The following is a 71,276-nucleotide window of genomic DNA, read 5'->3' on the forward strand; positions in this document are numbered from 1 at the left end:
CCATTCGGTTCAGGGCATTTTCTACCAAATGGTGTCGTAGCTTGGAGGGTGACTTACATGTATGAACCTTTAGCTCATCTATCAGCTGAGGCAGATGGGGACATGTGAGAGCCCTGGGGAGGCTTATAATTTGGTTCTCCATCTCTGCATATCCACACAGCATTTATTCAGAGTATATGGAAACCCAATTTTTCCTTTCTTTTTTTTTTTTTTGAGGCAAAGTCTGCCTCTGTCCCCCAGAGCGGAGTACAATGGTGCAATCTCGGCTCACTACAACCTCTGCCTCCCGGGTTCAAGCGATTCTCCTGCTTCAGCCTTCCGAATAGCTGGGATTACAGGCGCCTGCCACCACACCTGGCTAATTTTTGTATTTTTAGTAGAGACAGGGTTTCACTATGTTGGTCAGGCTGGTCTCGAACTGCTGACCTCATGATCTGCCTACCTCAGCCTCCCAAAGTGCTGGGATTACAGGCGTGAGCCACTGTGCTTGGCCAATAAAAGTCTTTCTTTAAAGGTCAAAATAAGAGATTTATGACATACTTTGGATATAACAAAACATTTTAACCTAATCAAATTTGTATTTCTTTTCTGTTTTTCCACCACTCATAAGATTAGTCACTCACACACATCAGGAAAGAAGTAACTCGCACAGATAGAATTACAAAATCTTGCTTTAAAATTGCTGTAAAACATACTTTAAATTTTTTTCCAGCATTCACATCAGCAGAATAATTCCCACTTTTCTGTGGTTCTGTTCATTTTTGTTTTCTTCTGTAATTTTTGAAACTGGGCAGCTTCTCGGAAGATGCATCAATTAGGTGGCTTATAGCTGTAAGAGACCTAAACCTCAATACAACAATGAAGAAACTCATTGCTTCACAGATCTGCAAATCTGGAGGTTCCTGGATTGCCAGTTTCAAAGCAGCTCAGTCCAGTGGCCCAGCGATCCATGCAGCCGTGTTTTCCTTCAAGCCTTGCTTCAAGCTGGCTCATCTTAGAGGAGCAGAATTAAAATTAAAAACAGAATTAAACAGAATTTAGGCTGCAGTGACCAGCCTAAAAATGTGGAGGTGATGCCCATGTCCACTGATAGACGAATGTATAAACAACATGTGATATATACGGCCAGGTGTGGTAGTGTGCGCCTGAAGTCCCCGCTGCTCCAGAGGCTGAGGCAGGAAGATTGCTTGTGCCAGGAGTTCAAGACCAGCCTGGGCAACGTGGCGAGACCCCATCTCAAAAAACAAAAAGAGGTTAAATGATAAATTTTATGTTATAAATATGTTACTGCAATTTTTTTAAAAAAATGGCTATAGTAGCCCCAGAATTGCCACCACATCCCCTTGAAGAGAAAGACTCTCCTTTCAAGGGAAAGGACACTTCTTTTCCAGATACTACTAACAAACCAGCCCTCTCAATAGCGTCACATTCTCTCACTCCTGAAACATCCCTGTGGCCAGGAAGCATGCTCTGCACTCCTGGGCTTAGGCCCGGGTGCCTGCCCCAATCACTGTGACAAAAGGCCTGCGATGACCCATCAGGCCAACCCCAATGGAGGAGTAGAGTCGGCTGGGCGCAGTGGCTCACGCCTGTAATCCCCGCACTTTGGGAGGCCGAGGCGGGAGAATCATGAGTTCAGGAGTTCAAGACCAGCCTGGCCAACATAGTGAAACCCTATCTCTGTTAAAATACAAAAAATCAGCTGGGCCTGGTGGCGGCCTCCTATAATCCCAGCTACTCGGGAGGCTGAGGCAGGAGACTCACTTGAACCCAGGAGGCAGAGGTTGCAGAGAGCCGAGATGGCGCCACTGCACTCCAGCCCAGGACAGTGCGAGACTCCATCTCAAAAAAAAAAAGAGGAGTAGAGTCAACCTCCCCTGCACCATCTGGGACAGGGGCTCTGTGGGGAGGCAGAGGAGCATAGGGGTAGCGGAGCAGGGCAGAGTGGACACCTGCACAAAAAATGGAGGCAGTGAAAAGGGACAGGGACAATGGAAGCTGGTGGGGAAGCAGAGACTGTGGGCCATGTGCCAACATCCGTTCTTCCCTCTTCCTGGACACACCACCAGACCACATCTCCCAGCCTCCTTTGCAATCGAAGGGACCTGGATCCCTAAACAACTGTGCCCAAAACTAGGGCCACTCACTCCACCATTGTTACATAGAAGAGAAATTATCATCTTTAAGCTGCAGCAGGGGTGGGCAAACACTCGTACCGCCTATTTTCGTAAATAGTATTTATTGGAATACATCCACAATCATTCATCTACATATTGTCCATGACTGCCTTCACTCTGCAAGGATCGAGTGGAGCAGTTGAAGCAGAGAACATATGACCTGTGAAACCTGAACTATTTACTCTCTGGCCCCTTACAGAAAGTTTGCTGGTCCCTGCCCTACATCAGTATTGGATCTCTTTATTACCGCAGCCTAGCCCTCCCTTGGCTAATGCAGTACACAACCAACACTGCTCACAACAGGAGATACATCGAAGTGGTTTTGTTTTCTTTTAATTTTTAATTTTTTTTTTTAAGACAGCCTTGATTTGTCACCCAGGCTGGAGTGCAGTGGCGCAATCTCGGTTTACTACAACCTCCACTTCCTGGGTTCAAGTGACTCTCCAGCTTCGGCCTCCCAAGTAGCTGGGACTACAGGCATGCACCACCGCATCTGGCTAATTTTTGTATTTTCAGTAGAGACGGGATTTCACCATGCTGGCCAGACTGGTCTCTGGCTCCTGACCTCAGGTGATCCGCCTGCCTTGGCCTCCCAAAATGCTGGGATTACAGGTGTGAGCCACTGTGCCCGGCCTTAATTTTTTTTTTAGAGACAGAGTCTCACTCTGTCACCCAGCCTTCACCAGTGGTGCAATCATAGCTTGTGGTGGTCTCCAATTCCTGGACTCCAGCGATCCTCCTACCTCACCCTCTTGAGGAGCTGGGAGTACAGGTGCACGTCATTCTGCCTGGCTAATATTATTTTTATTTTTTGTAGAGACAAGGTGCATAGGGAAAGCTCTCTGTGTGTTTTTCATCAACTGTCACACCACAACAATCATCAACACGGAAGACTTCTGTGACCAAATGTGTGGGAATTTTCCCCACATACTAAACAGCAGACACCAGCCGGTGTCCTCTAATTCAGTCCCAACACTATCTATCTGGAGACAGTGTCAGGCCCCACAGGTTGAGGGCTCAGACCCCCAAGACTGCCCCCTCGCCCCACCCCACACAGTAGTTGCAAGTCCAGGCCTCTAGAGCTTTTGACTAACCAGCTTCAAGTTGGGGTTCCCATGGCCCCCTCTTTGGGTTCGATTAATTTGCTGGAGCGGCTGACAGAACTCAGGGAAACACTTATTACATTTACTGGTTTATTACAAAGGATATTGCAAAGGATACAGATGAAGAGGCATGTACGGCAGGGTAAGAGGGACGGGGTGCGAAGCTGTCACGCCCTCCCTGGGCGCTGCACTCCAGGAACCTCCCCGTGTTCAGCTATCCGGATGGAAGCTCCCTGAACCCTGTACTCTTGAGCTTTTATGGAAGCTTCTTGACATCAGCATTCTTTCCCCCAGGGCATAGGGTGGGACCCTCTCATAGGAGAGTCTTAAAATCCACAGTCAGAAAGGCTAGGGAATGTTAGTGAAAAGAGGGTGGGAGAAGGTCAGATGCTGCCCCTGAGGCCTAATGCACCCAATATTGTAACAAAAGACTGAAACAGGCCTGGCGCGGTGGCTCAAGCCTGTAATCCCAGCACTTTGGGAGGCCGAGACGGGCGGATCACGAGGTCAGGAGATCGACACCATCCTGGCTAACAAGGTGAAACCCCGTCTCTACTAAAAAATACAAAAAAACTAGCCGGGCGAGGTAGCGGGCGCCTGTAGTCCCAGCTACTCGGGAGGCTGAGGCAGGAGAATGGCGTGAACCCGGGAGGCGGAGCTTGCAGTGAGCTGAGATCCGGCCACTGCACTCCAGCCTGGGCGACAGAGCGAGACTCCGTCTCAAAAAAAAAGACTGAAACAAGGGCTATGGGAGTTATGAGCCAGGAACCCTCCTGGACAAAACCCAATCTATTTCATAACACCACACCGGGTATCCCTGTGTTGCCTAGGCTGGTCTCAAACTGGCCTCCAGCAATAGTGTGGGGATTACAGGCATTAGCCATGGAACCCAACCTATCCAAGTGTTTGTTTGTTTTTTAATTGAGACAGAGTCTCGCTCTGTCGCCCAGGCTGGAGTGCAGTGACTCGATCTCAGCTCACTGCAAGCTCCGCCTCCTGGGGTCACGCCATTCTCCTGCCTCAGCCTCCCGAGTAGCTGGGACTACAGATGCCTACCACCACGCCCGGCAAATTTTTTGTATTTTTAGTAGAGATGGGGTTTCACCGTAGCCAGGATGGTCTCGATCTCCTGACCTCGTGATCCACCCGCCTCAGCTTCCCAAAATGCTGGGATTACAGGTGTGAGCCACCACGGCCGGCCTCTGTTTTGTTTTGTTTTTGAGACATAGTCTCGCTCTGTCACCCAGGCTGGAGTGCAGTGGCACGATCTCGGCTCATAGCAACCTCCGCCTCCCGGGTTCAAGCGATTCTCCTGCCTCAGCCTCCTCAGTAGCTGGAATTACAGGTATCAACCACCACGCCTGGCTAAATTTTGTATTTTTAATAGAGACGGGGCTTCACCATATTGGTCAGGCTGGTCTCGAACTCCTGACCTCCTGATCCATCTTCCTCTGCCTCCCAAAGTGCTGGGATTACAGGCGTGAGCCACCACGCCCAGCCTCTCAAAGTGTTTTAAATTCAGTTAATAAGCCTTTTATTCCCTGGAAACAGCTCCTGTCATGGCACGGCCCACTTCAGGAAAAATTGTACCAGGCAGCCTATGAGAACATTTTCAATAGATATGAGTGGACCAGAGACAAATACATATTTTATTACTACTCAATGGCTGTGTTTTCTTTGGCAGAAGCTAGACCAAGTTTCACATCACAGTTGAGAAGAGACGTGCATAGAAACTGAGTCATCTGGTTCCACACTCGCTCCAGCGATGTTTGAGTCCCGATATAGCTCTCAGCATGCCAGGACTCCAGACCCACCCCGATCATGGCTCTGGACATTGTTTTCCATGCTTTTCTCAGGCTGGTTTCTGCCTGCCCCAACCCTGGCCATGGCTGACAAGGGGCCTGGGGGCACTGGAGCAGAGAGACCTGCTGGTCTTTGGGGTTTCTTGCAAGGAGGGACTCTATATCCTCCCTCCGGGACTGACTGATCTGTCAGTACAATGTAAACTTCTGACTCCATGGGTCTGTGAATCAGTTGCCTCTAAAGGGAAATATCCCAGGAGTGATGAAAACTTGAAGGGCGAGGATTGGATATAAGCTCAGAGGTGAAGGAGGGAAATTCCTCGGGTCGACTTTAGCGGACTGATCCATGGCGTCTGCCAAGAGACAGGCAGCTCGGGGGTTAAACCCAAGCACTTGGGAGTCAGATGTGTGAATCTGAATCTCAGCCTCTCAGCTTGCTGTGTAATCTCAGGCAAGTGACTTTTCTGCTCTGTAAATCAGGCTGATAGTGGGAGAACCTCTCTCACTGGGCTGTTAGAAAGATTGCACGAGATCTTGCTCAACAAATATTAGCTGTTGGCTCCAGAGTTTAATACCTCTGATCACTACAAGATTTGAAGGCAAGATAAAATAACTTCAACATGTGAGGACCAGGAGGCTGTGGTGAAAAGCAAGTCTGCCGGGAGATAATGTCTGGCTGGGTCAGGATTTTTGGTGCTTATTGACTACTGGGCACTTCAGAGCAGAACTCATCAAAGCCGCTGTATTGGGACAAGGGCTAGGGTGGAGGGGAGGATTGGGAAGGGAGAGGGGAGACTGTCCTTCCTTCTACTAAAAGTTACTGGCAAGAGAATGGGAATTAACCAGGCCTGGAAAAGTAATTTAGGTATTAGAACTTTGAACTCTTTTTTAAAAAACAAAAACAGCTTTATTGGGATATAACTGACCCATAAAAATTGTGTGTATTTAAGGTGTACAACTTGATGTTTTGATATATGTACACATTATGACATGATCGGTACCATCAAGTTAATTCATGTATCCATCACCTCACACAGTCACTATTTTCTTCTTTGTGTATGTGAGAGATGAAAACACTTAAGAACTATCCTCAGCCGGGTGTGGTGGCTCACGCCTATAATCCTAGCACTTTGGGAGGGCCAGGCAGGCAAATCATGAGATCAAGAAATTGAAACCATCCTGGCCAACATGGTGAAACCCCGTCTCTACTAAAAATACAAAAATTAGCTCGGCGTAGTGGCACATGCCTGTAGTCCTAGCTACTCGGGAGGCTGAGCCAGGAGAATCGCTTGAACCGGGAGGTGGAGGTTGCAGTGAGCTGAGATCACGCCACAGCCCTCCAGCCTGATGACAGGATAAGACTCCATCTCAAAAAAAAAATTATCCTCTTAGCAAATTTCCAGTATATAATACAGAATTGTTAACTATAGTCCCCACGTTATACATTAGATCTCCACAACTTATTCATATCGCATAACTGAAACTTTGTACCCTTTGACCAACATGTCCCCATTTTCCCTCCCCTCAGCTCCTGGCAACAGCAATTCTACTCTCTCCTTCTATGAGTTCAACTTTTTTAGATTTCACGTATAAGTGACATCATACGGTATTTGTTCTTCTGTATCTGGCTTATTTCACTTAACATAATGTCTTCTAGGTTCATCCATGTTGCCGCAAATGTCAGGATTTTTTAAGGCTGAATAATACTGCACTGTATGTATACGACACATTTTTTAAATCCATTTATCCATTGAGGTACATTTGAATGGTCTACCCTGCTAACCAAGACCAAACCTTTAGCCCAGCCAAGCTCTTGGAAAATGTCCAAAGTTGCTGTGAAGCTCATGGCTAAATCCGTCTCATCCTGAGACTCCACTTCAGCATCACCTCCCCAGGGAGGCCTGGGCTGGGTTTGATCCCCAAGTCCACCCATACAGCACTTTGCATTGTTAAAAGAAAAATTTCAGCCAAAGTAAATTTAAAGGAGTGTAACTGAGCAACGCACAATCAGGCAGCCCCCAAATCACAGCAGATGCAGAGGTACTCCAGCGCAGCCACATGGCAGAAGGAAATTTATGGACAGAAAGAGGAAAGTGACGTACAGAAAACAGAAACGAGGTACGGAAACAGCCAGACTGGTTACACCTCGGTGTTTGCCTTATTTGAACACAGTTCAAACAGTTGGCTACATTTGATTGGCCAAAACTCAGTGATTGGCACAGGTGCGGGCTATGGTCAGTTTACACCTTCACTTGTTATAGTTCACAATGTACAGAGAAACCTTTAAGCTGAACTTAAAACATGTGAAGAGGCAGCTTTAGGCTAAACTTGATTTAACAGCATATTCCCATCAAAAACTCATCACACACCTATTTTGCATTTATATATTGCAGTAAATATTTTTTAAGTGCCTACCATGTGCAGTTACTTGTTTATTGTCTATCTTCACACTGGACTCCCAAAATTAGGGCAAGGTCTTGCGACCACTGGCTCCTTGGTGCCCCGCACCATGCCTTGTCCCTGGAGCTTCTCCATCCAGTGAACATTGTCATATTGTTCAGTGAATGTCAGGGACCTCAAAGAGTCATGATTCCACAGCATAATCACAGCTAACATGTATTTGGTGCTATGTACCAGGAATGGTGTAAGTGTTCTCTAGTGAATTCACTCAACAACTCTGTGAAATAGAGTTTCCCTTCTCACTTGTTTGTTTAGTTTAAAAAAAAATTGTAGGCCGGGTGCAGTGGCTCAAGCCTGTAATCCCAGCACTTTGGGAGGCCAAGACGGGCAGATCACAAGGTCAGGAGATCGAGACCATCCTGGCTAATACGGTGAAACCCCGTCTCTACTAAAGAATACAAAAAACTAGCCGGGCGACGAGGCGGGCGCCTGTAGTCCCAGCTACTTGGGAGGCAGAGGCAGGAGAATGGCGTAAACCTGGGAGGCGGAGCTTGCAGTGAGCTGAGATCCGGCCACCGCACTCCAGCCTGGGCGACAGAGCCAGACTCCGTCTCAAAAAAAAAAAAAAATTGTAGAGATGGGGTCTCACTATGTTGCCCAGACTGGTCTCAAACTCCTGGGCTCAAGTGATCTTCTTGCCTTGGCCTCCCAAAGTGTTGGGATGACAGATGTGAGCCATCATGCCCAGACCCCTTCCCACTTTTGCATCTCTAAGCTTCCACTTTGCTGGCCCACATACAGCTGTGGGTGAAATCCAATGGGCTCAGCAGCCATGAGCTAATAGCACTGCTCCTCCTGCATAGAGAAAGAGTTATTGCTTTGAACCTTTGACTTAGCTTAGAAAACAAAATCAGTAGGCCCCACTCTTCCATGTTTTTAAGGTATGTTCTCCTGAGTGGATCTTGAGATAGCTTTCATCTCTAGGGTCAATTACAGTCTGGGCATTGCTCATGCGAAGATAGAAGACTCTGAAACTTGCAAATCTAATGCCCCATTTTTGGCTTCCTTGGGAACAGGAGGAGGCTGGGGTGGGATGGAATGGAAAACACAGAGAAGCAAACAGCCCACCAGAAAGGGTGAGCCATCCTGCCTTCACTGCCTCTGGCCACCAAAAGAGACCAGAGAAACGGGCTAGGGGAAGAAAAGAATTGGGTGGGGGTAAAAGTAGGAATCTTAATAAACTTAACTCTCAGAAATAAATGTAGAGTTCAGATTCCACCTGGACTTCCAATGTCCTTCTCAGAGGCAATCAGTGACTACCAACCAGGGAGCGGGTATTGAGAGCTCAGCTTGGTTCTAGAACCTTTGTAAACTCATGCTTGCCATTTTGATGATCACTTACCTGATTTTCCAGAGGAAAACCAATTCAGGGAAGCAGGGAGGAGAAGCCCATGAGCCTGTGTTGGAGGCAGAGGAGGGGAGGTCAGCGTTCTACCTCCAGCCATGTCCTAGCCAGAGAGGGGAGCGACAACTTTCTCAAAGAGAGGAAACTGGGCAGATCCCTGGGGACTTGATCAAGGATGCAAGGCAGGGGAGCACAGGGGGGCTGTGGGCTGAGAAGGGCCTAGAGGGTGGCAGTGGCTGGGCCTAGGGGTGGGCTCCATAATAACGCAGGGCTGGGGCAATGGAAACGGCCTAGCTCAGGAGCCTGGTGGATGTGTGTGTGTATCCGTCCACCCCAGCTAGCAATTCGCTAGCTGTGTGACCTTCCTCTATCTCCACTGATTGTTTCCAAGCTTCAGTTTCCTCACCTGTGAAATGGAGATAATCCAGCAATTGTGACGAGAAATGTGAGAAAATGCATGTCTGCAGCTATTACAGGGTCTGACCTAGAATAAAAGCTCCATGAATGCTGGCTGTCCTGTGGCCTCCCCCACACGTCCCCCCTGCTGGAAGGCTTTCCTCACCATCTCTGTCATAAACAAAGCCAAGGTCAAGGCTGCAGCCCATGGTGAGAGCAGGGAGAGCTTGTGGGAAGTTCACTGCCCCGCCACGTCCCTGAATGGTGAGCCTCTTTCTTTGGTATGGGCTAACATTCGTGGACTCAGAGGCCCAGAAAGTGCGAGCCACGCCAAGGCTCGGCCCCTGGGCGTCTTTCCTGGCACCCCTGAGCAGCCTGGGACACAGGTTGCCCTGGTGAGATGAGCCACAGTCAGCACCCCAGGCCTTGGCATAGTGCGGGCAGCTGGTATGAGCCCTGCCTCACCCTGCACAGAATTTGCCAGCTTCACAGCTTTCCCGCCAGCCCAGCCTGCTCCCAGACCCAGCCAAGTTTCACTCAAGTAGCCTGCATTCCCATTCTGGGCACCGTGTCCTGCCCAGAGGCACCGGCTCCTGAGGGAAGCATGAGGTCCTTGGAAAGGAGCTGCCCCACCAGGCTGGTGTGCTGGGAGCCCTCAGCCTCTTCTGCACTCCCGCCACCCCCAGCCCTGCATCCTGCCCCAAGCTGGCTGCTTGCCACCTTCTCAGGTCTCATTGACTTATTGCTGTTTGTTTTGGAGGCTTCTGGGGAGCAAGGCTTCACCTGAGAAATCTTTGGCTGAGGGGACTTGTGACACCTGAGACTTTGAACTTTCAAGAAAACATAAGGCTTCACTGGCTACTTCCCCGGGTGTGGGGACAAATGTCGCTGCAGTGCCATGGGCTTGCACCAGGCCCCTCCTCCTCTCCGAAGCAGCTAAGGCAGAGCTCATGGACAGGGACCTGCCTAAGCAACCGCCATCTGGGGCTCGATGGCTGCCTGGTCTCTTGCTCTATCTGGAAAAAGAAACCACAAGCATTTCGTATTTCTCTTATAATTCATTTGGATTTGTTTTCATATAAAAGTAACGTCTAAGGGAGGATTAGTCAAGTAAATTGTGCACATGTTCTTGTGATGACCTATTAGCAGATGCCACAGATTTACCCCAGTTTGAGAAACAGAGATAAGAAGTATCTTTTGTAGGCCAGGTGCAGTGGCTCACACCTGTAATCCTAGCACTTTGGGAGGCCAAAACAGGTAGATTACCTGAGGTCGGGAGCTCAAGACCAGCCTGGCCAATATGGTGAAACTCCGTCTCTACTGAAAATAGAGTGTGGTGGTGCTCGCCTGTAGTCCCAGCTACTCGGGAGGCTGAGGCAGCGGAATTGCTTGAACCCAGGAGGCAGAGGTTACAGTGAGCTGAGATTGTGCCACTGCACTCCAGCGAGACTCTAACTCAAAAAAAAAAAAAAAAAAGAGTATCTTTTGTAAAACCTCTGTTCAATAATTGACTTTTAAATGCACAAAAAATTGGAAATACACCAATTTTTACTTTTTTTTTTTTTTTTTTTTAGAGAGACAACGTCTAGTTCTGTTGCCCAGGCTGGAGTGCAGTGGCAAGATCATAGCTCACTTTGGTCTCAAACTTCTGGCCTCAAGCAATCTTTCCACCTCAGCCTTCCAAACTCCTGAGATTATGGGCATGAGCCACCCAGCCTAGATCCCAATTTTTAAAAATTGTAAACTGAACTTTTAAAATCCCTATTAAGGCTGGGCGTGGTGGCTGACTCATGTCTGTAATCCCAGCACTTTGGAAGGGCGAGACAGGCAGATAAGGAGTTTGAGACCAGCATGAGCAACATGGTAAAACCACATCTCTACAAAAAACAAAAAACAAAAAACAAAACAAAAACACAACAGTTAGCCAGGCGTAGTGGCACACGCCCGTAGTCCCAGCTACTTGAGAGGCTGAGGTGGGAGGTTTAATTAAACCTGGGAGGTCAAGGCTGCAGTGAGCCAAGATCATGCCACTGTACTGCAGCCTGGGCAAGAAGGCAAGACCCTGTCTCAAAGAAAAAAAAAAAATCCCTATTAAATTTGGTAGAATTGTAATATAAGCAGGTTTATTATAGTGAGTTTGGAAAGAATAAAGAAAAAGAACAAAGTTACTCCCTCACACAGAGATAACCCTTTTGGTGTACATTTTGGTATGTTTAAGATATCATACAATATATACTACTTGGTATCATAGTTAGCATTCTTATCTAAGTATTTCTTCCCAATCAATGAATTAGTGTTCAGTAAGATTTTTTATTTGTTATTTTTTTTGAGATAGAGTATCGTTCTGTCTCCCAGGCTGGAGTGCAGTCTAGCTCACTGCAACTTCCACATCCCAGGCTCAAGCGATTCTCATGCCTCAGTCTACTGAGTAGCTGGGACTACAGGCATGTGCCACCATGCCCAGCTAATTTTTGTATTTTTAGTAGAGATGGAGGTTTCACCATATTGCCCCGGCTGCTCTCGAACTTGTGTCCTCAAATGATTCATCTGCCTCAGCCTCCCAAATCCCAAAGTGCTGGGATTATAGGCATGAGCCACCATGCCTGGCTGGTAAGATTATTTTTATTTATTTATTTATTTTGAGACGGAGTCGCGCTCTGTCACCCAAACTGGAGTGCAGTGGCCAGATCTCAGCTCACTGCAAGCTCCGCCTCCCAGGTTCACACCATTCTCCTGCCTCAGCCTCCAGAGTAGCTGGGACTATAGGCGCCCGCCACCTCGCCCGGCTAGTTTTTTGTATTTTTTGTAGAGACGGGGTTTCACCGGGTTAGCCAAGATGGTCTCCATCTCCTGACCTTGTGATCCGCCCGTCTCCGCCTTCCAAAGTGCTGGGATTACAGGCTTGAGCCACTGCGCCCGGCGGTAAGATTATTTTTAATTTTTAGTGGCAGCATAGTCCAATGTGTGGTTGAACAAAAGTTTTGTTTGTTTTTTGAGCCAGAATCTCACTCTGTCGCCCAGGCTAGAGTACACTGGCATGCTCTTGGCGCACTGCAACCTCTGTGATTCTCCTGCCTTAGCCTCCTGAGTAGCTGGGATTACAGGTGCCCACCACCATGCCCAGCTAATTTTTGTATTTTCAGTGGAGACGGGGTTTCACCATGTTGGCCAGGCTGGTCTTGAACTCCTGACTTCAAGCGATCTGTCCACCTCAGCCTCTCAAAGTGCTGGGATCAAGATGTGAGCCACTGTGCCCAGCCTAAAAGATTTTTAACCGTTCATTTTTTGACATTTAAGTAGTTTCTACTTTTTGCTCTTTTTTTTTTTTTTTTTTTTTTTGGTGAGACGGAGTCTCACTCTGCCGCCCAAACTGGAGTGCAGTGGCTGGATCTCAGCTCACTGCAAGCTCTGCCTCCCGGGTTTACGCCATTCTCCTGCCTCAGCCTCCCAAGTAGCTGGGACTGCAGGCGCCCGCCACCTTGCCCGTCTAGTTTTTTGTATTTTTTTAGTAGAGACGGGGTTTCACTGCGTTAGCCAGGATGGTCTCGATCTCCTGACCTTGTGATCTGCTTGTCTCAGCCTCCCAAAGTGCTGGGATTACAGGCTTGAGCCACCGCGCCCGGCCTACTTTTTGCTCTTATAAAAAACATTCAATAGCTACTTTTGCACAAACATCTTTGCACATTTATCTGGCAACATACTTAGGATAAACTTCATAAAAGTGGCTGCTGTGCAGTAGGACTTCGGACCACTTATTTGAAAGCTGCTGTTCTTACTGTTCAGCATCAGAGAGAATCTGATGAACTCTGTGGAATCTCAGACAAATGCCCCAAATGCTGTTGACACTTTCAGAGGATGTATGGACAACCCCAAAACACACTCAAGGATCTTGGGTTAAATTAATATTCCTGTGTTAAAACAATGGCCCAGACAGGGATTCCTCCAGGTGGGAGGTGCCCAGGGATGGGGTCACATTCAGAGGGCAAAATTCGTTGTGTCTGTGTGACCTTGGATGGGTCACTTCTCTCTCTGAGTCATTTTCTCCATGAGAACAATATCTACCCCGTCTAGTTATAGCGTTGTTTGGGAATCGTCTGGTATTCTGTCTTGTGAAAGTGCTTTGAAAACTGCAGCTAAGTAACACAAAGGTAAGAAATGACTCATGCCAGGAAAGGGAATAGCACCAGGCCCAGCTCTGATATGCAAAGGCCTCTGAGATTCTTAGAGAATATTATTGGCTCTCACATCACCAGCTGCTCCCAGTGAACTTGGCCTTCGCCCCCAGGAATGGCTGATAAAGGCCTTCACTGCTTTCCACTTCTGAACTGATGGGACTGTTTTCGCTGACCCAGCTAAAACCACGATTAAGTGGCTGGATACTGGAAAAGAAGTGTCGGGGCTCATGGTTCAGAGATACGTTTCTGGGTTGTTATAAAAATTAATAATTAGGCTGGGCGCGGTGGCTCAATCCTGTAATCCCAGCACTTCGGGGGGCCGAGGCAGGCGGACCACTTGAGGTCAGGAGTTCAAGACTAGCCTGGCCAACATGGTGAAACCTTGCCTCTACTAATAATACAAAAATTAGCCAGGTGTGGTGGCTCATGCCTGTAATCTCAGCTACTCAGGAGGCTGACACTGGAGAATTGCTTAAACCTGGGAGATGGAGGTTGCAGTGAGCTGAGATTGTGCCACTGCACTCCAGCCTGGGTGACGGAGTGAAATTGTGTCGCAAAAAATATATATAATAATAATTCATCCTCGCCTGCATGCTGGAGGGGAACTGCCAGCAGCCTCTGAGTTATGGAAAGCAGCAGGCCTGGCCGCCAGGCGCCCAGTGAGTCCTGGCTCTGTGTGAGCCCAGGCCAGCCCTCCTCTCTGCTCCCCTCCACTGGGTCCCCATTGTAAAATAAGGGGCTGAACTTGATGAAGGTGAATTTGCAACTGAAAAAATAATGTAATAATAAAGCCAGATCCCTTCTAAGAGACTTTAAAGGTCTTCCAACTTGTTTTCTTCCTGCTCCCAGTAGATTATGCCACCTGTCCTCAAGCCCCAGTGTGAACTTCAGGCCCTGGACACCTCAGCTTGCACACACGTGTGTGTTTGTGTGGGGGTGGGTGGGTGTGCATGTGTGTGCTTGGCGGAAGCTGGGGGAAAGGGGCAAAAGAGAACCCTCACTTGGAACCTATTTCTAAATACAAATGGCTGCCCCCTTCTCCCTAGGAAATATCTGAATGGGGTGAGGGATATACTGCTTTGGTCTTCCGACCATCCAGATCCCCATCTCCAGACTCTCCAGGGCAGAGGGCAGGGCAGGGCCATAGGGAGACTGGCAGGACTATTTTGAATGCCTGGTTCTCAGAACCACCTCCCTGCAGTGCTCCTGTTCAGAGGTCAGGAGGTGTGCAGCGTCCTTTCATCCTCTCCTTGGAGAACAAGCCTGATGAGGCATGGAATATCTTTCTGACGCCTGGGTTCCTGGCTCGGTGGCAGGCATGCAACAGAAGCTCTCAGACAAATAAACGGGACCGTCCCCCATACTTTGCCTAAACCTTCTTATGTCCTTTCTCTGCTCCCTCTTGACTAATGTGTCTCCTCTCTTCCCAACTTCTGCTCAAATTGTAGCTTCTGGGGATGCCTCCAGCTGAACCCCCAGGCCTCCCCAGGTCTGTGGCCCCAGCCCTGTGTCCCTGTGTCTTTGCTGATCCCAGCCAGAGGCTGCTGGTTATGCATTTTCATCAACAGCAGTGAGGAGTATTTATTAGTTTATTTATTTTTGAGACAGTCTTGCTCCGTCACTCAGGCTGGAGTGCAATCGTGCGATCTCAGCTCACTGCAACTTCTGCCTCCCAGGCTCAAGCGATTCTTGTGCCTTAGTCTCCTGAGTAGCTGGGATTACAGGCACGTGCCACCAAGCACGGCGAATTTTTGTGGTTTTAGTAGAGACAGGGTTTCACCATGTTGGCCAGGCTGGTCTTGAACTCTGGGTCTCAAGTGATTCATCCACCTTGGCCTCCCAAAGTGCTGGGATTACAAGCGTGAGCCACCACGCCCAGCCAGTAAGAACTCTTTATTAAGCAGCATTACAGATCACCTTTGTTATGTCTGCTAAAAACAACAAAAAAATACACACACTCTACCCAGATGATCAAAGGTGTTGTTTCTGATACTTGTAACAAATCGAATATTGCCGCAATCTCTACATGATTAGTGAGAGAAGCATTTGATAGGCTAATCAATTGATTGGTCTGGGGTAAATATTCAGTGAATCCAAAGTTCAACCCTAATGAGCCACTTCACTTCTCCTGGGCCCTCTTGGTAATGTGGCACCAGGAACCCTAGAAGTCCTCATGGCATTTCTCAAGGGAGTGGTGGGATGGGTCCCCAGCTGGTCCTTGCACAGCTCTCTGCTCTAGGTGACTGTCTGGTCCATGAGCTGGGCTGGCCCAGTCTGTCTCTGGCAATCCTGGGGACATCTGCTGTTGACATCCTTGGTGAGTGTAACCTCCGTCTTACACAACCCATTGGACACTTCCTCTGTTCTCAAAAACTCTACTGACCCTCAAAGTACAGTTGTGACTCCCATTAAGCCCAAGACCCATGTAGACCCTATGCCCCCAGCCAGATCCTCATTGGAAACCCCCACAGGAACACGCAAGAAAGTGGGTCTCTTCCAGTTCCTCCCACATTACGTGGCATCGAGGGAATGTCAAACCAAGTACTCCCCTGTCCCCAGCAGAGCACCCTCCCTTTTCCCAACCCACTCCCCACTAGCAAAGTTCTAAATGGGGGTCAGGGCACAAAATACTCTGTCTTTGCCTTTACTCTCAATCTATTCAACTGCTCACCCTACCCAACCCCCACCAATCCTGTCCTCTACCCTGGGACTCTAGCCTGCAGTAGGAAGATCAGCTCACATGAATGTGACCACCCAGGTCCCCAGCCTCAGCCCGTCTTCTTCCCGCAGTTTCCTGGGCCTGGAGGGGAGCTCTAATCCCTTTCAATTTTAGCCTTGATATCCTTAACATCTTTGCCACTAGACAGTGGGCCGCGGACAAGCTGCGTTAGTATCCCGAGAGCTTATTAGAAATGGAGGCTCTCGGCCGGGCGTGGTGGCTCAAGCCTGTAATCCCAGCACTTTGGGAGGCCGAGATGGGTGGATCACGAGGTCAGGAGATGGAGACCATCCTGGCTAACACGGTGAAACCCCGTCTCTACTAAAAAATACAAAAAACTAGCCGGGCGAGATGGCGGGCGCCTGTAGTCCCAGCTACTCTGGAGGCTGAGGCAGGAGAATGGTGTAAACCCGGGAGGCGGAGCTTGCAGTGAGCTGAGATCGGGTCACTGCACTCCAGCCTGGGCGACAGAGTGAGACTCCGTCTCAAAAAAGAAATGGAGGCTCTCAAGCCCCACCATGGACCTATGGAACAAGGGCTTGTATGTTAACAAGGTGCCCAGGTGATTCAGAGAAGCGGTGCTGGCTTGCAGCACATCCTGGCGGTGTCTTCTCCTTCCCTTCTGTCAGACTCTAGGATCTGGTCTGCCAGGCCTGGTTCTTGATATGTTAGTGGAACTCAGCAAATTTAGGAAACCCTTCTCTCTCTTGTCAAAGCTCGACTTCTAGATGCTGCAAACTCAATTATCTTGCCTCCATGCCTTGGATGTCACCGGCTGCATAGGACTTTTTCTTTCTCTTGATATTCTTTCCGTAACAATCCCAATCCTCCTCAGGGCATTCTTCTTGAAAATGGCACTGGGGAGAGAGGGAAATATACAGAATGGAGAAAGACAGAAACTCAATAACATACTTCAAAACTACTCTCCCAGCTACAATAGCTTTTGCTGACTTGAGCTTGGGGTGATGCCAGCAAGCTACATGGAGGGCAGAGGTGAGAAGGGGTGGCACACACCTCATAGATGTCACACAGGAGGACACTCCTTCTACCACACTGTCCCTTGTCTAAAGATGCAAAAGAGAAAAGCCTTACCTTAGATCCAGAGTGGTTTAATATTACCCGGGCAAGTGAACTGCCTTTATTTTACTAAGGGCCTCTAGGGGATAACTATCCATTTGCCCTTTTTTGTTTTGGCCACTAGGAAGCTTAGAGCCAGATTTGTGGTCCAACACCAGTAAGTGTATGATCATGCTAATTCTCATGCTGGACTGATCCCTGGCTTCACCCTAGCTTATCTTCTTCTTCCTTACTTTTAATATATGCATTTCATTATAACCGTGTATTCATTCATATAAGCCACTTTAAATCTCTCCTGAAGCCAAGTGGAATAACTTTATAAGTAGGTACTGTTCTGGGTCCTTGACTATGGCTTATTCCCTCTTGATCTTTGCCAGTGTTATTATCCCCATTGCACAGATGAGGACACTGAAGCTCAGAGAGGTGAAACAAGCAAGCCAGGCTCAGGACAGCTGTGAGTGTCTAAGCCAGGGCATCTCAGCTCTCTGTGTTCAGAGTTTGGGCCCCAGCAGGGACCACCTGGATCCTGACTTGGCAGCAGGCGGCCAACACAGCGCTGAGAGGGAGTTGAGGGGAGGTGTGGGTCAGATTTCTGGCAAGCCCTGAGGCTGTCAGTGAGCCGCTGTGGGGTTCCCCCAGCATGTGCTTCGGGGCCACACCTTAATGGGGGTCTTCTTTATGTTATGACCACTCCCCCAGTTAATCAACCACAAGGTTTTCTTTTTTTTGACACAGAGTCTTACTCTGTTGGTCAAGTTGGAGTGCAGTGGCACAATCTCAGCTCACTGTAACCTCCATCTCCCAGGTTCAAGTGACTCTCCTGCCTCAGCCTCCCGAGTAGCTGGAATTACAGGCCCACACCACCATGCCTGGCTAATTTTTGTATTTTTAGTAGACATGGGGTTTCACCATGTTGGCCAGGCTGGTCTTGAACTCCTAACCTCAAGTGATCCACCTGCCTTGGCCTCCCAAAGTGCTGGGATTACAGGCATGAGCCACCGAGCCTGGCCTTAAACATGAGGTTCTTTTTTTTTTTTTTTTTGAGACGGAGTCTCGCTCTGTCGCCTGGGCTGGAGTGCAGTGGCCGGATCTCAGCTCACTGCAAGCTCCGCCTCCCGGGTTCACGCCATTCTCCTGCCTCAGCCTCCCGAGTAGCTGGGACTACAGGCGCCCGCCACCTCGCCCGGCTAGCTTTTTGTATTTTTTTTTTTTTTTTAGTAGAGACGGGGTTTCACCGTGTTAGCCAGGATGGTCTCGATCTCCTGACCTCGTGATCCGCCCGCCTCTGCCTCCCAAAGTACTGGGATTACAGGCTTGAGCCACCGCGCCCGGCCGTAACATGAGGTTCTTAAGGATAGCGCTGGGGCCAGTGATTCTGTGACTGGAGCTGGTGAACTGCTTTGTGGGAATAGGTAAGGGCTTCAAAGGTGTGTGCCCACGTTGGCTGCAAGGCTTTGAGTTCTCCAGGCAGGAGCTGACTCTCCACCTTGCTGGCTGATCTAGGCAGACTATTTCCCTAAAGACTCAAGGTAAGTTGCCTTCTATAATGAACTCGGTATGAAGGTAAATGATGACACAAGGCAGCTGTCTGAAAAAGAAAGGTTTATTTATCTCAACCAATAAGAAAGGATTCTTTTTTTTTTTTTGAGACAAGTCTTGCTCTGGCTCCCAGACTGGAGTGCAATAGCGCGATCTTGGCTCACTGCAAGCTCCACCTCCTGGGTTCGTGCCATTCTCCTGCCTCAGTCCCCCAAGTGACTGGGACTACAGGTGCCTACCACCACGCCTGGCTAATTTTTTCTGTATTTTCAGTAGAGACGGGGTTTCACCATGTTAGCCAGGATGGTCTCGATCTCCTGACCTCGTGATCCGCCCGCCTCAGCCTCCCAAAGTGCTAAGATTACAGGCGTGAGACACCACGCCCAGCCAAGAAAGGAATCTTTTTAATTGGAAAAAAAATTAAAGAATAGTATATGTATTCAGATCCCATTTTTCCCAGTGTGTTTTTGTTGTTGTTGTTTTTTCTTTTTCTTTTTTTTTTTTTGAGACGGAGTCTCGCTCTGTCACCCAAGCTGGAGTGCACTGGCCAGATCTCAGCTCACTGCAAGCTCCGCCTCCCGTATTCACACCATTCTCCTGCCTCAGCCTCCGAGTAGCTGGGACTACAGGCGTCCGCCTCCTCGCCCGGCTAGTTTTTTGTATTTTTTAGTACAGACGGGGTTTCACCGTGTTAGCCAGGATGGTCTCGATCTCCTGACTTTGTGATCCGCCCACCTCGGCCTCCCAAAGTGCTGGGATTACAGGCTTGAGCCACCGCGCCCGGCCGTTGTTGTTGTTTTTGAGATGAGGTCTCACTCTGTCGCCAGGCTGGAATACAGTGGCGCAATCATAGCTCACTGCAGCCTCCACCTCCCAGGCTCAGGCAATCCTTCCACTTCAGCCTCCTGAGTAGCTGGGACCACAGGCACGCACCACCACGCCCAGCTGATTTTTTGCATTTTTGTGTTTCACTATGTTGCCTAGGCTGGTCTCAAACTTCTGAGCTCAAGTGATCTGCCCACCTCAGCCTCCCAAAGTGCTGGGATTACAGGCGTGAGCCATTACAACCAGCCTAAGTATGTTTTAAATGCACATACTCAGATGCATTCACTCAGACACACACACAGACCCCCATACACAGAGACACACCATCCCCACCCCACAATACACACACACACACACACACACACACCACACACACGGTCTGGAAAGAACCACGAAACACCAAATTGTTAATAGCTACTTCTGAAAGCAGAGATAGAAACTAGGGTAATGGGTGAGGAATGTTTATCTTTTAATTTTCACTATATATACTTTCTATATTGTTAGAATTTTTTACAACGATGTTGTCACTCCATAATTTAACTGTTTTGTTTTTTTAATAGAGTGAATCATCTGTGAACACCTCCTGTGAACGTATGACTAGGATTATGGAACACTCTGTTGCATCAAGATGGCCAGAGATTGTCTCAGAGTCCGGGCAGTGGGAGGAGGGGGAATTTGTTTCCTGGCTGGGTGGTCGTAGGGCATCAAGGGATGAGCAGCCTTGATTGTTTGGGATTTCAGCAGCTCGAGGGGAGCTGTAGGGCCCCGGAGCTGTCGCTGTGGCTGTGGTGTCAGAAATGTAAGCAAGGTGCCTCCATGGAGGTTAGCAAGGGTGCCCCTCTGAATGCGGGGTGGAATGCAACCTTTCACATGGAGGAGACTCCTCAGCAGCTGACCTCTGTCCTCCCCATGTAGAGGGAGGGAGGCTGAGGCTGGGGCTGAGCAAGGGGTAAAGTAAGCCATGTGTTTCATCAGCTAGCCAGCAGCAAGCACAGCCCTCTGGGAGGGCTGGTTCCGTCCTCCTCCCTGGTGTGAAATGCATCAGTCTAACAGGGATCCCTATTTTCCCAGCCACCAAGTCACAATGAGCAATAAGCTCTTCTTCTTGGTGCATATAAATTTGCTTCATTCTTTTTTAAACAGCTGCCTTGTATCGCCTTTTGCATTCAGCCCAAGTACAGCCCAGGAGGACAGTCACTGAGGGAACTAGCTTGCCTAACTGAAAGGGCTTTGCCCTGGAAGGAGGAGGGTCTTCTGGAAACATAAAACATTTCAGGGGAGGACAGTCCTGAATGAGGTGTCTCTAGGGGGTGGGGGACACTGGACGGCCTGAGGGTACTGGGCATCTGTCCTGGGCTTTTGAGGAAATGCAAAGCCATGCTACAGATGATGCTGAGCAAAGGTGGGAGAGAGACGTGGGGTCCTACCGGGGTCACGTGAAAACCCCTTCTCCGGCCTCCTCCACGCTAACCCGTCTCTCCTGGCACGCAAGTCTGGAAAGGCCACTGGCCCTAACCATGCTGGCTCTGCGTCCACCTTCCTCTTCAATTCAAATGTCTTGGGTAAAGCCATGGGTTTTGACGCTTAACCCCTCACTGTGGGAAACTGGAAGACTTGGGGAACAAAGCCAACCTTTTGCTGTCTTGAGGAGGCAGGCAGTGGAGGGTTATTGCCAAAAGCCTGAGCTCTGGAGCTGTAATCTCTGAGTCTCAGTTTCCACGTGTAAAATGTGACTCGAAGGATACTACTTCACAAGAGTATTGTGAGGATGAAGGAAATAATGGGGAGAAGGCATTTATCTAATGCCCGGTATAGATTCTCGCAGTTAACTCCCAATTGCTCAGGCTAGTCGGGGAGGGTGGGACTGCGGCTCTAGCAGAGCCATGGCGCCACCTTGCGGTTTTGTCTGCCAGGACAGCTGGTTAATCAGATTAAAATCCGGTGACCCTTGTTCAAGCGCCTGTGAGTAGGCTGTGCTGGGTTGAACTCATTATTATTTAAACATGTAAACTGTGTAATGGTAAGTACAGTGCCAGTGTCTAGCAGAACATCTTAGAAAGATCTTACAGTGTGATGCTGGAGAAACACCATTTGGGAGGAACCCGCTCTCCACGCCCTCATCAAAGTGACCCCCTTCTAATCTACCATGACTGCCCAAATACTCCAGATGTTCCCAGCTTCAGCGACGAACTGGAAACAAGGTTTTGTTAGCTTAAGAGCAGGAAGAAGGGATTCATGATCAGATTTAAAATGTCTCCTCAGTTTCCTAGTCCCTGCCCCCTTTCAAGTCCTGCCATATTGCTTCTCCCAGTTTCGCTCAAACCCCCGCTCCCCTCCCCAGCCCCCTAGCCCACCACTGTTTTGCTGTCTTCCCTTCCCTCTCCCCCGGCCCCCTCAGGTCTCCCATTCCCTTTGCTTTTCCCCTCCACCCCCACCTCCACTGTAACCTGCTATGGTTAGTCTCCTCCTCTTCCTGCTGCACCCCTCATCACCACCTCTTCCGAAATTGCAAGCCCCCTACTCCTGCTCCTCTTTCCCACTTTGCTCTGCTCCTTAACGCTTGTTGCTGACATGCCCTGTGGCTGATTAGTTGCTGACTGTCATGCCCCATTTGAAGGGGGCAGTAAGGGCAGGGATTTCAATGTTTCTTCATGGCTGCATCTTCAGCACCTGAAACACTGGCTGGCTCATAGTGAGTGCTCAATAACTGCTTGTCGGTTGAATTAAGCCATGAATGAAAATAAAGGTGAAATCTGGGATGGGGAAAATTAGAGAAGCTGTCCAGCATGCCTCAGCTTTCAAAATGAGAAGAAAACGTATTATTTTCTAAGGGAGAAAGGAGTTTCCTAGAGAAAGTGGTGGTTTCACAGCCGAGTAACCTGCACAGCCACACAGGACCCCACGTGTAGAAAAACCTGATATTTGGAAGGGCCTGGCACCTGGAGTCTAGCGCTCTGAGGTTGAGGTCTTGAAATTCTTAATACTTGTATCTTTTTATTTATTTATTTATTTATTTATTTATTTATTTATTTATTTTTGAGACAGAGTCTCACTCTGTCGCCCAGCTTGGGGTGCAGTGTTGTGATCTTGGCTCACTGCAACCTCCACCTCCCAGGTTCAAGAGATTCTCCTTCCTCAGCCTCCTGAGTAGCTGGGATTACAGCCGCCCACCACCACACCCAGCTAATTTGTTTTGTACTTTTAGTAGAGACAGGGTTTCACCGTGTTGGCCAGGCTGGTCTCAAACTCTTGACCTCAGGTGATCCACCCCCCTCGGCCTCCCAAAGTGCTGGGATTACAGGCATGAGCCACCACGCCTGACGAATACTTTTGTCTTTGAATTTGCCTTTTGTAAGTGGAGTCCAATGGGACAGTGGGAGCCTGCGTAGGGGCTCAGGGCCTCTCTTCATGCATGGTCCCACTTCCCATCAGCCCCCATAGACTCCCAGGATGGTTCTCAGACCCCTACCTACCCTCTAGTGCACTGGGTCCCACCCAACCTCCCCTTCCCATGACCAGAAGGGGCCTGGGCACAGGCAAGGGAAGGGTCAGCATTAAATATCTAGGCTCCAATGCATCCTCAGGCAGGGCATGGCGGTGGCTGCTATCCTGAACCCATTTCCCCTCTCCCCCATGGCAGTCCCATGGCATGTCTGGTGGGCAGCCAGCTGGAGGCCATGTCTTGGTAAGGACCATCCAGGTACCCTGATCCAAGTATAAAGTCCCAGCTTGGAGGTTTAAAGATCCTTGGATGTGGCCAATCTGCCATGGTCTGGGGCCGTTGGCCTGTGCGAAAGGAAGATGCCTGGCTCTGCTCCTCCAGGCCTGGCATTGCATAGGTCTGGTGACTGGAGGAAGGGAGAACTGAGCAGGTGTCAGAGTCAGGGGTTCCCAGATGCCTAAGGGTCTGGTGTGTCTGTCTCCTCTGGTCAACTTAAGGCACCCTCAGAGAAGAGTCACAAAATATGAATTGTGAAATTCATTCCTTATCTCAGCTGAATGCTCTGCTATTTGCATTTAAAATCTGCATTGCACAATATAAATGGTAAAATTCATGCTAATCATTTCAATTTTTAATTTTTCTTTACTTAGAATATTAAATAGCAAATAACATCACAATAAGCAGAGAAAGAGAGAGAGAGAAACCTTGGAAGAAAAGGAAAAGCTTTATAGGTACCTTTAGGGTACTGGTTTCCTGCTTTTTGAACAAGAGTTCCACATTATCATTTTGCACTGGGTCTTGCAAATTTTATAGCTGGCCAGGAGTTATACTCAACATTCATGTCAAGGTGATTCTGTTAGGATTAAAAGCCTGGTAATCAGTTTCTGATTGTGTTTGGATAGTATCATTTGTACTTGATGGAACTATGCTACCAGCTGTGTAATACTCCTACATATATGAAGGAGCTATTTTCTCTCATTTATTATTAACCCTTTATAACTTGGTCTTATTTCATTAAGCTAAAAGGACTAGCATTGCCAGGAAAATCTCACAAAGGAAAAGGCACAGCAGAGACTGCTAATTTATACTAAAAGTCAGATATATATATATATATATATTTAAATATCCATCAAAATCCAAAATAACTTTCCTTCAAGGCTGAGATATATCCCAACAGGTTTGAGCTTAGATCAGGTTTCTCAAAAGTGGCACTATTGACATTGGGAGTCGATCATAGCCCCAGGAGATACAATTTCTAATGCCATAATCCCAAAAGTCATAATCCTGAAGTCCCAAAAGGTCAAAAGCCATAAAGTCTAAAACCTGGAAATCATAATCCTGAAAGAGCAGAATTCCAAAAATGCAATTCTGGAAAAAATAATTTAAAAATTCTTTAAAAGATATTTATTTACTTTTTTTTTTTACATTTACATGTGTTTGGCGGGCGCGGTGGCTCAAGCCTGTAATCCCAGCACTTTGGGAGGCCGAGACGGCGGATCACGAGGTCAGGAGATCGAGACCATCCTGGCTAACACAGTGAAACCCCGTCTCTACTAAAAAAACACAAAAAAAACTAGCGGGCGCGGTGGCGGGCGCCTGTAGTCCCAGCTACTCGGGAGGCTGAGGCAGGAGAATGGCGTGAACCCGGGAGGCGGAGCTTGCAGTGAGCTGAGATCGGCCACTGCACTCCAGTCTGGGCGACAGAGCGAGACTCCGTCTCAAAAAAAAAAAAAAAAAAAAAAAAAACATTTACATGTGTTTACATTTTAAAAGGGAATTTGAGAAACATAAAAACACAGAACACTTCATAAGTCACTTTATGCAATAAAATAGGCAATAATAACATACATTTTGGTGTAAGCATAAACATTCATATATACTAATGAAAGTTGCATAATTATATCAGTAATGAACAGACAAACCACATTCATAAAGAAATAGGTCATAAAGGGGCTGGGCACAATGGCTCATGCCTGTAATCCTAGCCAAGGTGGGAGGATTGCTTCAGCCCATGAGTTCAAGACCAGCCTGGGCAACACAGTGAGACTCCATCACAGGAGGCTGAAGTGGGAGGATTACTTGAGCCTACAAGGCCAAGGCTACATTGAGTTCTGATCACACCACTGCACTCCAGCCTGGGCAACAAAGTGAGACTCTATCTCAAAAAAAAAAAAAAAAGGGAAAGAAAAAAAAGAAATAGGTCAAAAAGGGAAATATGTAAGTGCATATCCCTACGGTTGGTAAATGTGTGCACCCAGTTTTATGCCTTCGGTCATCTGAAATCCCATAACAACCTAAGAGTCTTTTGATGAGATCTATCAAAAACAGGATGGGTCACTACTGCATATGCAGCCACCTAAAGAGCCAAGATGTTCAAAAATTCTACCTTTCACAAATGCAGATGTACAAAAAGGACATCTCTTCACTTACTGAGGATGCGTCAGTGTTTTTATGTACAGGAACAATGTTTACACACAGTCAATGCTGTGACAGTGTACTTCCATGGAGTCAAATTTGCAAAAAAACCAGAACTTTCTAGAAGTCTCTACACAAATTATGCCTCCAGTATCAGAAATGATTTGAAGATGAATTATATAGCATAGCAATTTGTAAAAAAGAATGCTGACAATTTTAAATAGTGAAAAAAAAAAACAGAAAACAGAAAAAAACAAGAAAATTTGACATATGAAAAAGTGTATTACAGGAATGGATTATGGGCAAATGCACGGAGATAGTCCGTAAGAGCTGGCCAACCTCCACAATCATTAACTGTATTTTAAAGTCTTGTATCACAAGGAATAGTTGCTTTTTCTCTTTTAGGGCATGGCTCTACTTGGAGAGTATGTTCACATTCATTTTCTACGTGGTGCTATTCTTCCTGGCATTCTTCTATGATTCCATGTACACTGACATGAGTGTTCCCTACTAAATTTCCCTATTTTCTGTGTCATGCTTCTGTGTTGTTTTGGGTACTCAGAAATCTGTTCTGCATGCATTCATTAGAGCACAAATTTGACAGAAACAATACTAGTGATCAAACAGCAACACCATTGTGTATTTTCTTTTTTTTTTTTGAGACGGAGTCTCGCTCTGTCCCCCTGGCTGGAGTGCAGTGGCGCGATCTCGGCTCACTGCAAGCTCCGCCTCCTGGGATCATGCCCTTCTCCTGCCTCAGCCTCCTGAGTAGCTGGGACTACAGGCGCCCGCCACCGCGTCCGGCTAATTTTTTTGTATTTTTAGTATAGACAGGGTTTCACCGTGTTAGCCAGGATGGTCTCGCTCTCCTGACCTTGTGATCCGCCCGCCTCGGCCTCCCAAAGTGCTGGGATTACAGGCGTGAGCCACCGCGCCCGGCCAACCATTGTGTATTTTCTTATCCTACCATGTACATATTTATTTTCAAACCAGTCAGTAACTTTGCTGGCATCTTCTGGCAAATGTGGCTTTAATTCATTAAAAGTTTCTAGAAAGTCATCAGCTGGAAGGAATGCCAAGGCAGGCGAATGACACATTTTTTCTCCATCTCTTTTTTTTTTTTTGCTTGCAACTGTGTTTTATTGAAAGAAAGAGTGGAGGGGTTAACATGGGGCCCACATCACAACCCACTCTTCACCCCCAAAATCACGCAGGGGTGGGACTCAGGAAAAGGAAGCATGAGTGTGTTGAATAGGAGCCCTAACTGGAGTTACTTCTTTCACAGCAGGGAAGGAAGAGGGAAGAGGCAGCTGTGGAAAGGATGAGGTTGAGGGAGGTGGGGTATCTTGCTGCTCTGAGCTTAGGCTGAGTCCTCCACAGAATCATCGAAGTGGACTGGCACATACGGGCTCCCTTCACAGGCCACAATGATGTGTCTCTCCTTCGGGCTGGTCTGGTATGCACAGTTGGAGTACCTGGAGCCGTTTGTCAGGCGGCACTCTGTGATGTGCATTCTGGAATTGCTCTTGAAGCAGTTGGTCTGCCCGTTCTTGCAGGTGACCTTTTCCTGGAAGCAGACATTCTGGACATCTACCAGGGGCTCGTGCACAAAGGTGTTCACTGGTTTGCACCGCCCCTGTGTCATATTCCGGCGCTTCATCATTTGGTTGCAGTAGGTGGAGCTGCTGCTGGGGGAACTGCCTGAGTCCATGTGCTGCCGCTGGAATTTCTCGGCCCGGGATTCCCTGCCTAGGGAAGGCTGGGCCCAGCCCAGCACCAGCAGCACCAGGACAAGCAGAGGGAGCAGCATGACAGACTTATCCAGAGCCATGGTGGCCTCACTTTCTCGGAAAAGCCTGGATCTGCAGCTTGGTGTCTGAGAGAGATGGAAGGCCAGTTTCTGCAATTCTCCATCTCTTAATACATACTGCACACAAGGAAACCCCCTTCCATCCACACCCCCACCCCCAGCTTTAAGAGACAGGGTCTCTCTTTCTGTCTCCCAGGCTGGAGTACAGTGGCTTGATCACAGCTCACTGCAGCCTCCACCTCCCGGGCTCAGACAATCCTCTTGCCTCAGCCTCCCAAGTAACTGGGACCACAGCCACACACCACACCTGGCTAACTTTTTAAAAAATTATTTCTAGAGACACTGTCTCACTACATTGCCCAGGCTGTTATGGAATTTCTGAGTTCAAGTGATCCTCCCTCCTTGGCCACCACGCCCATCTGGAAAGTGCATTTTTAAACTGAAGTTTTTTGTTTTGTTTTCAAGGTTACACAATAATTTATTGAGAGCCTCCCTCCTCTCCCTGCCCTTGCAGTCTCTAGGTCACTTTTTCCGCTTGTAGATTTTGTGCGCCAGCCCCAGAAAGATGGTATACTGTTCAATGAGACCCATAATGTGGCTGTAACTGTCATCCTCATACTGCAAGAACACGGCCAGCAGATCCAGCTCCTCATATAGTGCCTTCACCTGGGCCACCTTCTCGGCCTCCTTCTGCCCATAATTCTCCTTCAGGATCTGGCACTGTTTCGGAGTGGCCCATGGCAGACACTGAACCACCAGCCAGCTGCATTTGTTGTCCTAGATGTCAGTGCCAACTTTGTCAGTCACAGTGGAGTCCCCAAAGAGGTCAAAGGGATCATCCTGAATCTTAAAGAACTCTCCCATCTCCAGCAAGATCTTCTTGGCATTGACGTGTGCCTTCTCACCATCAATGCCTGTCACATGCATGGCTGCAGCTACAGGAAGGTAGAAAGAGTAGAAAGCTGTCTTGTACTTGATATTTGTACTTCTTTTCCATGAATCTGCCAAGATCCACATTGCCCTAGGGGGCTATGATGAGGTCCAGGGTCTGCCCAATCTGTTTGATAGGAACTCTGCAGGAAGAGCTCAATCAGTCTGACAGGAACTCTGCAGGAAGAGCTCCATCAGGTTCAGGTAATAGGGCTGCTCCCAGCAATAGAGCTTCAGCAGGCGGTAGATACATGCTTCCAGAAGCACAGCATCATTGACGGTATCCAAGCCCACGCCCGGCTTCTGATACCAGATCTGTCCCCAGTGGGTGAGGAATGAATCCGTGATGTCATCTGCCACCAGTAAGAAAGCTTGCAGCAGTTCCACACACCAGCCCACAGTTATGGCCCACTGGAGACTATCAGCATCCTATTTCCTTGGCTCCACCAGCTCCCGGAATGCTAAGCACTGTCAAACCCTGGTGATAACTTGCCTCCAATGGCATTGTACTCCAGGACCTCCTTGAGCTGGGCGATAGCATCTCCCATCTCTGGGTGCCCCATCTCATCCTCAGTCAGCACTCTAACAATCTGGGAGAAGTGCTGAATGAAATCCTGATTTTCTTGGGCATAATCATCTGATTTTTGGTCTCCATTCATTCTGAAGGAGGAGCAAAGGGCTGTATTCCTTGATGTGGGTTCCTGCTTCTAAACTGAAGTTTTTGTCATTGCTGTATCTCATGGCCTATCTACTCATCTAATTTTCTGTCGAATGCATTGCACTGAATGGAAAAAAACAAACTTTATTGGTAACACTTTGAAATTCACTTTTAGAAGCTTTGATGACGTCTAATTCCAAATCTGTTGTTATGGTTTGGGGATTCAATCGAAAGCTGTTTTCTTCTGCAAAGTGCAGCAAATCTTTAAATAATTGTTTAAATGACTAGATGAGTTCTAGAATCTTCAGAACCAACAGGGGCATGAATCATGTATAGCTGATAAAAACCAGTGGGGACAGTTTGAAAGTGCCATCCACTAGCCAAAGTGAAGCATGTGATCGTTTTTCTGTTAGATTTAGTGGTAAATATAAGCAGTCTGTCTTCTTCAACAGTCAAATCTCTAACCAAGAACAGTTTGGTTAATGAGTTTTGTGATGCTGGAGGAACCTCAATGTCGGCAAGTGTCTTTGGTTCACAAGGTTTGTCGAATTTTACTCTCAAAGGGCGTTTTTTGAAGGCAAGTGTGGCATTATTCATGAAGGAGCAGAAGTTGTATATAACTGAGTGATTTGGCAGGAGAGATTTCTCGTAATTTTCACCTGAAAAGTCGCTTTTATGATCTTCAAAACACTGAACATTGAGGAAAGATATACCCCACCTAGTCTACTGAGACTCACATATTAACCTCCTCTGGAAACACCATCACAGACACACCTAAAATAATGCTTTACCAGATTTCTAGGGATTCCTCAATCCAGTCAAGTTGATATATAAATCAACAAGTTCACCCCTTATCAACTTGATATCCATCCACATCTCTTAAACCATACTTAATGTGCAAATGAAGACAATAACAAGGTAATAGTTCTGCCTGACATGATGCGGTTATCCTGTATACAGCTGAAACTGCACTAATCCCTGCCTTGGAATTTGGCTTTCAGGATTTAAACATCTGGGATTTTAATCTTTTGGGATTGTGATTTCGGAAGTTCACAGGTTAGGGATTTTGATCTTTTGGGATTTAAGACATTAGGGATTTTGGTCTTTCAGGATTTTAGCATTTGAAATTGTGTCATTCAGGATTATGATCCAAACCCACTGACATTTTGTTGTCAGAGGCTGTCCTGTGCATTGTAAAATGTTTACAGGGTCCCTGGCCTGTACCCACTAGCAGCCAGTAGCACCTTACCCCAAATCATGACAATCAAAAACGCCCCCAGACATTGCCAAATGTCCCTTGAGGAGCAAAATCACCCTGTTCAGGACCACTGGCTTACATACATGGATTAGTGAGATGGGAGGTAAAGCGTCATACAGTTTAGGACTGGAATGCCACTCTCTTGAGCATCAGATCCATGTTTCCTTCCGTACCCAAGATGAAGACCTATAAATCATAAACACAACTCCCATCAACTAAGAGACCAACAAATGTAAGACACATAAATACAGGGAAACTAAAGAATTCTTTTATTTAGTGGGAAAGAAGTAGGTAAATGACAGCTCATATTCTGTTAAACAGAAAAAAAAAGAATGCAGACATCACAGTGATGAATTTTCACAAAGCTAATAGATTTGAACTACAGAGCAATGGAATATTTATAAGCAAGATGTCATGGTATTAATGACCAAAGTGCATCCAAATAGGTTTTCTAAGCTCAAAAACATTTAAAATCTCAGACTTAAAATTTAAATCTATACATAACAATTGTAAGCACACCACTCAGTCATTTAAAACTATTCAGTGACTGCTACTCCTGCGTAAATATTTTTTCCTAACATTATTTTCTTTCTCCCAAGATTTAGAATGTCACATCTCATGTTCCTACTAGTTATCACACACAAGATGAAAAAAGCCCAAGCAAGAAAGTATTTTTTTATAATGTGTTCTTAAAAGAAGAAAGAAAAATTAAATGTGAACATTTTGTACAATAGTTGCTGAAGAACAGCAAAACTAATTCCGAAATATCACATGTACTATACAAAAAGGCGTGGCTCACGGAACCAAGTATATAACACTACAGCAGTTGAATATTAGTCTTTAAAGGTTGGTAATATTACATCCTGTACACAGCTCTGTGTCTCTCCACCTGGCTAGCGCATACCCAGAATCTGTCTGCTTTTTAGCTGGTAATTTTTTTCAATATCTGACAGGGCTTGAGCCCGCAGCTGGGCAGCATGAAGCCTTTTCTTCAGATCCTTGCACTTGGACTTAGACGTGAGCTGACTCTCAGAATTCTCACTCCTCATGACGTTCTCTTTACTTTCCCCACTGAAATGAACTTTCTTCTTAATTACTGAGGATGGAAGATTAAGAAGTTCTTTAGAAGGAAAAAGAGAAAGAGCTTTGAGTTACCTGAACAGAGTTCAACTCCTTCATACTTATCAAAAAGTATTTGCTCTTATGGTTCACATTTGAAATCTAGGTACCTGTTTTATTTTCTCTGGGATAGGAGGTTAGGGGTGTAGGACTGGCAGAAATCAGCCTTTTAATCCACAGCATTGAAAAAATAATATTGGAATGTGCCAAAATTCAAGGAACATAAGTTTTATTCTCTTAACAACGAACAATCAATTTTACTCTTAAACACACTGAGTATTATGGACAATATAAAACTTTTGGAAATCAATGTTATTTATCTCTATCCTTGAAAATAAGTGCCATTCTATGCAGAACACCTTACCTACAGAAAAGTATAGAAGCACAGTTTGTTTTTTTTTTTGGTTTTTGCTTTTTGTATATTTTTTTTAAATAGAGAACACCTACAGTTTTGGTTAAATGTTCAAGAACACTTAGTTCAAAGCATCTTAACTCACCAGAAATTTGTCTCCAAACGAACCTAAACAAATTCAGTGTGGAAAAGATAAATTAAGTAAGAGTAGTAAAAAATGTAAACTATTCTTTTCACGGAAAAAATAAGTAATAATCATATTTACTTAAAGTGGCAACACTATTAACTGCTGACAGAATTAGTAGGGGCTGGAGGCCTAAACAGATTCTAGATCTTTTTATTTTTCCTCTGTATGTTTAAATATTTACTGAGCTCATAGGATGGGCCACTGTGAACCAAACAGGCCCTATTCTAGTAGGAGATAAACCAAACACAAATAAACAAGTACTGGTGGGGAATATTTGATGGTAATATGTGCTATTAGGAAAAATAACCCTGGAAATAGGGACATGCTGGGTGGTGGGTGTAATGATACAAAGCTTCATATGGTCATTTCTGAAGTAAGAAGCCACAGGGCTATCTGGATGAAGAGTGCTCCAGGCAGAAGAAATAGGAAAGGCTGGCACACAGATGCACTGCCTTCCAAGGTCCTGTGACTTCCTGCTTCATACATCGCTTCTGCTTCAAAGCAACTGGATTGCCTTTAGACCTTATCTCCACTGTTTCAAATCTATCCACCTTCTTATTACCACAAATACCTATACATTTGTAAGTCAACATTGTCTTATTGACGGGATAGTTTTGTCTTTGTTTGAGATGGGGTCTTGCCATGTTGTCCAGGCTGGAGTGCAGTGGCTATTCACAGGTGCAGCTATAGTGCACTACAGCCTCGACGCCTGGGCTCAAGTGATCTTCCTGCCTGAACCCCCAGAGTAGCTGGGACTATAGGTGCACCACCACACCTGGCTCTTAATGGGATAGTTTTATAAGAAAAAAGTGTTTTTAAAAAATTTTTTAAATTCTTCCATTAAATAGAATAATGACTATTTCATCAAATAAGAAAAGAAAATTTAAAAAAAAGATACTGCTGCTTGCTGTGATGATTTCAATACACTTGTGATGGCTTCCTCATGTGTGGATTTTATAGCCCAAGGATGGGGAGAAGATATTTCCAACTGTCCTGAGTTCAGAATGGTACCTGCTCCCCACTGCTATGATGCTTATCTTATAGCTCTGATGTGTTCACTACTTTCAGCACTCAATACTCTAAAATGTCTGCTTCTCCCAGTGGATACTTGATTCCTATGGCTCAGTTTAAATATTTGCCATGATTCACATGTAAGCAGATTCCCATACTTATCTGTGTATCCTATAAAGTAAAACACATCATGCTTACTTAGCTATTTTCATCTTTTGCTCAAAGACTATCAGGGCAAATGTAAATAAACTCTAATTGAAGAGCCATCCCCAACAGGGTCTTAAGTAATTTCCTGCAATGGGTTTGATGCATGAAATTCATCCAGGTATAATTTTCTCCTCATTTTATCACCCTAATCATGATTTAAGTATACTTTGTCTTTATGGATGACAGTGTGGAATCTATGAAAAGCCAAAAGAAGTATGTTTATAATATTGAAATGGTAGATGGCAATATTGAGAAAAAAGAAGGTATCTTAACACAGATGAAGCCAAAGTTTCATACAATCCTTGTTTCATTTACTTCTATCAGTAGTTTCATTTCTTTCCATCACTTGTTCACTACAAAGTTATTGTGATCGTCAATCTAACTTAAGTAGGGTTTTTTGTCTGTTCCATTTACAAAATGCTGCCAATGCTCACTAAATTGATCACATCTCAATTTATTAAAGATAAGAATAATAAGGCCAGGCGCGGTGGCTCAAGCCTGTAATCCCAGCACTTTGGAAGGCCGAGACGGGCGGATCACGAGGTCAGGAGATCGAGACCATCCTGGCTAACATGGTGAAACCCGTCTCTACTAAAAAATACAAAAAACCAGCCAGGCGAGGTGGCAGGCGCCTGTAGTCCCAGCTACTCGGGAGGCTGAGGCAGGAGAATGGCGTGAACCCGGGAGGCGGAGCTTGCAGTGAGCTGAGATCCGGCCACTGCACTCCAGCCTGGGCGACAGAGCAAGACTCCGTCTCAAAAAAAAAAAAAAAAAAAAAAAGAATAATAGCTTTCATAGCTTTCATATATGCTGTCCTACATGGAATAAGGGAGTTGAAAAAACTCTAAATTTTATTGAAAATTCAGATGCTTGATTTTTGAAACCAACAACTTTTAACAGTTGGCTTGTGTCCTAAAGAAATCAAGCAAAAAGATGTTTCACAGTTTGCATTTTACATAGAGTCAACTGAATTAGATTGAGAGGTTTCTATAAAATGGAGAATGTTAGACAATGGTTCACTGGTATATACGATAACCACATCTCAGTGCGGCAGAGTGAAGGGACAATGCCACACAAAGGCAGGACCCTGAGAAAGCTGAACATCTATATACCAGACTTTAAATAAAGAAGGAAATGCAGAGAACATATGTAGATATTAAACAATAAAATTTCCACAAATATGTGTTTCAACTTGAAAGGGTGTTAGCAAAGATCCAAACGTGACAGCCTATTCTGCAGGTGGCTTATCATGCCTTTTAAGACATGCTTTCTATGAAAGATGAGGCATGGCAGTATTAAAATTTTGATTTTTACTTGAAATGCAGTTTATCTCTCTGAAATCTGAAACACACAATAGTTTTGTAAATGCCCTAATTTTTAAAAATAAGTATCAGCCAGGCATGGTGGCTCATGCCTGTAATCCCAACACATTGGGAGGCTGAGGTGGGCAGATCATGAGGTCAGGAGATTGAGACCATCCTGGCTAACACAGTGAAATCCCATCTATATTAAAATTACAAAAAATTAGCCAGGCATGGTGGCGGGCACCCGTAGTCCCAGCTACTCAGGAGGCTGAGGCAGGAGAATGGCGTAAACCCGGGAGGCGGAGCTTGCAGTGAGCCAAGATCACGCCACTGCAATCCCACCTGGGCAACAAAGCGAGACTCCATCTCAGAGAAAAAAAAATAATAATAATAATAAGTATCAATTACTAAACATGTGGTTTGATAAGGTTAAGAAAATCAAACATGAAATTCTGTGACTCATTGCCTCAGGTCTATGAACCCAGGAAATAAATCATTGCTATAACAGAATTTTGTTTCCATTGAAATGCATATATTCAATGAAATCCATCTTAAAATTTGAGACTTTGTAAATGAAAAGGGCTACCTAAGCCACTTTGGGAGCAACACTGGTGCACATTTCTTCATTTGTAGCACCAGCTTCTGTTGACCGAGTTGATTCTCATACCTGGACTACTTGCCAGAGACAGGAACTTCTGTTCCTTTAGCAAGCTGTAATTCTTCAACAGATTTTCTGCTCTGGCCAGTTTGTCCTCTGCTAGTCTTTCACGAACACAAAGCTCCTGTTCTTTCTCTTTAAAAAGAGAATGGACAAAGAAAAAAAAATTAACAAGTGACCTTCACTAAACAACAATTTACATTTGGCAATCTTATCACTACTAGCATGCTTGACACTGATAAGCAATGTTTGGGGAAAGGATTCTCACTATGCCTCAGTTAACCTGATTGTGTTAGTTTTTAATTGAGTGTTTTAGTAGGCTATATGTTTATCTTAGATTTTCTTGAAAGGACTTGTTTAAACAAATACAAAGTTAGCTTCAACCTTTGGTCATCTTTTGTGGGAGTAACTCAATTGGGAAAACAAAAAACTAAAGCTATCTCTGCTCTTCACTGAAGATAGGCAACAGCTAATTTTCAGGACATGATCTGGCCTCACAGTACAAAAATCTTCTTTTTTCTGGTTGAATGACCACACTCAAATAAAAGAAAAAAAAAAAAAAACCGCAATTCAGTTAGGCGGTAGTTCATAGGATTAGTATTAATAGCAAAGGTTACTATTTATTCATGGCCCAAAATTCAGAAAGTATTCAGATTTCAGTTGCTATATGAAATTATGGCTGGGCAAAGTGGCTCAGGCCTATAATCCCAACACTTTGGGAGGCCAAGGCAGGTGGATCACCTGAGGTCAGGAATTCAAGACCAGCTGGGTCAACATGGCAAAACCCCATCTCTATTAAAAAATACAAAAATTAGCCAGGTATGGTGGCAGGCGCCTGTAATCCCAGCTACTCAGGAGGCTGAGGCAGGAGAGCTGCTTAAACCCGGAACGTAGAAGTTGCAATAAGCCAAGATGGTGCCACTGTACTCCAGCCTGGGCAACAAGAGTGAAATTCCATCTCAAAAAAAAAAAAAAGAAAAGAAAAGAAATTATGAAATACTAGGGAAAGTTATAAGAAAAAGTTTTCTTATTTTTACAGAGGTTTCTAAGTAAATATAGGTTGTACCTATACAGTAAGCATATCTCACAGGACTATATAGTATTTCATTATTTAAAGCCTGGATTAGGTATAAAGCTGCAGAAGTAAAATCAGGTGAGTCATGAGAGTGACAGGTTACATATATGACCCATCTCTCATCTCCTGATGTTAAAATGAAGAACGTCACTCTGTAGCTAACTTGCATAATCCTAAATGCTTGCTAGTAGCTCTCATCTTGGTGGAGTAGCTAAATTAGCACCTAATCAGTTAATACTCATAAGTCAACATTAATACCCACCAGAGTATTATTTATAGACTTAAAATATCTTGTATCTAGATTCTCTATTGAATTGCCTGAACAGACCAGGTGTGGTAGGTCACACCTGTAATTCCAGCACTTTGGGAGGCAAGGTGGGAGGACTGCTTGAGCTCAGGAGTTCAAGACCAGCCTGGGCAATATAGTGAGACCCCATCTCATTTTCAAAAATAAAAAGTTAAAAAAAAAAGAAAAGAATTGCCTGAATATATCTCATCTACATACTGTAGGGTTTTAGACCTGAAATTCTGTTGGCGTGGCCATTTCAAAAGACAAAAGTCATGGTTTTTATTATGGAAAGCAGCAATTTAAGACCTTCCTTTACAGTGGGAAAACATTAGGGTATTCACAGTAGAGATGAAAAAGAAAAAAGTAACTCTACAATAAAGTATAAGGCTATCGTGTTAGGGCCATCACAGTTAAGGCCCAATATTATATAACTAGCAACTGATCTCAGAGAAAGACGTCCCACATGAAGGTGCTAGCAAGCCTGATTATTAAAAATCTACAATACATATTTTGGTTTCTCAAGTATTTTTAAAAGCTTCTAATAAGATCTGTATGTATAAAATATTCTGCTCAAAGAGATATTCAGACACATCAAAATAATCCACTTGGTAGTTCTCCTTTGCTTTGACCCCCATTCAGACTTACGCTCCAATCTTTCTTCTCTTGCTTTGAGAGCTCGCTCTCGCTCCTGTAACTGAATTTCCTTTAGTTTCAGCTCACTTAATACAGGGCTGGAATCCTGCAATTTTTCTGGCTCTCCTAATTGTCGCCCTCTTCTCTCAAGATTTCTTCTTTGCTCTTCTGCAACCAAATCTGCTATTAAAGGGTTCTCGAGAATTTCTTCAACAGAAGGTCGATGGTAATCCTGGGGAAAAAAATACGCAGTATATAATCAGATTGCGTAACAGAAGAGTTCTCCTAAGACAGCAGTTAAAATAAAAGGACATATATGTATTTCCAAGACAAAAGAAAGGACTCCTTTATGGCTAGGTCTTAAACACTTGGAAAAATAAGTTCACTGGTGGTTTTAACCCACGAGGTTCTGGGTCCACAAGGTAATGCAGATGTTAACTTACCTTTTTTCCCTTTTCCCCTTTTCACCTTTCTAAGAAGGTTCAATCCCTAAAGATTGGTACATCTTGTGCTGATGCTTGGTAGCACTGCTAGAGTCTGTTTTAGGGGAAGTACTGTCCTTGCATCTCTAAACTACATTTAGCAAGATACTCTCTCACTGACTCTCAATCCTGTCATTTCATCTATACCTTGTCTGTGATCCTGCAGCATTTTCCTTCTCTTATGTCAGCCTGATCCCCAGAACATCTCCTTCCCCATTCTATAGCCAGAGTTTTTCCACATGATCTCTTTATTGATTTTCCCTCTGCTTTTTAGCTTTCCTCCCTCCACCCTCCATCACCCCTCCCCTTTTTCTGGTCTCTAATCTCTCAATTAGAGCTAGAGGCAGAGTAATAAAGTCTTATCTCTGGCCCCTTCCCTCACCACCTGCCACTGTGAGGTAGGCAAGGACAAGGGGAATGAGGATTTGAATTCTTTCTGCAATCTTTCCTTGCTACCAACCCATCTGTTAGCATGGCAGAGTGGGCGGAGAAATAAAGAAAGCGCAGAAGGTGGGCCAGCAAGGATGTGCAATTTGCCAAATTTACATATGTTTTCACTGTGTTAACACAGTATATTTAGCTAAGAAACTATATTTAATGTTTCCTGAGTCTCCATTGATCTACAAGAGAGAATGTATGTTCCAACACTTAACTGACAGCTAGAAACAGACAATATATCATCTTATCATCTTTACCTTTAAGTTTAACATCCTCGTAATAATTCCATTCAATTCATCAGAGTAACGGTATGGAATTCGCCTGAATTTGCCTTCTCTGATTTTCCCAGCGAGTTCTTTCTGGCTAAAAGCTGTAAATGGAGGCCTGGGATTAAAAAAGAAGAAGGAAAAGACGACGAAGACATTTTCAAATTGTAAAAATGAAAATATACAATAGGAACTAAATCAAAAGCACAGTTTAAGCTCCAGTTTGTATTTAAGTTTCTACTTGTGGGATTTTCTTCTTATAAGTAAGTTTCCCAACCTTGGCACCATTGAGGTCATATAATTCTTTGTTGTGGGGGGCTGTCCTGTGCATTATAGGTATTTTGTAGCCTCGCTGCCCTGTATCTCTAGATGCCAGGAGCACTCCCCAGCTGTGATACCTAAAAATTTATCCAAACATTGTCAAATGCCCCGCAAGAGGCAAATTTGCTTCCCTTATCCCTGGTTGAGAATCACTGCACTACAGATTAGTTTCAAAGGGAAAAAAATGAAAAGAACAACAAAGGAAAAGAACTGGAGCTCTTCCCTGCTCTAAAGATCCCCAGATCTCTACCCTGGTCTTGTTTCATTTCTTCCACATCCTTACAGTAGCTTTACCTTACCTGCCTGACCTATGTGTTCTCCCTTGAGCTAAGTGTCAATCTAACAGGAAAGCACCTAACCAGCCAAGACACTTGAACAGTCAAGACCCAGCCTCATGGCTTACAGTTTTAATTTGTGAGTAGTTTCTTTTAGCCTGTCCATCTACCTTAATTTTAGCCAAGGTACAATTCTTTCAGACTTGAATATACTTTCATTAGCGTGGAAGCTCAAAAAACTAGACCCAGTGATATGTGACAAACAGTACAAACCTTAGACGAGGAATCTGTCTTCATCATACTTACATTAATGCACATAATTCATACAGCAAACAGCCCAGTGACCAGATATCTGATTTCTCATTGTAGGACATGCGATTCATTTGTTCCTATACAGGGAAAAAGGGTAAGAAAGTGGAAGGTGTTAAGAGTTTATTTTGTTTTGAAATTTATAAAACACATTAAATTACTCCTGAGGTAAAAACAGAACTTCAAAGTTTTTAGCTTATACTTTATCTTGAAATTTATAATGGAAAAAAAAGGCAATGCTGTTGTCCCAATACACTGTCATATATAATTCATTCACTCATTTTTCATTCACAAATGAAAGTGATTAGTATAGACTAGGCACTGACAATTCAGAGGTGAATATGACAGACTTCTACTCTCAAGGCAAATTAAGAAACACCATTTTAAAAGAACTAGAGAAAATGTAAGAATAATCAAAATATGTATCTAGTCCACATTTAAATGGATATAGACATAAATAGTTAATTGAATTACCCATTTATATTTTTTCTTAGTCCACTGCATACATCACAGTAGTAACTAATATTATCGTTACCTATTTTATTGTTTGCCTTTCTTCCACATCTACAGTAACAACAGCCCACCAGAGCTCTTATTCTTAACAGAGGGAACAGAAGCAATCTCTAGTGGCTGGTTAGTGTTTTAAAGTCCAACTGGTGAGTCTGATGCCACTTTTTGACAATCAGTGCCTTAGGGAAGCTGAACCACTCTAATTACAAGGGCAGGAGGGAAAAGGAACAAACGAATAGGTTTCAAGCTTTCCAAGAACCACTTCTGGATAATTGTCCTTTATGTTAAAAACATTCTATTTGGAATTTGATACAGTGAGAAAATGGTACTGTTCTGGCCATTCTTAGTCAAAACCAAAATCATTAATTTACAAAGTTTTATACTACAGTCAGATCTGTTAACATAATTTATAAAGATCTGGAAAATCCTAGAAAGGTGAACTACTAAAATACTAATAAATATTTCTTCATCTTTATCTGTTCAGATGTCATATACTAACACATTAGTGCTATCACAATTGACTTAAACTTTTTAAAAGCCGTCAGGCAACATCTAACAACAGCCATAAACTGTTTATACCTTTTACCCCAGCAATTTCATTTTATGAGCAGCATGTCAAGGAAATAACCAAAAAGAAAGAAAGAATAATTCATACAAAGATATGCAGAACAGTACTTCTAAGAATGGTAAAACATTTTGGAAACAAAATACCCAGCAATAGAGGTAATTGGTGAGTGGATTCAGCAAGATATTTCAGGAAAAGGCAACAAAAAAATAACACAGGGTACAAAAAGTTACATTGTAAAAACATGCTATCTGAGTGAGCAAACTTCCTGAGCTCTGATTCTGCATGCACAAGAATCATTTACAGAGTCTGTTAAAATGCAAAGTGTAAAATAAAAAGTACAATATTGAAGAAAAAAACAAAACAAAACAGAGTTTAAGAACCTACCCAGAGATCGAAATTCACTCGATGGATTTGGGTTTGGTTTGGCACCCAGAACTCTGCATTTTAAACAAACACTCCAAGTGAGTCTGATGCAGATGACCAGGACCTACACATTGGAAATAGCTCTTGAGGGCAGGGACAAAATCCATTTCATTTTTGTAATCCTTGAGTTTAATGCATTGTAGTCATTCCATAAAAGCTTGAACTGAATATGCTTTAATTTGCATGAATGCTCAAAAAATTGAACCCAGTGAGAGATGACAAACAGTGCAAACCTTAGACTAGGAATCTGTCTTCATCGTACTTACATTATTGCACATAACTCATGAAGCAAACAAAAACTGATATAGACTTTATTGGTCTGGTGGTCCATGTGGAAAAATATAACAGTATTTTCAATTCTTGGCTACTAGATATTACTAAACAAACAAACAGAAAACTCAATTTCCCTGCTTCAGAATGCTTAACATTAAAAGATGTTTTGGCTGGGAGCGGTGGCTCATGCCTGTGGCTCACACCTGTAATCCCAACAATTTGGGAGGCTGAGGTGGGCAGATTGCTTGAGGTCAGGAGTTGTGACCCTGACCAACATGATGAAACCCTGTCTCTACTAAACATACAAAAATTAGCCGGGCATGGTGACATGCACCTGTAGTCCCAGCTACTCTACTCGGGAGGCTGATGCAAGAGAATCCTTTGAACCCGGGAGGCAGAGGTTGCAGTGAGCCGAGATCGTACCACTCCACTCCAGCCCGGGCGACAGAGCGAGACTCTGTCTCAAAAACAAACAAAAAAACAAAAATAAAAGATGTTTTAAAAAGTATCTAAATTCTGAAATACTTACAGGAGACATGTAATAAGGTGTGCCAACAAATGTTTTTGCAAAACTCGTGTCGTGGTTTAATATTCTAGCTAGCCCAAAGTCTCCAAGCTTGACGTTTTGCTTGCCATCCAGGAAAACATTGGCTGGTTTCAGATCCCGATGCAATACAGTATGACCACCATCACTTCGTCTGTGGCATTCCTTCAGGGCCAGAGTCAACTGAGTCATCACTCGAAGAACAAACTCTTCATCTAAGTATTGCCTGAAACCAAAGCAGTTATATAGCATATAACTTCTAAAAAAAAAAAAAATCATTGCCAAGATGGGATGATATAAATTATCCAGTGTACTAATAGGGAAATTATTTATTTATTTATTTATTTATATTTTTTGAGACAGAACCTTGCTCTGTCACCCTGGCTGGAATGCAGTGGCACGATCATGGCTCACTGCAGCCTCGACCTCCCAGGCTCAAGCAATCCTCTTGCCTCAGCCTCCCAAGTAGCTTGGACTACAGGCACATGTCACCATACCTGGCTAATTTTTGTAGAAACAGGGTCCTACTATGTTGCCCAGGCTGGTCTTGAAATCCTGGACTCAAGTGATCCTCCTGCATCGGCCTTCCAAAGTGTTGGGATTACAGGTGTGAGCCACCACACTCAGCCTATAGATTGTTATTTTGATATAAAACATGGGTGTTGATTCACCGGGAATTTTCTAAAGTACTATGGACCTACCAAACAAATACAAGTACACTCTTCCATATTACTGATCCTAAAACAAGATGCTTAAAATAAATGAAAGTAGACCTAATTTCAGCTTACATTTTTAAAAGATTACGCTTACCTTTCCTTGGTTCCCTTTGTAATTACACTAGCCAGATCCCCTCCTTCACAATATTCCATTACAATGTACAGTGTTGTGTTGGTCCGGTCAATAATTCGATCATAGTAACGAACGATGTTTGGATGCTTCAGTTCACGAAGCAAATTCACTTCAGAAACAAGCATCTGTTTCTCAGTTTCTGTCATGGAGCCATAGTCAAGTTCTTTCCAAACTAATATCTAAAATAAGAATTTCCAAGGTATGAATGAACTCATTACGCTCAAAAACAAAGAATGAAAGTTCCAAGATTTAAAAATCACCTCCCTTTTAATTATATCCTACAATCAAGGTCATTATCTAATTTAGTTCAATGAACTTAAGGAACTGGGAGTTTACTTCCATAATCTTCCAATTTCTAAGCAGTAAATGATGCTGTAGGGAGATAAAGGGGAATGAGGCACATGAGGTCTCCCCCAAACCCCACCCTCAGTTGGTTAGTGGGAAGTTGGCAAAAAGGTACTTTAGTCAAAATTGGGGTGGAGGTGGTCAAAGTCCCTGCCCCATTCCACCCCCGTCGTGTTTTCCCAGGATGAGACACCTTGGTAAAGCAGCCAGGCAGTTTCCTTTTACTTTCTGTAAAAGGTCTACCTATATACATTGGGAAATATGAATCCAATAATCCGAATAATGGGTATTTTGAGGGAGTCTGACTGCAGATACAAAGCTTCGGGTTCTGGTGGTCCTGCCCCTTTCTTGTGTCTGAGAGGGCCACTCTTAGAGCTCTAAAAACAGCTCAGGAGTTAGCTACGTTTCATCAATGGAAGGTCCTTAGCAACCCAAAGCAGGAGAAAGAGAGAAATGGGGAGAGAAACGGGAAAAGATGGAAATACGTATATCAAAAGATGCGGTCTCCCATCCTTTAAGCGACCCAGGACAGGCTGTCAGATGCAGACCCAGTAAAGACGACTGAGTCTTCCGGGCACCCACTCCCCCAGCCCTCTCGGTTCCCTTCGGTGGCGCAGGGCGCTCGCCCCGGGGCGACGAAACCTAAGCAGGGGCGGGCACAGGGAAGGGCCCATGCTCACCTTGCCGTCACTCTTCCTCCGGATCTTCTGGCAGCGGCCATAGGAGCCTGTGCCAATGGTGTATAACACTTCATAGTCCTCAGCCCGGGACGGCATGGCCGGCCAGTCGCCAGAGTCGCGCTGCCTCACGCACGTTGCGCCCCTAAGTGCGGGGCTCCAGGGACCGGGAACGGGAGCTTCAGGGACCAGCACGGAGAAGCCCCCAAGCAGCGCTAACCCTTCACCCCTGCCTTCGGCCCCGTTTAACTGTCGCGGGCCCTGATCTCGCTGTCTATTGGCAGGCGGTGGGCCCGCTTCGCCTCTCTGATTGGCTAAGAAGAACACAACAATGCCCTAGGCATCTTGGGAAAAGTGTCACTAGGCAACCGCGTCGGCGTCTGCCTTTAACCTGTGGGAGCAGGGGGCGGAGCTAAACCAAAGGGAGGGCGGGAGAAAGGAAGCGGCAGCAGGCGCCTCTTGGCGACTCTAACCCTCTGGTAGAGATCGTCAAGGTAACCGAGATCGAGGGACCTCCCCTCAGGCTTCTTTGCACACAGCTTCCACCAAATGCCTTCTGACCTTTGCACTCTGGCCCCTCACACTACCTACTCTCCCCGGAACATGCCTTCCTCGCTCAGGTTCCAGTACCCTGAACCTGGGTAGGGTCACGTTGAGGACACGCTGAGAGCTGAATACAAATTAGAAATTAGACTGGGCGCCGTGACTCACCCTCGCCCGTAACCCTAGCACTTTGGGAAGCCGAGGTGGGTGGATCGCTTGAGCCCAGGAGTTCAGACCAGCCTGGGCAACATGGCAAACCTCGTCTCTACTGAAAATACGAAAATTAGGCCGGGCGCTGTGGCTCACGCCTATAATCCTAGCACTTTGGGAGGCCGAGGCGGGCAGATTGCTTGAAGCCAAGAGTTTAAGACCAGCCTGGCCAACATGGCGAAACCCTGTCTCTACTAAAAATGAAGAAAAAAAAAATTAACCGAGCATGGGGGTGCATGTCTGTAATCCCAGCTTCTTGGGTGGCTGAGTCATGAGGAACTGCTTGAACCCAGGAGGCAGAGGTTACAGTGAGCCGAGATTGCGCCACTGCACTCCAGCCTGAGTGACACAGTGAGACCCAGTCTCCAAAAAAAAAAAAAAAAAAAAGAAGAAGAAGAAATGAAGAAGAAGAAGAAGAAGAAATGTAGAAATACAGTCGCTCTCTGACCAAGCACTTTACACGTCTTGTCCCGTTTATGTGTGCCAAACACATAATTCCCGTTTATGTGTGCCAAACACATAATTCACCCTCTTGACAATACTTCATTGAACACAGATTCTCTTTTAGGCACCCACACAAACCAACTCCCAGCTTACCCAGCCAAATGAACAGTCCCATGTTTACCAGGGAAGGAGCACCTAGAGGCCTCCATCCAGGGCTTGTTGGAGGAATACGTACATTACCAGAAAGCTAATAATTTGGCAATGCATAAACAGGCCAGTTTTCTTTAAATATCTGTTCAGCATAGGATTAAAAGAAACCTGATTTTCTATTAATAAGAATTTAAAAGCTCTTTATGTTAAAATAAGGGACTTATTACATGCACTGAATATAACATAAGATAACTGGAATTGCCAACCAGGAGAATTTTTAAATTAACATTCAAGGGCACTGTCTTACCTCAGGGGAATAGGACCAATTTAGGTTTCAAAAGTTATGTAAGGCACTGCAGATGGCTATGTTAATTAGCATCATTTTTTATTTTTGTGCCTCTTATAGATTGGCATCAATAGAGCTTGCTGTGGTTTGAATGTATCCCCCAAAGTTCGTGTGTTGAAAACTTTATCCTTAATGCAAAAGTGTTAAGAGGTGAGATGTTTAAATTGATCGGGTTATGAGGGCTACACCCTCACGAATGGATTAATGTAATCACAGGAGTGGGTTATCTTGAGAGTCGGTTGGTTATAAAAATGAGTTTGGCTTTCCCTTACTGTTTCTCTTACCTTGTGATGTCTTCTGCTATGTTGTGACCCAGAGAAAAGGCTACTGCCAGATGCTACCTGTTGATCTTGGACTTCCTAGCTTCCAGAACCATGAGCCAAATAAACTATTGTTTATAAATTGCCCAGTCTGTGGCATCCTGTTATAGCAACATGAAACTGTATAAGACAGAGCCCTGGCCGGGCACGGTGGCACACACCTGTAATCCCAGCACTTTGGGAGGCAGAGGTCGGTGGATCACGAGGTCAGGAATTCAAGATCAGCCCAGCCAAAATGGTGAAACCCTGTCTCTACTAAAAATACAAAAATTAGGTGCGATGGCAGGCACCTGTAATCCCAGCTACTTTCCCAAAGCTGAGGCAGGAGAATCTCTTGAACCTGGGTGACAGAGGTTGCAGTGAGTGGAGATCACGCCATTGTACTCCAGCTTGGGCGACAGAGTGAGACCCTGTCTCAAGAGAAAAAAAAAAAAAAGAAAAAAGAGCCCTTTGGTTATCCTGCCCCAAATCCAGTCCTGCACCTTCTCTCTGGCCACTTCTGCTTTTGCTCTAAACGCACACTTTCTCAGTTCCTCACCACCACCACCATCTTTGCACCTGTGATTGCATTTGCCTAGAATACCGTCCAACCCACTTCCTTATCCACTCCAGTCATGTCTGCCTAGAGGACATAATGTGTCCTTCAAGATTCAATTCCAACTTTCTCTCCTGAAATCTGAGAAGCCTCTCTGGTATACTTGGACAGTCAATCCTCCATCTACAGTGTTCACAGACCACTTTATACATAAATCAAAACTTTTCATTATTTGTTTACATGGGTCTCACAGTAGCTGAACTCCAAACTGCTTATAGCCAGCGTAAGTCCTGTAATAGAGAAGGCATGCAATAAAGCTTTGTTAAATAAAAATCTGAGAAAGACCCCTGTTAATAATTATGCAAGGATTTTGAGTGGGCCCTCAAACACTCAATTTCCAAATGCCCCAGCTCTAGGCAGAGACCAAATATCTGGGAAGGAGTCATCCCAAGACTGTGGAATGCAGCTCCTAGGCACATATGCTCATTCAACAAGTATTTATTGAGTACTTGCTATGGACCAGGTATAATGATAGGCATTAACATCCTGGGTTTTCATTTAAAAAAAGGCAGTGGAGCCACAAAGACAATAATAAAGAGTAGCATAGGAGGCTGGGCACGGTGTCTCATGCCTGTAATCCCAGCCCTTTGGGAGGCCGAAGCAGGCAGATCACCTGAGGTCAGGAGTTCAAGACCAGCATGGCCAATATGGTGAAACCCCGTCTCTACTAAAAATACAAAAATTAGCTGGGTGTGGTGGCGTGCCTGTAGTCCCAGCTACTCGGGAGGCCGAGGCAGGAGAATCGCTTGAACTCGGGAGGCGGAGGTTGCAGTGAGCCGAGATTGTGCTACTGCACTCCAGCCTGCTCGACAGAGCGAGACCTTGTCTCAAAAAAAAAAAAAAAAAAGGGTGGCATAGGAATCATGTGACAAATCTTAAAGATTGGCCAGAGTTAGCCCGCATCATGAGTGAGGGCAGGATAGCCTAGCAGAGACCACTAGACACCAGAATAGAAAGAGACACTGAGAGATGAGGAGCATGTGGGAGGCAAACAGGGACAGGTTACAGGGAACATCCCTTCCCCCATAACTTCCTTCCCTTTTCCTTCATATTCCATCCATCCTTTAAGTCTCAGCTCATGCGCAGTTTCTTCTCTGAAATTTTTCCTGATTGACTTCAACCCACTATGATCTTCTAATTACTCTTAAGAGTAATCAACTGTGTTTTTACTCATTTAGAATTATACTAGGCCATATTACTAGCTTCTCATGTGCATCCATCTTGTTTGCCTTATTACATGGAAAATTCATCCTCCAACAAGTATAAATACAGGCTCAGCCAGGTGCCAGATGCTGAGGATACCACAGTGAACAGGACAGATATATAATCCTGTAGGTGGAAGAGATGGATGTAACCTAAGTACACAGAGAAACTCCACTGTGACAAATTGTGGCAAGAATTAAGAAGAAAACAAAGAACTGAGATGATTCCATTTAAACAGAGGACGAAGATAAGCAGCTGTATAAGAGTGGGGCCAACCCTTGAACTTCTCTATACCCACTCTGCCCACACCCACGGTCTAATTCACTGTCTTCACACTTTTCTTGCTAACTGTGCTCATGTTGTCAGTTTTCATTTAAATTTGGTGAAATCTCAAATAAGAGAACATTTGCACTTGCATTTTATCCCACAGGCACTCTGTACATATCCATAGGGACACTGATTACTATTATTATTTTTTTTTGAGACAGGGTATCACTCTATAGCCCAGGCTGGAGTGCAGTGGCACGATCACAGCTTACTGCAGTCTCAACCTCCTGGGCATAAAGCGATCCTCCCACTTCAGCCTCCTGAGTAGCTGGGACCACCGGTGCACACCACCATGCCTAGCCATTTTTTTAACTTTTTGTAGAGATGAGGTCTCACTAAGTTGCCCAGGCTTATATTGAACTCCCGGGCTCAAGCACCTCAGCCTCCCAAAATGCTGAGATTTCGGGCGTGAGCCACCGCGCCTGGCCTGATTAATTTTAATTTTCTTTTTTCTTTTTTCTTTTTTTCTTTTGAGATGGAGTCTCGCTCTGTCACCCAGGCTGGAGTGCAGTGGCGCCATCTTGGCTCACTGCAACCTCCGCCTCCCGAATTCAACAGATTTTCCTGCCTCAGCCTCCGGAGTAGTTGGGACTATAGGTGCGGGCCACCATTCCTGGCTAATTTTTGTAGTTTTAGTAGAGATAGGGTTTCACCATGTTGGCCAGGCTGGTCTCAAACTCCTGACCTCAAGTGAGCCACCCACCTCAGCCTCCTAAAGTCCTGGGATTACAGATGTGAGCCACTGCAGTCAGCACCTAATTAATTTTTAAAAGAAGCGACTTGAAGATTAATGAGCATACCAAACTTAATGTGCCAAAAATCAAGTTTCTGATCTTCATCCCAAATTTGCTCTCCTCCTCATCTTCGTAGTCTCCAGTAACCAATGCATCTGATTTTGTTGCTGTTTGATTTACTGCAGTATTCCCAGCACCTAAAATGTGCCTGGAACAAAGCAGGCACCCAGCACTTGTACATCGTGAGTGGGTGAATGAACGAAGCCATACTTCGTTGCCCTCAGCTTCGTTTCTTTATGTTGCTTTAAAGACCCACTAGGGGGCTGTATATCACTGCATAATAAACGAGGAGCTGGCGCCTGCGCGGCAGCGCTACTCCGCCTGCTGAAGCCGGTCCCTACAGGAAATCCCCAGATTTGCGTGTGTGAGGATTTAAAATCAGACAAGACGTTTGTGTATAAGCCTTATCTCCACAATTACTTGAAGCAATTTGAAGTCAAGGATTATGGAAATTCTTTCGAGTGATTAAAAAAGATTTCTAGAAAGGAAAAAGGAGAGATTGTTTGTTTATAACAATCAGAAGCTAAAAGATGCTTTAAAAAAAAGATGCATGACATACTATACGCTCAACAAATAAACACGTTCTAGAAGAAAGAATGAGGTGTTAGGCAGACTGTTCTTAACAGCCATATACCACGTGAGATAAACAGGACAAAATGCAGACTGAGAGACAGCTTCAGCTAAATGGCTTCAGCTAAATGGCAGGCAGCTGATGGAAGAATATGATGAGAAGAAAGTTATCTTTGAAACCAAAGTGTTTAGTTAAGAGCTCCACCACATTTTAAAAGGGAATAGTTTTAAATTTATACCCTGGGGTACAAATTTTTTATTTTATTTTATTTTATTTATTTATTTATTTATTTTTGAGACTGAGTCTTGCTCTGTCGCCCAGGCTGGAGTGCAGTGGCACGATCTTGGCTCACTGCAAGCTCTGCCTCCTGGGTTCACGCCATTCTCCTGCCTCAGCTTCCCAAGTGGCTGGGACTACAGGCGTCCGCCACCACGCCCGGATAATTTTTTGTATTTTTAGTAGAGATGGGGTTTCATCGTGTTAGCCAGGATAGTCTTGATCTCCTGACCTTGTGATCCACCCACCTCGGCCCCCCACAGTGCTGGGATTACAGGCATGAGCCACGGTGCCCGGCAACCCAAGGGTACAAATTAGGGAAAAACATATTTCTGTTCAACATAAGGATAAACTTTCAAAGACAGACATTCATAATTTTCTATGTTTTTTCCTGTTATTCGTAAATTCAGGATATTTATTATCTCTAAGAATATTCATCACTTAAATGTGATAAGACAAACGTTAAAACTAATTATAGATGGTGAGGCCTGCTAGAGTCTGAATGCTTGTGACCTCCCTAAATTCATATGTTGAAACCTAACCCCCAAGCTAATGGTATTAAGAGGTGGAGCCTCTGGGGGAGTGATTAGTGCCCTTATGTCAATACAAAAGGCCCCAGGGCGTTTGTTTGCCATGTGTTTGCCCTTCCATCATGTGAGGACACATAAAGCATGCCATCTATGAGAAACGGGTCCTCATCAGACACTGAATCTGCTGGCACCTTCCCCTTGGACTTTCCAGCCTTCAGAACTGTGAGCAGTAAGTTTCTGTTGTTCATAAATTACCCAGTCTAAAGTATTTTATTATAGCAGCCTGAACCACCTTGCACAGGACCATAATGTGTTTCTAAGGGACTAAGAGCTTTTAGAGAACACACATACCTTCTCAATCCAGGGCAGCACAGTGATGATAGGAGCAGTGAGCTTGAGCTGCAGATGCCCAGGCTCTTCTAGTTTTGTCTTCTTTGTGTGTTTGTTTATTTATTTGTTTGCTCGCTCTGTCACCCAGGCTAGAGTGCAGTGGCGCCATCTTGGCTCACTGCAGCCTCTGTCTTCTGGGTTCAAGTAATCCTCCTGCTTCAGTCTCCCGAGTAGCTGGGATTACAGGTACCCGCCACCATGCCGCTAATTTTTGTATTTTTAGTAGAGGCGGGGTTTCACCATGTTGGCTAGACTGATCTCGAGCTCCTGACCTCAGGTGATCCTCCTGCCTTGGCCTCCCAAAGTGCTGGGATTACAGGCATGAGTCACCCTGCCTGGCCTAGTTCTGTCTTAATGAGTTATATGACCGAGGGAATCCATTTCAACTCACTGGAACACTGGGCTGTTTAGTCATTGGTCTGACTCCGAATGACAATTTTTGTTGAGTAGCTATGTCTGCGTTAGCTTTTCAACATCCCTTCTCTGGGCTCTATAAAATGAAGTTGTTAAACCCTTCCTGCTCTAAATGTTGTGATTCCATCCCCTGTCACCAAAACTTCACTGGAACTGCTGTGTAAATCAGCTCTTTCTATGTAGTATGATAATTGCTCTGAAAGAGCTTTGCCTAAAATGCAAAGGGGAAGACCCAGATTTTGATAAAGATGGCAGGGCATGGAGGTCAGGGCAAATGTTCCTGGAGAGGAGACATTTGAATCCCATCTAAAGGAGCAGCTGGAATGAGGAGAAGGAAAACTGTGGGTAAAAGCATGGAGGCCTGCTGTGACCTGCAGGTTGGGCTGGTGGACCAAAGGGTACCTGTGGTTCGTTACCTGTAAGACAGGTGGATGGACAGGTGAGCAGGAAGACCCAAGAGTTGAGGCAGGCAGTCTTCTGAAGGTGATGGACTCGCAGTGGAAGCTTTGAGCAGACGAGCACTACCAGATGTGTGCTCTAGAAAGACTTCTCTGGTAAAGAGTGAATGTGGGGCATAGGAATACAGCGTGGGAGGCTATGGCAGCAATGCTGGGGAAATGACACTGACTAAACTGAGGCAATGGCTGTGGGAATGAAGAGGGGAGTCCAGAAATGCCTGGGAGATGGGTTAGATGACACATGGTGATCAATTGTACATAAGGTAAACAGGGAGAGAAATTCCTGGCTTGAGTGACCAGGTGGATGGTAGCGTAGTTCACTACAGGAGGAAATACTGGGACAGGAGCAGCCTGGGCAAAGCTGATACTGAGTTCATGTTGAGCCCCAAAGGCCTATGAGGAGCTAGCTGGTCAACAGGCAGTTGGATACAAGGTCTCAATAGATTGGTCTAGGTCAGAGACAGAGAGCTGGGAGGTGATAACAGAAGCCACGTTTGGGGTTGAGACGCATCCGGAGGAGTAGGAGAGAATATGGAAAAAATTGTCACACAGGTCCCCACAGAAGAAAAATGGTTTCCAGAATGCGGAAGTGGTCCATGACGCCAGATGTTGCAGAAAGAGCAAATAAGGTAAGGGCAGAGTTGTAAACACTTGGTTTGGTCATTTGGAGAGCATAGCGACCTCCCTAAGAGCATTTGCAAGTTGAGTGGGGCTGAAGCCGGCCAGCAGAAGTAACAGTGGGACAAGATAGTGAGGGGGATTGATAGAGTGTGTGTGGACAGCCTGGTCAGCCTTCCAGAGCAGCCGTGGGACCTGCCCTTCTGCCTGTTTGCACCTTGTTCCTGTGCCCCAGGAGAACAAGAATCCTGCCCAGGAGGACTTCTATTCCCACATAGGAGGGCACCACCCACATGGCATCAGCCTGCAGCTGATTTCATATTATAAGCTCATGACATATCACCTTATAGGACATGTCACAACTGACGCCTTCCCCTTATCCGCCATCAGTGAGTTCCCCAAGCAAGCTGTGCCACCGTGAAAGTGGTGACCACACCAATCTGAATTCAACCCAGCCCAGACCTTGGGAAGGGCTAAGGGAGTGGGGAAAATGTGGCAGGTGGCTGAGCATTTGCTTAGTGTGGGGAGGGTTCAGAAGGAAGTCAGTGATACAGGGCAGGCAAGGCCGAAAGTGGAGCTTAGCCTGCTGGGTTCCTGACTTTGCCCAGGAAAGAATTCAAGGGCAAGCCAGAAGTAGAAGAACACTTTATTGAAGAGGCAGTGTTACAACTCCATGACTGCTCCTGCGGAGGAGGGCTAACCTAGGCAGGGAGTAGCGGCTCAGGGCAGTTTTGCAGTCACATTTATGCCCACTCTTAACTGCCTGCAGATTAAGGAGCGGTTTATGCAGAAATTTCTAGGGGACGGGTAGGCACTTTTGGGTCATGGGGTCATTACCATGGAAAGGGGTGGTAACGCCCAGGTGTTGCCATGGCTACAGTAAACTGACATGTCTCAGTGGTGGGCATGTCTGATTCAAAGCTGCTTTCACCCCGGCTCTGTTTTAGCTAGTCCTCAATCTAGTCTAGTGTCCAAGCCCCACCTCTGGAGTCGAGTCCCACCTCCTACCTCAAGATGGGAAACTTTTGTTTTGACTTTCAGCGGATAGAGCAGAAAGACATAAGCATTGGCATGGGCCTATTCCACAGCCAAGGCAGGTAATGAGCTCTCAGGTACTTGCAACAAACTCGAGTGTGCATTCGGTCCAGAAGGAAGAGTCCTCCGCCCTTTTTTGTTGCTGTTCAGTGTTAATCCTTTGGTGGAACCCACCAGGACAGCAGTCTCAATGCTGTTCTTTTTGACAGGGAGAACATCCCAGGGCAGAAAGGAAAGCCTAAAGCTACAGCCTGTTCCTCCAGTTCTTAGAACAGCTGGTTACTGAGCTCTCAGGCCAGACAGTTGGTAAGCATCATCTAATTCTGTTTCATAACAGCCCACAGGAATTTACCAATGAGAAACTTGAGGCACAAAGACCTTAAGTATTTGACTCAGGTTGGTGAGTGGCAGATACAAACTGAAGACCAGCTGGGATCTTCTCGAGATCCAAGATCTTGAAAGCCAACTTTTGTGGCTTATCTAGTTTAAGATGTTGGCTGCGTGCAGTGGCTCACACCTGTAATCCCAGTACTTTGGGAGGCTGAGGGGGCAGATCACAAGGTCAGGAGTTGAAGACCAGCCTGACCAACATGGTGAAACCCCGTCTGTACTAAAAATACAAAAATTAGCCAGATGTGGTGGCAGGCACCTGTAGTCCCAGCCACTTGGGAGGCTTAGGTAGGAGAATCGCTTGAACCCGGGAGGCAGAGATTGCAGTGAGCCAATATTTCACCACTGCACTCCAGCCTGGGCGACAGAGTGAGACTCCATCTCAAACAACAACAACAACAAAAGATGCAGGGGATTTTTAAAAAAACAACAGCAACAACCCAATTTCCAGTTTAGGTTCTGGTGTGATAGCTGTGACGTGAGGCCTGGCATCTACCCTCTGACTGGACTTCACCATCCTTGCCAGACCTCAGAGAGTTTGTCCACTGCAACAGCACAACACGCTGAGGGCTGTGTGGCGGCACAGCGGCTCTGAGCTCCTGACCTGAGTCATGTGGACCTGAGACTGATGCCCAGTCCTATACCTACAAGTTGGGCGAGACCCCTGGCAGTTGCCTACGCCCCCGCTGAGACCCAGTACCTCCCTGTAAAATGGGGCAAATAATGCCTGCTTCACAGGGTTTCAACGAAGGGTGAATGAAATAAGGTATGTAGTGTCTGACCAGCTTAGAATCCCCAGACACAACAGCTACTCTGGTTTTTAGTATAATTATTCTGGGGGAGGGACGAAGTCATAGAGGAAACCTAACACCTCAAGCTTTCTGCTGACTGTTGAGGCACCATGATGGGCATTTTACACAACCTCCAGCAGGGCCGCCCAGCCAGCGTTTCTGAGGGTGCACACTTTCCCAGCTGGCCTGGCTCTGTCACCTGGCTTCTGCTCTGCCTGTCCCCATGTGGCATCCTGCCCCAAGAGGGTCCTCAAACCTGCATTTAGGGGCATTTGAGTGTATAGCTGTCCTGTCAGCCCAAGACAAAGGGAGCGAGGCCAAGGCATGAGCCTTCTCAGGGTGGTTTTCAATACAATCCCCAACCAAGAGGCAGATGTGAGCTGCTCCCAAGTGCCCGCACTCTCCTGCTGCTGCTCCTGTCTTCTATCTCTCTCTCTCTTCTTTCTCATCCCCCTTCAGCTACCCATTTAGGGCAGAGAGGCAGTCGAGGGGCAGCTGAGGAGAGGACAGGCCTTGGTCCATGGCCCTCCAGACTTAATTTCTTCCCCAATAGGCCACAAGTTCTAGAACTGGCCTCACTCAGATCTGAGATACAATGCAGAGACCTCTCTCTCTCTTCTCTTCTTTTTCAGGAAACATCTGGAAACTCCTTGGGGGAGATCTGCCATGTGGCCTCCATTGAACTGTAGACTCCTGCATAGCCTTCCAAAGTTCTTCATTTGGTGAATATTATGATAAATGACACATATGTCTTTCTTCCAAATACATAGCTTGAACCCAAAGTACAGTGAAATCAGAACTGACCACACAGAGTAATTGGGGGAAGGGAGTTGTGACATAAAGTCCTCATCACTTTGTAAAAGTACTTGCTACTGATTACATTAAAAACCAGTCTTCCTGAGTAAAACATGTTTTTTGTTTCATTTTGTTTTTGTTTTTATTTTTATTTTGTTTTTTGAGACAGAGTCTCACTCTCTCACCCAGGCTGGAGTGCAGTGGCGCGAACTTGGCTCACTGCAACCTCTGCCTCCTGGGTTCAAGCGATTCTCTTGCCTTAGCCTCCTGAGTAGCTGGATGAGCTGGATCCACCTTGGGTCTGCTGGTGGTAGCAGTCAGGGGTCACCTGAGCCTAGCTCAGTGGGTGTGCTCCTCACACTGCATTGCTGCATGCTGTGGGTAGGCCTGTGCACACAGAGGAAATGGGTGTAGGTGGGGATCGAGGTCATTTTTACAAACAGATGAGGAAACCCAGGCTCTAGAGGGTGAGAAAATGCCAGAGCTGGACCTGTAGTTCTGCCTGATTCCAAAGTTCAAATCTTAACCGCGGCTAAAGAAATAAAACTGTATATATATACACACACACATACCTATATACACACATATATACATACCTATATATATATATATATATATTAATTGAGACAGAGTCTCATTCTGTTGCCCAGGCTGGAGTGCAATGGTGCAATCATAGTTCACTGCAGCCTCAAACTCCTGAACTCAAGCAATCCTCCCACTTCAGCCCCCTGAATAATTGTGATCACAGGCACACACCACCATGCCAGGTTAACTTTTTTGTATTTTTAATAGAGACAAGGTTTCGCCATGTTGGCCAGGTTGATCTTGAACTCCTGACCTCAGATGATCCACCCGCCTCGGCCTCCCAAAGTGCTGGGATTACAGGCTTAAGCCACCAAGCCTGGCCATAAAACATGCTTTAGTATATGTGCTGCCGAAGCGAGCATGAAACATGCTTTAAATTAGAAGATGTGGCTGGGCGTGGTGGCTCACGCCTGTAATCCCAGCACTTTGGGAGGCTGAAGCGGGTGGATCACGAGGTCAGGTGATCAAGACCATCCTGGCTAACACGGTGAAACCCCGTCTCTACTAAAAATACAAAAAATTAGCCAGGCCTGGTGGCAGGCGCCTGTGGTCCCAGCTACTCGGGAGGCTGAGGCAGGAGAATGGCCTGAACCCAGGAGGCGGAGCTTGTAGTGAGCCAAGATCGCGCCACTGCACTCCAGCCTGGGTGAAAGAGCGAGACTCCGTCTCAAAATAAATAAATAAAATAAAAATAAAAATAAATTAGAAGATGTTCTTTGCACTTTTGTTTTTCTGGAGGAATGTCATGGTACACAGAGCGAAGACCCAACTTAAGGAGGCCTTGGAGCCTCTCAAGCATATAACGATTCAGGTCTGTGCCGGGCTGTGGCACTGCCTTCTTCACTGCCCTGCACCCTGGGCAGAGGCAGAGGGCAGGATCGTCTGGTGCGCTGAGGCCACATGTCCACCTGGCGTGGCTGGTGTGATCCACACAGCTGGAATGATAAAAGCACCACACTCATCCGTGCCAGGCCCAGTGCTACTCACGCTTCTCCTTCACTCTTCACCACATTCCCAGGACTGAAGCATTGGTTTATTCCCATTTTCCAAAAAAGGAAACTGAGGTTCATAGCGTTTAAACCTCAAGTCTCAGGCCACCATGAATACTTCTCATCTGCAAAAGAGAACACCCAGATGTGCCCACCCACCCTACAGATTCTTGGAGGCCTGGCTCACTTATCTCCGAGAAGGCCCCCTCTGGACCATCCAGAAGCCATGAGATGGTAACGGTGCCTCCTCTGCAGGGGCTCTGATCCAGCTTGGGTCTGCAAGGGGTAGCAGTCAGGGGTCACCTGAGCCTAGCTCAGTGGGTGTGCTCCTCACACTGCATGGCCACATGCTGTGGGTGGGCCTGTGCACACGTGTGTTTGTGCACACAGAGGAAACCGGTGTAGGCGGGGATCGAGGTCATTTTTACAAACAGAAAAGCTGTAGCATCTCCATAACTCAGCTTGTGGGCTAGACGCTTACCACAGGAAAAAGGAAGCCAGGCAAAAACTGAACCACTGGACCACTGCAAGCCCGCCCCAGCAGGGAGGTGGTGCAGGACTCCCTGTGAGAAGTGGGAACTCTCTGTACTATCTTTACAGCTTTTTTATAAATCTAAAACTCTTCAAAAATAAAGCATTTATTAACAACAATGACAACAAAAGCATTGACTAAGCTCTGTGAACTGATAATTTTGTTCTTTATCAAATGGGGATTTCTAACACATCTTTTTAAGTGGTTTGGCGTCATCTTGGAGCTTCCCATTGCTAACAGTGTGCTAATGATGATTGCCCTTAAAGGAGGCCTCCTGCAGAGCGCTGGCCCACCTGGTGACCCTCCTCCAGCTGTCTGTGAGATAAGAGTGGTGATAACATAGCTGCTCTTGGAGGAGCACTGTGTGCCGTCCAAGGCCCAGCGCCCCGAAGAGGAGGCACTGTTACCATTTCTGTTTTACAGATGAGGAAACCCAGGTTCTAGAGGGTGAGAAAATACCAGAGCTGGACCTGTAGTTCTGCCTGATTCCAAAGTTCAAATCTTAACCGCGGCTAAAGAAATAAAGCTGTATATATACATATATATACACACACACACATACACACACACACACATATATACATATATATATATATATATATTTTTTTTTTTAATTGAGACAGGGTCTCACTCTGTTTCCCAGGCTGGAGTGCAATGGTACAATCATAGTTCACTGCAGCCTCAAAGTCCTGGACTCAAGCAATCCTCCCACTTCAGCCTCCTGAATAATTGTGATCACAGTCACACACCACCATGCCCAGTTAACTTTTTATTTTATTTTATTTTTGTAGAAACAGGCTCTCGTTATGTTGCCTTGGCTGGTCTCAAACTCGTGAGCTCAAGCAATCCTCCTGCCTTGGCCTCCCACAGTGCTGGGATTACAGGCATGAGCCACCATACCTGGCCTCAAATATTTTGTAAATATGAAGTCTCCCTGTACCTCATCCCAAAGGGTATGGTTTATTACCATCTCTCAGGATTTTACACACTCGGGAAACCCACATACTTCGAGTTCGAGGAACCAAACCCATAGGCTAGAGTATGGCTGCCCTCCAAAAAATACCGTGTGCAATCCTTGTTGTGAGGTGCCTTCTCAGGGTGGCCCACGGTTTTCCCAGACTCTTCCATATTGGTGAAGTTCTGTGTGTCTCCAGGGCTGTCAGAGCCCTCATGCCTCAGCCATCCCTGTAAGGGCGGGACAGGCACAGGCAGGTAGACACTGACTCCCTTCCTACCTAGATCACATGGCACACGGCAAGACAGAGACAGGACCACGTCCAGACCAGGGCTGTGGTCACCAGGGAAGGCCATTAAACTACTGCATTATGTGACATTCTCTAGAAGCCACCTGGACAGGGAGGCCAGGGCAACTTAGGTTTAGGGCCAGGTTAACTGCCATGGCTTTTGGGGAGAGAAAGTGGCCTAAAATAGATACAGGAATTTAATACAAATACAACAGCATTCACTTGAATATGATTTTAACAGTCTTGTAGGTTCTGACAACTCAGATGAACCTGGCTTTTCATGAACTCAGCGCTAACCAAAGCCGGCAGGTATAGTAATGGCAGCCCTTTCCTTCAATCCAGCCTAGATCATTCCCTAATCCCTTTTCTTTCCCATCCCACTCAGAACTCAGCTCTCAAGAAGCTCAGTTTCATGATGACCTTGAATTTAATCTACCTTCCCTCGGTGCTTTAAGAGTATTTTTTCTACACTGGATTGATTTAGAGCACCTTGTTTGTTTCTTTGTAAGCATTCTTGAGCCTTTCTCAGATGTCTGTGTCAAGGCTTTACCTAAATAATTGTATTGGATCATGGCTGTGCGCAGGGTAACCAAGAATTCTGGTTTCCCTGGGACCATCCCAGGTTTCCAGTCTGGGCAAACTCCTTGGCCCCATGCAAACCAGGAGGGTTGGTCAGCTTAGCTATGAAGCTCCTCTTTGGAAGCCCTTCCAGCTGGTCATAGCTAGAGCAGTGTTGTCAGTAAGTGGTGTAGACCCTCACATGTGGTCCTTGGAGAGCAACAAGGTGTCCCCTGGGAGCTTGTTAGAGATGCAGACTCTCAAGCCCCACCCGGCCCTGTGCATCAGAATCTGCTCTTCAGCACAGTCCCTGGGGGCTCCCATGCTTGTCACAGTGGAGAACAGCTGTGCTGGGGGCGGGGGGGAGGGGGGCGACTTCCTGCTGAGAAACACAGTGTGGATGACATCTGCTTTTGAGGCACACTTCCAGGGGAGTTCCCCATTTGAACTTAGCCCAAAGCTTTTGGGAAGCCAGTAAAGCCCTAGACTAGACCAATTTGGAAACATCCCAACTGGGGGCAGAGATCAGTGATAGTCTCCAGCAAGGCTTAGGAAGGTTGCAGGCATTTGGGCATCTGGCAGAGCCCCCACACTGGCCTTTTCTCTCTGAGAATGCAAGGGAAAGACAGAGTTAGAGGAATGGCCTCATATCTGCTCTAATTATACATACATACATGTATATGTGGTTTGGCAGCATCTTGGAGCTGTCTCTCTCTCTCTCTCTCTATATATATATATAATATATATGTATTTTTTGAGACAAGATCTCAGTGTTGCCTAGGCTGGAGTGCTATGGAGCAATCACAGCTCACTGCAGCCTTGACCTCCAGGCTCAAGCAGTCCTCCCACCTCAGTCTCTCCAGTAGCTGGGACTACAGACACTCGTTGCTAGGCCTGGTTAATTCACTTTTATTTTCAGTAGAGATGGGGTCTCACCATGTTGCCCAGACTGGTCTCAAGCTCCGGAGCTCAAGTGATCCTCCTGCATCAGCCTCCCAGAGTGCTGGGATTACAGGCATGAGTCACTGCCACGGGCCTCTAATTTACATATAATGACAAATGATTCACAAGTGTTGGCACAGTAACTATTGTTAGCTAGAAGTTATTTGTGACACCTCATCTCCAATCTTAATACTCTGCAGTTCTCAACTTGGGTGTTGATCAGAAGCTCTATAGAGCTTGTTGTTGTTGTTTTTAAAAAATGCCTGGGGGCACACCTCGTACTTCCTGATTCAGGGTCTGTGGTGAGGGTCCAGGTTTCTGTAATCTGGGGATGTCCCCGGTGGTTCTGAGGGGCACCCAGGGAGAAGGCCACCAGGAGAGGATCCTGCGCCGCGTTCAGCCCTGGCCTCTCGCTGCCATCCTGCCTGTCACCAGGTGGGGGCGCCCTCTCCCTCCTGGCGCTGAAGGGACAGCCCCGCCACTCACCTACCTGGGTCTGCACGCTCTTTTTTGCAGCGGGAGGGAGGTGTGGATTATGAGTCTGGACCTCGGAGAACTCAAACCCTCGGGAGGCGTAGAGATTGCGCAGTCTCCGAATATAGAAATATTGACCCTGTTACTGAAACAGTAACAGCAGACTGCAGCTTTTCATGGACAGAGATGTTCCCGAAGGTGCCACGGGTCCTGTTGGCCCAGGCCTGGGAGTGCTTGCTCGGAGCCCTTCACTCTGCACTTCAGTTTCTGCCCCCCGCCCCCCGCCCGCTATGACTTGACTTTGAGAAGAGCCTAGGACTGTGGGACTTTTTTTCATAAAGTGTCATGAAAGCTCCTCCTAGAAGCCTTTGTCGACATAGCCTCCCCTGCGGTGCCCTTGGGGCTTTAGAGGTGAGCTTCCAGGGGCCGGGCGACCCTGCACCCCCTTCCCTCTAGGCCAGGTGGGACTGAAGGCGCTGCGGCTGGGGAGCTGCCTGGGCAGCACAGCGCGGGGCACAGCGACAGAGAGGGCAGGCAGGGGGCCTGGCTCCAGCCCCGGCTTCCTAGGAAGTTGTGGCCCTACAGCCCTCTCCGGACTCAGCTCTCCTTTCCATGTGGGGTGGGTTGGTGCAGTGATCTCCGCCTTGTGCTCTGGCTTTAGCAAGCCATGATTCCCTGAGAGCTTTCACGTGGACAAGGGTCCCTGTTCGCTAATGCCCCTCAGAGAACACACGCAGGGCACTTGCGTGCAAACAGACTTAGGACCCAGGTTCTGAGGAGTACGTTTCGGAAGGCTCATCTGCCCTTCTTCCCTGCTGGAAGCACAGCCCTCTCCCACCCCAGCAATGGTCCCAACACTGGGGACTCTGACCCATCAATGTCTTTGATGTGCCTGGCACTGTGCAAACTCTCTGCACGTGAATCTTACTCCGCCCTTCCCACAACTCCATGAGGAAGTATCATTATCCCCATTTTGTTTTATCTTAGTTTTAGAAGACAATTTTTATGTCAGTTTAAGCTAACAAGTGTACCAGGTCTGCTGAAATGTATAATTTTTGCCTTTTTCCATGTTGGACTAAAATAGGGCCAATTGTGTCACCATTTGGCTTATAAAGTACCAAGCATTTTTCCATTAAGAATGAACAGATCGCAGGGTGTGGTGGTTATGACTGTAATCTCAGCACTTTGGGAGGCAGAGGTGGGTGGATTACAAGGTCAGGAGTTCGAGATCAGCCTGGCCAATATGGTGAAGCCCTGTCTCTACTAAAAATACAAAAATTAGCCGAGTGTATGCCTGTAGTCCCAGCTACTCGGGAGGTTGAGGCAGAAGAATTGCTTGAACCCGGAAGTGAGAGATTGCAGTGAGCCGAGATTGCATCATTGCACTCCAGTCTGGGTGACAGAGCAAGACCCTGTCTCAATAAGAAAAAAAGAAAGAAAAGAAAAGAAAAGAAAAAAGGAAAGTAAGAACAGATCTCCCCAGCAGTTTGGGAGGCCCAAGCAGGAGGATCGCTTGACCCCAGGAGTCTGAGACCAAGTTGGGCAACATAGTGTGACTCCGTCTCTACAAAAAGTTTAAAATTAACTGGACAGGGTGGCACATGCCTGTGGTCCCAGTTACTCAGGGGAGTTGAGGAAGGAGGACCTCTTGAGCCTAGGCGGTCCAGGTTACAGTGAGCCAAGATTGCACCACTGCATGGCACTCCAACCTGGGAGATAGATCGAGACTCTGTCTTAAAAAAAAAAAAAAAAAGAACAGATCTCAAGGTGGGACCAAATTGAGATTGGATTTTAAATAATCACCAAGTATTTAACACCTCTTTATCACATAACTGATGACCCTGAGAGGAAACTGAACTCTTCCAGAACATCAGGCACAGGCATGATTCAGTGTGACTCAGTGCATCCCCAAACAATGAAGCCTAGGGTTGGTTTGGTTTGGTTTGGTTTGTTTGGTTGGCTGGTTGGTTTTTGTTTTGTTTTGTTTTGTTTTGTCTTGTTTTGTTTTGTTTTGTTTTGTTTTGTGTGATTGGTTGTTTTGTCTGGTTTTATTTGTCAAAAATTCTGGACATAAATGGCTGAAGATTTCGCTTAAAAGTGCTAGAGCATCATCAATATATATTATTTCAAACCCCACCCTCACCTACCTCACCCACACTTCAGCCTCTGGGAATGGGAGTTGGGTGCTGGATTTTGAGGTCTATGAAAGCTCTTGAACAGTGAGATCTGATGAGCTTCTAGACTGCAGAACACGTGGAGGTGCTGGAGGGTGGGTGCCCAGAGAGGACATGGAAACCCCACCCCCTGCCCCACCCCTACCTTGCCCTATTAATCTCCCATCTGACTGTTCCTGAGCTGTGTCCTTTATAATAAGCTGGTAAATGTAGTAGTGTTTCTCTGAGATCTGTGGGTCATTGAATCTGTGGGCGATTCTAGCACATTATTGAGCCCAAGGGAGGGGGCCATGGGAACCGCTAACTTTAGCTGTTTGGTCAGAAATACCTGAGGCCCAGACTTGCCATTGGCATCTGCAATGGGGGCAGTCTGGTGGGACTGAGCCCTTAACGTGTGGGATCTGACAGGAACTGCAGCTTGATAGTGTCAGAATTAAATTGTAGGACACCCAGCTGGTGTTGGAGAATTGGTCACTGCGGGAAATAACCCACACCTCTGGTGTCAGAAATATTGTGTGAGTGTAAAGAAACTGTGTTTTTCTCATCTACCCAAGACCTTTTTTTCCTGCTCCTCCTACTTGACCTTCAAAACCCAACTCAAGGCTCACCTCCTGGGGATCCTTCCCTAATCCCCAAGGAAGGAGGTAGGTGGTGCTCTTACATGTGTTCCCTGAGCACAAGCACATGTACTCACCTTTGTCAAAGCATGGAAGACACTAAATGGCCATGGTTGGTTGTTTTCTTTTTTCCTCTCTGAGTCTTAGAGAGCAAGACTGTGTCTTAGACAACTTGGGATCCCAACACCTGGAACACAGCCTGGCACATCACAAATGGGTAGTTTGGGTGTGTCAGTTCAATTACATCGTATAGAGCCAGCGCTTGGAACAGCATGAGGTGTGGAAAGGTGCTCACATGCTCACCTCATCAGTAAGGTGGCACAGCATGCTGGTACTAGCATGGGCTTTGAGAACAGTCAGACTTGGGTCCAAATCTCTGCTTTACCGTAACTCACTAGCTGTCTGCCTCTGGGCAAGGGTTTTAACCTCTCTGAGCTTCAGTTGCTGGACAAGCAACCAGGCAAGTGAATAATGTCACGTGCGATAAGGAGGACGGAGGAGCAGGTCTGGGGAGGAGGATGTCATTCCTGCAGCCTTCCAACTGGAAATTCCTGTAGGCAATGGATAGATGATCTGGGAAGGAGACATTAGAGATCTGGGGTCACCAAAAGGTAATGACAGTGGAAGCCACAGCGGTGAGTGAGGAGGAGGTGTCTGGAGGGGCAGTTGGAGGGGAGCCTGCAGGGTAGAGTGAAGTGAGCAGAGGTCACAGGTGGACAGTCACCAGCGAAACAGAGTGTGCGGGCAGGGGGTCTCTGTCTTCATGACTTTGCCAAGCTCCATTCTGATGAATCTGAAACCAGCTAAATTCTGCAGCATTCATTAAATGAGGAATCTAAAATAGCTCTCCAATAAATGATTTATGTAATTAGTGGCTGCTACTTTCATTAGAAGCTGTTGGTAAGAGTGTTAAAAGTGAGGGTTTTTTTCTAGCCTAATTAAATGAGAAAGAAAATTAGAGTAGAGGAGCAGATTAGAAGTGTCCTCTTGCCCCCACCCCCCAATCCTATGCAAGTATAAACACTGCCCACTGTGATTGTCTTGGAAGGAAGAGATGGAGGTGGTGGAAGGGGGCTGAAATACGGCCCCGAGGGCATGAGGAAAGATAGGCACCAGATGGCAGCAGCTCAACCTGGCCCAACTGGGTCCATTTCCCAGAAATGACCTTCCTTTCTTCCTGTGCCAAATGAAAGAGGTAGTGGCGGGCGGGGGGAGGGTATTATAATTTGTACCAATGATGGGAAAGGCCCAGAAAGGGAAGTCCAAAATTCGAGGAGGAGCCATTCCTCTGGCCACTTTTGCTCTTGCCACGAGTACAGTGAGCAAGGCTCACGAGCCAGGGGGCTTTACCTCGCCCCTCAGGCTCTCAGTCCTTATCTACCTGCCCAGGGAACAGCTGCAGCTGCAGCTGCATAAAAATTCCTGGTGTGCGCCACTGCACTCCAGCCTGGGTGACAGAGCGAGACTCTATCTCAAAAAAAAAAAATTTCCACAGTAAATGTACTGCCTGGGACACATAGTCCCTGCTCACACAGCCTAAAGGTAAAGAGCTATGGAGAACAGGAGCCTCCGACCGCCTTCTCAGCAGGCCTCACAGGTTACAGCTTCCCACTGCTTCCAACACAGCTTCCTAACAGATGAAAAGCCATTCAACAGAAGGCCTCCAGAAACTAAGGAAAAAAGACCTATGTTTGTAAATTGCGCCTGGAAGCACAACTACTAACTACACCTCTGTTGTGGGTTGAATTTTGTCCCTCAGAAAAGATATGTTAGAATCCTAGCCCTCAGTACTTCTCAATATGACTTTTATTTGGAAATAGGGTCTTTGCAGATGTATTTAGTTAAAATGAGATTATATTGGAATAGGATAGGCCCCTAATCCAATATGGCTGATGTCCTTATAAACATTTGGGGAAATTTGGCTACAGACACACACACACATACACACACACACACACACCCATGTGAAGATGAAGACAGATTGAGATGGTTTGTCTCCAAGCCAAGGAACTCCAAAGATTGCCTGTAAGCCACCAAAAGCTAGGGGAGAGGACTGGAGCAGATTCTTCCTCACAGCCCGCAGAAGGAACCCACACTGCTGATACCTTCATCTTGGACTTCCAGCCTCTTGGACTGTGAGACACTAAAGGTCTGTTACGTAAACCTCTCATTCTGTGCTACATTTTACTGCAGTCCTAGCAAATGAATGCACCTCTGTCCAGATTACTGTGTGGGCAAGATGCACAGTGTTATACCTTTCACACCTGTGAAAAGGGGGCCTCTTTCAGAAGGGAAAAGGGGAAGCTGTGTTTCCCAACTTCCCCTTCTTGTTTCTCTATCCAGCCAAATTTTGCAGCTGTTCCCAGCAAGTCACATGGGTCCCTACTCCACGATCGGCCCATGACCGGCTCTGCACTTGCTTATTCATTTACTCAATTTTCCTTGTCCACCTGTGCATTTGTTTTTTTGTTCATCCAACACATTTTCTTGCCCACACCTGTATGCCAGCTGCTGGTCCAGTTGCTGAGCACACAGTGGGAACAAGACAGACAAGAGCCATGGCCTTGCGGGATTTTCATTACAGTGGGAGGAAAGGTTGCTGATTAAACAATACTGACATCAGTGTAAAATGACAATGGTGGTAAGTGCCTCCCATGACAGCAAGTGGATGCAAGAGCAATTAGCTGGGTGTCTTCATCCCCCAGCTAACCCTGATGTTGCTCCCCCTGGCCTGTTAGTGAAGCCTGTGCTTCCACATGAGGACAAAGACCACTCAGGTGTAGAACAGCCTCGTTGTGCTGTTAAGTGTTCTGGCAGCTGCAAAACATGCATCTTGAGCACAGATGTGTGCATTAGTTTGTGCCTGTCCCCACTGCAGCACTGTTTTTGGCAGAGGACTAAGGGACGCTCTGGCTGAAGTGGCAGGGATGCATAACACACTTTAGGGGGTGGATTTCCTGGATAAAGACCAAACAGTGATAACACTAGAGGGTTGTAAAAGCCCCAGGTGGTCTCTGCAGGAAGCTTGGGACCCCAACTGTAGTGCAGGGCAGTGCTCTCAAAGGGTGGGTGCCGGACCAGCAGTACTGCCTGAGCTTTTGAGAAAGGTGAATCAACGTCCCATCAGCAACTGGGAGGGCCCAGCAGGTGGCTTCACCGTGCCCTCTGGGGGCCATTGATACAGGATGTTGATGCTCCTGGAAGTTGAGAAGCCTGGGACAGGGTACAAACATGGCTCTGGGGACAAGCAGACTTCACTTTAAGAACTGGCCTTCCACTTAATGAGACTTAGTTCTCTTATTGTTATTGTTATTATTTTTTGAGATGGCGTCTCACTGTGTCGCCCAGTCACCCAGGCTGGAGTGTAGCTGCATGATCTCAGCTCACTGTAACCTCTGCCCCCTGGACTCCAGCAATTCTCCTGCTTCAGCCTCCCAAGTAGCTGGGATCACAGGTGCGCTACCATGCCCAGCTGATTTTTGTATTTTTAGTAGACACAGGGTTTCGCCCTGTTGGCCAAGTTGGTCTCCAGCTCCTGACCTCAAATGATCCACCCGCCTGGGCCTCCCAGAGTGCTGGGATTATAGGCATGAGCCACTGCTCCGGGTCCATTTCTCTTATCTTTAATAAGGAGATAAAAATAGCACCTAACTTCTAGTATTGACTTCTAAAATTGCAAAGATTACATTAGGTAATGCATGTCAAGTGCCTGGGACCTAGTACAAGTTCCATAAACATTAGCTAGTTATTATTTTATTAGAATGATAATTCTCCTGTGTGATTATGGAGAACAGTCCTACTTAGCGCAAACATTGGAGCGTTAGGAGGTTATCAAGCAAACCTCAGTATAACCGTAGCCCTTTCTTGAGCTGGCTGCCTGCCTGGCCCTGTGCTCTCTGCCCACCAAGCAGAACTGGTGAGGCCAGAGATGCTTCCTGGCTCAGTACCTCCTTAGCCCGAGGGCTTATAGGACAAGAGTTGTCAGGAATCCGGGCCTCAACTTGCTCCGGGAACTGCAGCCCACAATCAGGCTACATTTGCAAACTGTCATCACAACACCAGACAGTGCAAAATCAGTGCCTCATGCATGATCTAAACAAGGGTGTTGGCTTTGTGGGGAGAAGAGGGCACGGGAGGGTGACTTGCTAAATAGGTGTGTGTGAAGGTCAGAGTGCCACAGAGTTTTCCACGGAAGAGCCTCAGCACTCCAGGGATTCATGTGCCAGAAGAGCCAAGTGTGTCTTGCCTCTTTGACTTCTTGATTAGTTTGTCTCTTTGAGCATCGCTATTTGTTTACCCAAATAAGAGGTTGCTCTAAGCTGTAATAAAGCTCTCAGCTGTGCCGCTGCAGGGGACAGCTGCACAGGCAGGTCAGAAAGGCCAAGGGAGGCTTGCAAATGCACTGAGCTAATTTCCAGAACATGCACATTCTGTCCGCCCCACTCCTCTGTACGGAAGTTTTAACTGAGTGATACTGGAGGAATCCTCCTGTGCCTTTACGACTTCCAGGGCCTGCAGGGCTCAGTGGCTCACACCTGTAATCCCAGCACTTTGGGAGGCCGAGGCAGGCGGGTCACACGATTACAGAAGTTTGAGACCAGCCTGGGCAACACGGTCAAACCCTGTCTCTGCTAAAAATACAAAAATTAGCTGAGCGTGGTGGTGCACATCTGTGATCCCAGCTACTCAGGAGGCTGAGGCAGGAGAATTGCTTGAACCTGGGAGGTGGAAGTTGTAGTGAGCTGAGATCGCACCACTGCACTCCAGCCTGTGTGATAGAGAGAGACTGTCAAAAAAAAAAGACTTCCAGGGCTCATTGCACGGTACGACTGAGTCACAGACACACCTGCTTCCCCCACTTGGGACCCCAGGGCAGCCTTGTCAGAGGAGACAGAAATGGGTTTTCCTCAGCACCTTCCAAGAATTCCCTGGGAGGTTGTCAAGTTGTTGGGGCAAAGTATCAGGTTCATCCTGTCCCAAAGGAGGAGACACAGACCAGTTTGGGGACTGTCTTAGTCTGTGTTGTGCTGCTATAACAGAATACCTGAAACTGGGTACTTTATAAAGAACAGAGATCTTACAGTTCTGCAGGCTGGGAAGTCCAAGTGTCAGAGGCATGTGAACCAGAACAACTCCATCTTGGATAGGAGCTGGGTAAAATAAGGCTGAAACCTACTGGGCTGCATTCCCAGACAGTTAAGGCATTCTAAGTCACAGGATGAGATAGGAGGTCAGTACAAAATACAGATCATAAAGACCTTGCTGATAAAACAGATTGCAGTAAAGGAGCCAGCCGAAACCCACCAAAACCAAAATGGCAACGAGAGTGACCTCTGGTTGTTCTCACTGCTACACTCCCACCAGTGCCATTACAGTTTACAAATACCATGGCAACATCAGGAAGTTACCCTATATAGTCTAAAAAGGGGAGGCATGAATAATCCACCCCTTGTTTAGCATATCACCAAGAAATAAACTAAAAATGGTCAACCAGCAGCCCTCGGGGCTGCTCTCTTTATGGAGTAGCCATTTTTTACTCCTTTACTTTCTTAATAAGCTTGCTTTCACTTTGCACTGCGGACTCGCCCTGAATTATTCTTGCACGAGATCCAAGAACCCTCTCTTGGGGTCTGGATTGGTACCTGCTTCTGGTAACATATTTCTGGTGACCACAGAAGCGACTATAGAGCAGAAACCCCCGACCCAAAGGTTAACTTGGGGTAAGTGTTGGGGTCCAATAACATCTTTCTCTTGGACCACAAAAGGGACTGAGGAGACCCCCGACCCAAAGGAAATAGATTGCTGCACTGAATGGAGAGCTTCAGGTAAGTGGTGGGGTACCCGGGAAAGAATAGGATTGGGTTAGAGGCCCAACTTAGGGGAGTTAGAGTCTCTCCTAAGACAGAGTGGGTTAGAGGCCCTTCTTAATAAAAGGCAAGGACACTTGACCGACCTCGGGTTAGAGGCCCAGCTTAGGGGAGTTACAGCCTCTAATCGTCTATAATTCTCTTTTTTGGTGGTATCTCTGTCAGGCTTTGGTATTAGGATGATGTTGGCCTCGTAAAATGAGTTAGGGAGGATTCCCTCTTTTTCTATTGATTGAAATAGTTTCAGAAGGAATGGTACCAGCTCCTCCTTGTACCTCTGGTAGAATTCGGCTGTGAACCCGTCTGGTCCTGGACTTTTTTTGGTTGGTAGGCTATTAATTATTGCCTTAATTTCAGAGCCTGCTATTGGTCTATTCAGGGATTCAACTTCTTCCTGGTTTAGTCTTGGGAGAGGGTAAGTGTCCAGGAAATTATCCATTTCTTCTAGGTTTTCCAGTTTATTTGTGTAGAGGTGTTTATAGTATTCTCTGATGGTAGTTTGTATTTCTGTGGGGTCGGTGGTGATATCCCCTTTATCATTTTTTATTGCGTCTATTTGATTCTTCTCTCTTTTCTTCTTTGTTAGTCTTGCTAGCTGTCTATCAATTTTGTTGATCTTTTCAAAAAACCAGCTCCTGGATTCATTGATTTTTTGGAGGTTTTTTTGTGTCTCTATCTCCTTCAGTTCTGCTCTGCTGAACTTTTCATTGTTGGCTGCAATGAGTGGGTCTTTCTCTGGTCTCCCTAAGCTCTTCACCTTCCCCACCCTGCCACAACCAATACTTTCCTTCTCTACTTTTCCTTTCCTATCTTTCCTGTTACTCAGGGCAACCATCTTGCCCAGAGACCACGTGTTGAAACTCCAAGTCAGAGGCTGGATTAAAGATGACGGGGCCTAGCTGGGGGCAAATTTAAGGCTTGCCAGTTTGATATTGGGTGCATGCAGAGTGAATAATGTCTATATTTTATCACACGTATTTTGCGCTGGCCAGAATGAAAAAAAAATAATTTTCCTTTATGATGTAGCTTGGCCCCCAGGGCGATAGTGCCTCAAGCCGGATCACTAGGGTCACTCAGAGAAAGGGAAACCAGAAATCTGGCACGCTGACAAAAGGGTAAGAATTACCAGTCAGATTTCTGGCTTCTCTCTCTGTGTGCAAACAGTTGAATGAATGGTAAAAAAATGAAATAAAATAATCAGTGTTTATCTTCTCTGTAAAGTTTTCACTAATGTGAAAAAGAATTCTAAGGCTAGTCTTAAGTTGGTGTATTTTGTGCTATGCATTCGTTTTTCTGTGTTGAAGGGTACTTCGGGATAAAACACGGGCTTAGAACACCTGTAAGCCCGCTTTTCAAGATGACCTGCAAGCTGGTCAGTAACAAACTTGGCTGCAGGTCCCTGAAACCACCGAAAAAATTGGATGAAGTCTCCACCTTGTTTTATGTCCTTGGGAGCTTGACATTTTAACCATGTGGCTGTACTTTCTCTTGGTCTCTGCCTTCTGGGGAACTGGAATTTTAGGGTTCATATCATAGTTAGCTCTAAAAATCATATGAGATAGTTAAAAGCCTTTGCAAGCTCAAAATTAATGACTCTAGACTCCTTCTGGGAAAGTCCCTAGACACTGCCCTGTGCTGTAGCTCAGTAGTGAGGCTTTGCTCTTTCCAGTGGTGATCTGGGTTCCATTCCCAACCTAGAAAGTAAGCTGTTTCTGGTTTAATATCTTTGTGACCTTGTCTATTCTCTTCTCCTCCACAGACCGTCCTAAATTTTCCTTTCTCTAAGCACCTGGGAGGTTACCTCTGGTAAAATTCAAAAGCCAGAAATATCAGCAGTTTGGCATAAGAAATTCTAAAAGTACTTTATTAAACAATGCTATGGCTAAAATCAGTTTAATTAAAAGTGAATACTCAAGCTCTAACAGCCTGGACTCCTTGGGAAAAGCAGGAAGCATCAGAGACAACGTTCCTGGCCCTATTTTTCCAAGAGCTCCACCGTAAAGCCCGTAATCCAATTAAGAAACAAAAACTGGCAAATGAGAAATCTTACAGCTACCATAGTAATCTTCTTCTGCCTTTCTGTGTAGCTATATATGTGTTGTGTGTAATGCTTATATAAAAGAGCTCTAATTAATTGGCTTAAACAAAAATAAGCACTTAAATAAAATATTTTAAAAGCAAAATAAAAACTGTAATACCTTTTAGTTCATGTAGCTTTAGTAATCTTTGGAAAATAAAAACGGCTTTAAAAATTATTGGTAAGCGAGGCATGGTGCCTCATGCTTGTGATCCCAGCACTTTAGGAGGCCAGGGCCGGCAGATCACTTGAGGTCAGGAGTTCAAGACCAGCCTGACTGATATGGCAAAACCCCATCTCTACTAAAAATACAAAAATTAGCCAGGTGTGGTGGTATGCACCTGTAATCCCAGCTATTCGGGAGGCTGAGGCATGAGAATCGCTTGAGCCCAGGAGGCAGAGGTTGCAGTGAGCCAAGATTGCACCACTACACTCTAGCCTGGGTGATAGAGCAAGACTCCATCTCAACAACAACAGCAACAACAACAAAAATTATTGATAAAAACATTTAGTCTAAATTATCCATGTTAGATATTAAGCTGCTAAATACTTTAAGGTCATAAACTCCTTTTTGTTTGTTTGTTTGTTTGTGACAGAGTCTTGCTCTGTCACTAGGCTGGAGTGCAGTAGTGTGATCTTGGCTTACTGCAACCTCCACCTCCCGGATTCAAGTGATTCTCCTGCCTCAGTCTCCCAGGTAGCTGGGACTATAGGCATGCACCACCATGCCCAGCTAATTTTTGTGTTTTTAGTAGAGACGGGGCTTCACCA

The 71,276-nt window shown here is 46.0% G+C and overlaps 2 protein-coding genes and 1 pseudogene across 4 annotated transcripts; all 3 read right to left on the reverse strand.

Moving 5' to 3' along the window:
- Positions 1–25,144: 25,144 nt before the first annotated feature.
- On the reverse strand, positions 25,145–45,467 carry NEK2 (NIMA related kinase 2). Of its 3 annotated transcripts, none has more exons than XM_033196830.1 (9): positions 45,224–45,465; positions 43,250–43,560; positions 42,186–42,403; positions 41,361–41,601; positions 39,055–39,137; positions 38,144–38,270; positions 36,979–37,198; positions 34,979–35,104; positions 30,378–31,251 (listed from the first exon to the last, which is right to left on the reverse strand). In XM_033196830.1, exons 2-9 carry the CDS (start codon positions 43,343–43,345, stop codon positions 31,025–31,027), a joined length of 1,338 nt encoding a protein of 445 aa, XP_033052721.1. In that variant the 5' UTR covers positions 43,346–43,560; positions 45,224–45,465; the 3' UTR covers positions 30,378–31,024. The 3 variants fall into 3 exon arrangements, with proteins under 3 accessions (XP_033052723.1, XP_033052721.1, XP_033052722.1); XM_033196831.1 differs by lacking the exon at positions 30,378–31,251 and adding an exon at positions 31,266–31,614 and having other exon boundaries at positions 45,224–45,467; XM_033196832.1 differs by lacking the exons at positions 30,378–31,251; positions 45,224–45,465 and adding an exon at positions 25,145–25,215 and having other exon boundaries at positions 43,250–44,010.
- Positions 26,587–27,395, reverse strand: LOC117074888 (ribonuclease pancreatic-like). The gene has a single exon (XM_033196833.1). The coding sequence runs from the start codon at positions 27,304–27,306 to the stop codon at positions 26,836–26,838; it is 471 nt and encodes a 156-aa protein (XP_033052724.1). The 5' UTR covers positions 27,307–27,395; the 3' UTR covers positions 26,587–26,835.
- Positions 27,808–28,910, reverse strand: LOC117074889 (annotated as a pseudogene).
- Positions 45,468–71,276: the final 25,809 nt, after the last annotated feature.

The sequence above is a fragment of the Trachypithecus francoisi genome, unplaced genomic scaffold, assembly GCF_009764315.1.
Source record: "Trachypithecus francoisi isolate TF-2019V2 unplaced genomic scaffold, Tfra_2.0 Lachesis_group5, whole genome shotgun sequence".
Taxonomy (NCBI): Eukaryota; Metazoa; Chordata; class Mammalia; order Primates; family Cercopithecidae; genus Trachypithecus; species Trachypithecus francoisi.

Excerpts from the sequence above, each read along its gene's own strand:
- LOC117074888 (XM_033196833.1), bottom strand. The coding sequence starts at position 27,306 with ATGGCTCTGGATAAGTCTGTCATGCTGCTCCCTCTGCTTGTCCTGGTG.
- NEK2 (XM_033196830.1), bottom strand. The coding sequence starts at position 43,345 with ATGCCGTCCCGGGCTGAGGACTATGAAGTGTTATACACCATTGGCACA. Across the intron at positions 41,602-42,185 it reads ACAAAGGGAACCAAGGAAAG|GCAATACTTAGATGAAGAGT; the intron begins GTAAGCGTAATC and ends CTTTGGTTTCAG. Across the intron at positions 37,199-38,143 it reads CGAGGATGTTAAACTTAAAG|GATTACCATCGACCTTCTGT; the intron begins GTAAAGATGATA and ends TTTTTTCCCCAG.